Source organism: Oncorhynchus clarkii, chromosome 26 (assembly GCF_045791955.1).
Source record: "Oncorhynchus clarkii lewisi isolate Uvic-CL-2024 chromosome 26, UVic_Ocla_1.0, whole genome shotgun sequence".
NCBI classification, from domain to species: Eukaryota; Metazoa; Chordata; class Actinopteri; order Salmoniformes; family Salmonidae; genus Oncorhynchus; species Oncorhynchus clarkii.
Window position 1 is genome coordinate 40711333 of NC_092172.1, and position 72089 is coordinate 40783421.

The 72089-nt window shown below is 43.1% G+C and overlaps 1 protein-coding gene across 1 annotated transcript; it reads left to right on the forward strand.

Moving 5' to 3' along the window:
* Positions 1–17147: 17147 nt before the first annotated feature.
* Positions 17148–60404, forward strand: LOC139384889 (leucine-rich repeat-containing protein 4C-like). The gene is made up of 2 exons (XM_071129789.1): positions 17148–17298; positions 58512–60404. The coding sequence occupies exon 2, from the start codon at positions 58539–58541 to the stop codon at positions 60402–60404; it is 1866 nt and encodes a 621-aa protein (XP_070985890.1). The 5' UTR covers positions 17148–17298; positions 58512–58538.
* The last annotated feature ends 11685 nt before the right edge of the window (positions 60405–72089 follow it).

The following is a 72089-nucleotide window of genomic DNA, read 5'->3' on the forward strand; positions in this document are numbered from 1 at the left end:
TAAATGGGGAGTTTCTCCCATTCTCCTTTGGAGATCCTCTCAAGCTCTGTCAGGTTGGATGGGGAGCCTTCCTGCACAGCTATTTTCAGGTCTCTCCAGAGATGTTCGATCGGGTTCAAGTCCGGGCTCTGGCTGGGTCACTCAAGGACGTTCAGAGACTTGTCCCAAAGCCACTCCTGGGTTGCAGTGGTTGTGTGCTTAGGGTCATTGTCCTGTTGGAAAGGTAAGCTCTTCTTGCCATAAAATGGACTTGGTCTTTTACCAAATCGGGCTTTCTTCTGTATACCACCCCTACCTTGTCACAACACAATTGATTGGCTCAAGGAAAGAAGGAAAAGAAGGAAGGAAAGAAATTCCACAAATTAACTTTTAAGAAGACACGCCTGTTAATTGAAATGCTTTCCAGGTGACTACCTCATGAAGCTGGTCGAGAGAATGCCAAGAGTGTGTAAAGCTGTCATCAAGGCAAAGGGTGGCTACTTTGAAGAATCTCCAAGATAAAATGTAATCACTTTTTTGGTTACTACATGATTCCATATGTGTTATTTCATAGTTTTGATGTCTTCACCATTATTCTACAATGTAGAAAATAATACAAATAAAGAAAAACACTAGAATGAGTAGATGTGTCCAAACTTTTGACTGTTGGAAGGTGAGCTGTTCTTGCCATAATATGGACTTGGTCTTTTACCAAATTGGGCTCCTACCTTGTCACAACACAACTGATTGGCTCAAACGCATTAAGAAGCAAAGAAATTCCACAAATGAACTTTTAGATGTGTAGACGTGTCCAAACTTTTGACTGGTACTGTACATGAAGACAGGGTAAAGTGACTAGGCATCAGGATGTATAATAATAAGGTATTTGAGGTAGATATGTACATGAAGGCAGGGTAAATTGACTAGGCATCAGGATGTATAATAATAAGGTATTTGAGGTAGATATGTACATGAAGACAGGGTAAAGTGACTAGGCATCAGGATGTATAATAATAAGGTATTTGAGGTAGATATGTACATGAAGACAGGGTAAAGTGACTAGGCATCAGGATGTATAATAATAAGGTATTTGAGGTAGATATGTACATGAAGGCGGGGTAAAGTGACTAGGCATCAGGATAGATAATAATAAGGTATTTGAGGTAGATATGTACATGAAGGCAGGGTAAAGTGACTAGGCATCAGGATAGATAATAATAAGGTATTTGAGGTAGATATGTACATGAAGGCGGGGTAAAGCGACTTGGCATCAGGATAGATAATAATAATAAGGTATTTGAGGTAAATATGTACATGAAGGCAGGGTAAAGTGACTAGACATCAGGATAGATAATAATAAGGTATTTGAGGTAGATATGTACATGAAGGCAGGGTAAAGTGACTAGACATCAGGATAGATAATAATAAGGTATTTGAGGTAGATATGTACATGAAGGCGGGGTAAAGTGACTAGACATCAGGATAGATAATAATAAGGTATTTGAGGTAGATATGTACATGAAGGCGGGGTAAAGTGACTAGACATCAGGATAGATAATAATAATAAGGTATTTGAGGTAAATATGTACATGAAGGCAGGGTAAAGTGACTAGGCATCAGGATAGATAATAATAAGGTATTTGAGGTAGATATGTACATGAAGGCAGGGTAAATTGACTAGGCATCAGGATGTATAATAATAAGGTATTTGAGGTAGATATGTACATGAAGGCGGGGTAAAGTGACTAGGCATCAGGATAGATAATAATAAGGTATTTGAGGTAGATATGTACATGAAGGCAGGGTAAAGTGACTAGGCATCAGGATAGATAATAATAAGGTATTTGAGGTAGATATGTACATGAAGGCGGGGTAAAGCGACTTGGCATCAGGATAGATAATAATAATAAGGTATTTGAGGTAAATATGTACATGAAGGCAGGGTAAAGTGACTAGACATCAGGATAGATAATAATAAGGTATTTGAGGTAGATATGTACATGAAGGCAGGGTAAAGTGACTAGACATCAGGATAGATAATAATAAGGTATTTGAGGTAGATATGTACATGAAGGCGGGGTAAAGTGACTAGACATCAGGATAGATAATAATAAGGTATTTGAGGTAGATATGTACATGAAGGCGGGGTAAAGTGACTAGACATCAGGATAGATAATAATAATAAGGTATTTGAGGTAAATATGTACATGAAGGCAGGGTAAAGTGACTAGGCATCAGGATAGATAATAATAATAAGGTATTTGAGGTAGATATGTACATGAAGGCGGGGTAAAGCGACTTGGCATCAGGATAGATAATAATAAGGTATTTGAGGTAGATATGTACATGAAGGCGGGGTAAAGCGACTTGGCATCAGGATAGATAATAATAATAAGGTATTTGAGGTAAATATGTACATGAAGGCAGGGTAAAGTGACTAGACATCAGGATAGATAATAATAAGGTATTTGAGGTAGATATGTACATGAAGGCAGGGTAAAGCGACTTGGCATCAGGATAGATAATAATAATAAGGTATTTGAGGTAGATATGTACATGAAGGCAGGGTAAAGTGACTAGGCATCAGGATAGATAATAATAATAAGGTATTTGAGGTAGATATGTACATGAAGGCAGGGTAAAGTGACCAGGCATCAGGATAGATAATAATAAGGTATTTGAGGTAGATATGTACATGAAGGCAGGGTAAAGTGACTAGGCATCAGGATAGATAATAATAATAAGGTATTTGAGGTAAATATGTACATGAAGGCGGGGTAAAGTGACTAGGCATCAGGATAGATAATAATAAGGTATTTGAGGTAGATATGTACATGAAGACAGGGTAAAGTGACCAGGCATCAGGATAGATAATAATAAGGTATTTGAGGTAGATATGTACATGAAGGCAGGGTAAAGTGACTAGGCATCAGGATAGATAATAATAATAAGGTATTTGAGGTAGATATGTACATGAAGGCAGGGTAAAGTGACCAGGCATCAGGATAGATAATAATAAGAGAAAACTAAAGAACAGAGTAGCAGCAGCATATGATGAGTGTAAAGGTGTGTGTGTGTTTGTTGTGTCGTGTGAGTGTGTGTGTGTGTAAGTGTAGTGTGTGTGAGTGGGTGATTGTGTATGTATAGTGTCGACACTGATTTTACAAAACATGCTCTTTCCAAGACATAGACTGACCAGGTGAATCCAGGTGAAAGATATGATCCTTTATGGATGTAACTTGTTAAATCCACTTCAATGAGTGTAGATGAAGGGGAGGAGACGGGTTAAAGAAGGATTTTTAGGCCTTGAGACAATTGGGACATGGATTGTGTATGTGTGCCATGCAGAGGGTGACTGGGAAAGACAAAATATTGAAGTGCCTTTGAACAGTGTAGGGCAGTTGGTGCCAGGCGCACCGTTTTAAAGGTGTCATGAACTGCAACGCTGCTGGGTTTTTCACACTCAACAGTTTCCCTTGTGTTCCACTACCCAAAGGACATCCAGCCAACGTGACACAACTGTGGGAAGCATTGGAGTCAACATGGGCCAGCATCCCTGTGGAATCCCATTTGACCCCTAATAGAGTCCAAGTCTCGACGAATTGAGGCTGTTCTGAGGGGAAAGGGGGGTGCAACTCAATATTAGGAAGGTGTTCCTAATGTTTTGTACACTCAGTGTATAGTCTTATGTGTGTTCATAGAGTCAGTGCAAGATGGGGTAGCTGCAGATAGTCCGTAATCGTTTAAGGAACAATTTAGCAGTCTTATGGCTATTTCGCAGTCTTATGGCTTGGGGCTTGAAGCTGTCTGGGAGCCTGTTGGTCTGGGAGCCGATGCTCCAAGACCTGTTAGTCGGATGGTAGCAGAGTGAACAGTCTTATGGCTTGGAGCTTGAAGCTGTCTCACAGCCTGTTGGTCTGGGAGCCGATGCTCCAGGACCTGTTAGTCGGATGGTAGCAGAGTGAACAGTCTATGGCTTGGGGCTTGAAGCTGTCTCGGAGCCTGTTGGTCTGGGAGCCGATGCTCCAGGATCTGTTAGTCGGATGGTAGCAGAGTGAACAGTCTATGGCTTGGGTGGCTGGAGTCGTTGGCAATTTTTCAGGCCTTCCTCTGACCCCGCCCGTTATAGAGGTCCTGGATGGCAGGGAGCTTGGCCCCAGTGATGTACTCGGCTGTCCGCACCACCATCTGTAGAGCTTTGCGGTCGAGGGCGGTGAATTTGCCATACCAAGCGGTGATGCAGCCAGACAAAATGCTCTCGAAGGTGCAGCTGTAGAGCTTTTTGAAAATCTGATGACCCATGACAAATCTTTTCAGCCCCTGAAGGGGAAAGAGGCGCTTTCGTGTCTTTCTTCACAACTGTGTGTGTGTGTGTGTGGGGTGTGTGTGTGTGTGTGTGTGTGTGTGTGTGTGTGTGTGTGTGTGTGTGTGTGTGTGTGTGTGTGTGTGGGGGTGTGGGTGTGGGTGGACCATGTCCTTAGTGATGTGGACGCCAAGGAGCTTGATGCTCCCTTCAGACCACTTCAATTTAGCTGGTACATCATTGACATTTAAATTGAATTGACATTTTTACTTTCAATTACTACTACAAAGATGGCCGCCGGTCCACCCATCATCAAATGTCAACTTAAATAGGAATGTCTATTCTATTATCTACAGTTCCGATTTCAATAGGTTTCCAGTGGAAGATTGACAGTCTAATGTAAAACCAATATTAGAAAGGTATTGATATTGATATTCTTAGTCAAGTCAACATTCTCTGATGTGTGGACCTCCAACCATCTTCGTCCCACCATTTGAAAGTTGACATTTCAATTATACAGCTGTTTTAGTACATTTATCAGCCAAAACATGACACCCAGCCTGTATTCAAGAGTATGCTGTGTTTCAACTGATGGTGGGCACAACACAAACACCTCAAATGATGTCAAATAGGGTCAAAGCTACAACATATGTGGAGGAAAAAATGTAGTTTGCGTTTTAAAAAAAACTTTTTTTGTTAAAGGTAAAAAAAAATTTTTAAATACAATTTCCATTAAACTTTAAAATAAATATTGTTTGACAAACCTGTTTGTAAGGTTTTAAATGATATCAACCTCAACCGTTTATATTTTCTAGTGATGAAGACATGGATGTTTCATGGTGGGGTGCAGTATGCAAAATGGTCAACATTGAGCACCTCTATCTCCTAAATGTTTTGTCATTTATGTCCAAAAATATACTTTCTGATCACTTCTACCGCGGGCAAATACATATTGAACATTTGGTGGAAATCTAAAGGAGTGCAGTCAAAAAGTGATTGAAATCAATGGAATGACCCTGTAATAGTTGTGATTTCCGTGCAGCACTGTCTGTCTCTACACTGTAATTCCACTGCCGTTGTACCTGCCAGGTAAATACTAAAGTATTACGGACATTTGTTAGTTAAAGTGGGACTCCTCTATGTTTTAATAGTGAACAGCTAAGAGTTTCATCAGATCATGTTTCCCATCACTCCAAGCTGAGTAATGACTGTGAAGAGTACTGTCCATCAACCAGTACTCTGAACTCTATCTTTATTCATTGACTTCTGACTTAAAATGAAGGTAGCTTGAAATGTTGTCATTTAGTGGTGTTAAAAGGCCACTTCAATGAGAAATGAGTCATTATTGTTTACAATTATTCACCCAGAAGCTTTCATTAAAAAAATCCTGGAAGCGTGTAACAGCCAAACTGTGAAGCGTTCAACATCCAAACTGTGAAGCGTGCAACAGCCAAACTGTGAAGTGTTCAACAGCCAAACTGTGAAGTGTGCAACAGCCAAACTGAGAAGTGTTCAACAGCCAAACTGAGAAGTGTTCAACAGCCAAACTGTGAAGTGTTCAACAGCCAAACTGTGAAGCGTTCAACAGCCAAACTGTGAAGCGTTCAACAGCCAAACTGTGAAGTGTGCAACAGCCAAACTGTGAAGTGTGCAACAGCCAAACTGTGAAGTGTGCAACAGCCAAACTGTGAAGTGTGCAACAGCCAAACTGTGAAGGGTGCAACAGCCAAACTGTGAAGTGTTCAACAGCCAAACTGTGAAGTGTGCAACAGCCAAACTGTGAAGTGTGCAACAGCCAAACTGTGAAGTGTGCAACAGCCAAACTGTGAAATGTTCAACAGCCAAACTGTGAAGTGTTCAACAGCCAAACTGTGAAGTGTGCAACAGCCAAACTGTGAAGTGTGCAACAGCCAAACTGTGAAGCGTTCAACAGCCAAACTGTGAAGCGTTCAACAGCCAAACTGTGAAGTGTTCAACAGCCAAACTGTGAAAAGTGTGTCTGGACTGCTGCATATTTTTGGAGTGAGACAGTTTTTTTTGTCAGGTTCATAATTTGAACTTAAAGATGGAATTCGAGGAAACAGCAGCATGTTCGCCCCGGCGCCTTTGTTCGAGTTTTGGTTTTGATGATGTAACGGAGGAGAAACGGAGGAGAGGAACGTGATAAGCATGGTTACATATTCTGCTGTTCTATCGAGGGTGCAGTGATGTCTGAGGGGGAAACCGTTTGTTGTCCTGGTAACTTATTTGTTGTTGTAATATCCCAAACGGACGTGCGGCGGTTCCACCAAATAAGGATTGTAGCTGTAAGCAGCCAAAACAGCTATTATATGTAGTCAAATATGAACATGTTTTTGAAGTGGCCAGATCTATCTGCAGTAAGCTATTTATTTTACAGTAAGCAAACCCAGCAACAGCAGTTATAATTTATCTTCATGTGTCAAACAGAGGTTTTCTAACAAAGTCTTTAACACAGTCGACACAGCCCCTGACACTAGCCCTGACATTAGCCCACTAGCCCTGACATTAGCCCACTAGCCCTGACACTAGCCCTGACATTAGCCCACTAGCCCCGATACTAGCCCTGACATTAGCCCACTAGCCCTGACACTAGCCCACTATCCCTGACACTAGCCCTGGCACTAGTCCTGACATTAGCCCACTAGCCCTGACACTAGTCCTGACATTAGCCCACTAGCCCTGACACTAGCCCTGACATTAGCCCACTAGCCCTGACACTAGCCCACTATCCCTGACACTAGCTCTGACACTAGCCCTGGCACTAGCCCTGACATTAGCCCACTATCCCTGACACTAGCCCACTAGCCCTGACATTAGCCCACTAGCCCTGACATTAGCCCACTAGCCCTGACATTAGCCCTGACATTAGCCCACTAGCCCTGACACTAGCACTGACATTAGCCCACTAGCACTGACACTAGCCCTGACATTAGCCCACTATCCCTGACACTAGCCCACTAGCCCTGCCACTAACCCTGGCATTAGCCCACTAGCCCTGCCACTAGCTCTGACACTAGCCCTGGCACTAGCCCTGAAATTAGCCCACTAGCCCTGACATTAGTCCACTAGCCCTGGCACTAGCCCTGACATTAGCCCACTAGCCCTGACATTAGTCCACTAGCCCTGACATTAGTCCACTAGCCCCGGCACTAGCCCTGACATTAGTCCACTAGCCCTGGCACTAGCACTGACATTAGCCCACTTTCCCTGACATTAGCCCACTTTCCCTGACACTAGCTCTGACACTAGCCCTGGCACTTTCCCTGACATTAGCCCACTTTCCCTGACACTAGCTCTGACACTAGCCCTGGCACTAGCCCTGACATTAGCCCACTAGCCCTGACATTAGTCCACTAGCCCTGGCACTAGCCCTGACATTAGTCCACTAGCCCTGACATTAGTCCACTAGCCCTGGCACTAGCCCTGACATTAGCCCACTAGCCCTGACATTAGTCCACTAGCCCTGGCACTAGCCCTGACATTAGCTCACTAGCCTTGACTCTCCAAACCGTTTGCATGAATTTAGTTGAATTCATTTTCTACTTCTATTTAGCCAGGGAGTCTTACCCATCAGCTAACTGAATAATATGAGCTCCACCTTTCCAGCTTGCAAATTTACTTCATTAACATAAGAGCCAAGCGAGTGGCATCCGTCCATTTTGGGCATTAGTGGCATCAGTCCATATAACAAGATAATGGTATGGGTGGAGATGTGAGGTATGAAGCCAAATATATGATCTCTCTGCAAATAGGCAGCAATGAATGGATGATAGTCTAGGTATTGAAACTACAGCTTTATAACACAAGTTGCATTGTTCCCTGGAGTATTTGTGAACAGTTGTGTTCCTCTGCAAGAATCTATTGGAATCAATAAGACCAGATTCAAGGTCAAATGCTTAAAACTGTATCTAAAAATACAGTCATGGAGAGAAAGCCAACTGTGTGAACGGTGTTGGTTATTAACACCAACTGTTTCAGTGTGCTGTTTGTGCTACACCAACTATAAGACTTCACATCCCTCTAGTGCTTCAGTGCCGGCCTTCTTGTTGATTTCCTGATTTTGTGCTGATCCGCGTATTGATTGGCTGGTCCCGGGAGCAGCAGAGGCAGGCAGGTTGGTGGGCGCGTGGGCGTTTTATGATCTGTCCTCATCCTCTTTCCATCCTGTAAAGTGCTTAACAACAATCAATCTTTACTCCGCTCTTCAGAGATAGTGTTGGCTGTGAGGGCTGGTATTGATCAGCAAAGTCTCCAGGTAATCTTTACTCAAAATACAAACTTCACCTTTTTCCTGACTGAGGAGAAAGCAATGTAAAAAGAGCTGTATAACAGTCCGGTGTAATGATATATACAAGACCTCCATATTCTACCACCATCTCTGGTTAGGTCCTCTTAGTGGAGTATCAGACCTCAACCACCTGTAAGAGTCAAGGCCTGAATCATCACTCTACCAGCAATAAGAAACGCTATCAACTGAGGTAGGCCTTCTAGGTGAAACGCTGATTTCAGTTCAGTAGTGAGATGACCTTTCTTTGTTCCCTACTTTTGTTTTCCTCTCCTCTGTGTTGAATAAAGGTCAAAGTTCAGTTCAGTAGTGAGATGACCTTTCTTTGTTCCCTACTTTTGTTTTCCACTCCTCTGCGTTGAAGGGAAGTCAAAGTTCAGTTCAGTAGTGAGATGACCTTTCTTTGTTCCCTGCCTTTGTTTTCCTCTCCTCTGTGTTGAATAAAGGTCAAAGTTCAGTTCAGTAGTGAGATGACCTTTCTTTGTTCCCTCCCTTTGTTTTCCTCTCCTCTGTGTTGAATAAAGGTCAAAGTTCAGTTCAGTAGTGCGATGACCTTTCTTTGTTCCCTACCTTTGTTTTCCACTCCTCTGTGTTGAAGGGAGGTCAAAGTTCAGTTCAGTAGTGAGATGACCTTTCTTTGTTCCCTCCCTTTGTTTTCCTCTCCTCTGTGTTGAATAAAGGTCAAAGTTCAGTTCAGTAGTGAGATGACCTTTCTTTGTTCCCTCCCTTTGTTTTCCTCTCCTCTGTGTTGAATAAAGGTCAAAGTTCAGTTCAGTAGTGAGATGACCTTTCTTTGTTCCCTCCCTTTGTTTTCCACTCCTCTGCGTTGAAGGGAAGTCAAAGTTCAGTTCAGTAGTGAGATGACCTTTCTTTGTTCCCTGCCTTTGTTTTCCTCTCCTCTGTGTTGAATAAAGGTCAAAGTTCAGTTCAGTAGTGCGATGACCTTTCTTTGTTCCCTACCTTTGTTTTCCACTCCTCTGTGTTGAAGGGAGGTCAAAGAACAGAGATCGTTGCTAGATGAAACCTGAGAGACAGAACGAGTCCATTCCGTGTTCAGGAAGGCCTTGGGGTGACCGTCACTGACAGACGTCGGGATAAGTGTCAGGTCTAACGGAGACCTGCTTTTCTTCTGTTTGACATCTTCCACCAAACTGACAGGAACGCTGAGGTCATCCTATAACTTGTCATCCTCCACCAAACTGACAGGAACGCTGAGGTCATCCTATAACCTGTCATCCTCCACCAAACTGACAGGAACGCTGAGGTCATCCTATAACTTGTCATCCTCCACCAAACTGACAGGAACGCTGAGGTCATCCTATAACTTCCCTCCTCTGTCATCCCGGCCCTAAAGCATGATCACTCATCTTCACCACTCTCTCGTTTGATTTTGCGTGCAGTAAGTTCAAGTAGGATGGCAATGGAATGAAACTGGAGGAACTTAGCCAGAGGTGGGCGAAACATGCCAACCCAAATCACAGAAGTAGTACAACTCATAGTGTACAACAGGGAGAGCCTCTCTTCTTCTTCTCTCTCTTCATGTTTATGCTAATGAGCCTCATTACCATGCTTTGTAGAAATCTGGGGCTGTAGTGGAAGTCATGTGATCGGCACTCAGTACAGTTTTTGGAGGTCATTCAAATCCAATGGGGATCCAGTGCAATTAATCAAAATAATGTATTCGGGAAAAACAACGCAGTAGGACAGCAAAGTTCACCGTCGATGGGAGGTGGAGTGTATTTGACGGCGCGCCAGGTATCCATATTGGCATGGAGACCGAGGGAGTTTTGGATAATTCTTCATGTTCATTGTTTGACTTCTCCTTGCCTATCCCAGAGAGGCCAAGAGAAGAGTAAAATAATTCAGATGCTGGAATACTTCATTTTAAAGAGTATTTTCATGTTGTCTGGATATTGCCTGTGTGTTGAAGAGTGAAGTGATTGAGTGGAAAATATGTAGAAAGCACAGGATGTTGGGTCATTGAATGAGGGCCTGGTGTGTCTTTGTGAGTTACAGCGGCTGTCATGTAGTCTGGCTGACACAAGCTCTCAAAGTCTTCTTGCTGTGTGGTCACGTGGGGAGGGCGTCAGTCAGGCTAGATGTCATGAAGCTTAGTGCAAATAATGATAAGGATTCTGTTTAAGAATGACAAGTAAATGATGATAAGGATTCGGTTTAGGTATAACAAGCAAATGAGGAGAAGGATTCTGTGTAGGAATAACAAGTAAATGATGATAAGGATTCTGTTTAGGAATAACAAGCAAATGAGGATAAAGATTCTGTGTAGGAATAACAAGTAAATGAGGAGAAAGATTCTGTGTAGGAATAACAAGCAAATGAGGAGAAGGATTCTGTTTATGAATAACAAGCAAATGATGATAAGGATTCTGTTGACAAATAACAAGCAAATGATGATAAGGATTCTGTTTATGAATGACAAACAAATTGTAAGGATTCTGTTTAAGAATGACAAGTAAATGATGATAAGGATTCTGTTGAGGAATAACAAGTAAATGATGATAAGGATTCTGTTGAGGAATAACAAGTAAATGATAATAAGGATTCTGTTGAGGAATAACAAGCAAATGAGAAAATTGATTTACTCATATGCTCAAGAAAGATGCAAGCTCAAGGATGACACATGCTCAATGATGACAAGGTGCTTTCCATACAATGTGTGAGTTTTGTATAGGACAAGGGCCTCACACCCTGAAGTATCGGTGTGTTCAGTGGAATAGGAAAAAAGGAGAGTAAATAAGTGTCTACCCATCAAGTCAGTTCAATTCCTACTTAATTACCAATAAGTAATGTTTGATTTAAAAATATACATATATCCTCTAGTAAGGCCACAGCTGAAATGGTAAAGTAAATGAAAGGGTAAATATGCTATTATGTTTCTACCTTTATACTAAGGCTGTAAAACGACTAAAACATATTGAATTAATTGCATGATTTGCTCTGATTATCGGGACTAATCTCAAATTCAGAATTTGCTCGAATTGAGCTGTAATTTTAAGATTTTTTTTTTATACAGAAAAAGCATTATAAGAATATTGATGACTTGATTTTGTCCAAAACTCAAGAAACGGTTTGCAAAATCTGGTAAATTAATAAAGCCCCCCTTTCTTTAACTTCAATGTCAACTTGTGGCATTGTTTTCATAATGTTGTTTTTACCTGTAATGAGTATGTACTGTATTTTGGATGTTTTGATAATGTTGTTTTTACTGTAATGAGTATGTACTGTATTTTGGATGTTTTGATAATGTTGTTTTTACTGTAATGAGTATGTACTGTATTTTGGATGTTTTGATAATGTTGTTTTTACCTGTAATGAGTATGTACTGTATTTTGGATGTTTTCAGTGTATTCTGAATGCTTTCAGACAATGTGACGAATCACGATAAAGAAAAAAATGGTGCACTAAAATGACAAAAAGTGAATTTGAATTGACTGATGATGTCAGGGCTGTTGAAGGAGGAGGACCAAGGTGCAGTGGTGGTGAGGGTACATATTCTTTATTTAAGATGACGCCGACAAAAACAACAAACACTACAAAAACAAACCGTGAAGCTAAAGGCTGTGTGCCCTAAACAAAGCCAACTTCCCACAAAGAAAGGAGAGAAAAAGGGCTACCTAAGTATGGTTCCCAATCAGAGACAACGATAGACAGCTGTCCCTGATTGAGAACCATACCCGGCCAAAACATAGAAATACAAAATCATAGATAACAAAACATAGAATGCCCACCCCAAATCACACCTTGACCAAACCAAATAGAGACATTTAAAGGCTCTCTAAGGTCAGAGCGTGACAGATGAACTCTTGACAGCTCTACGTTATACACTACTGGTCAGTGGATTCAACTGCTTTGTCCTGTAGACTCATAGACTACACTTAAGAGTTTTTTCTGTTATCTTTCTGGGTTTTGCATCCTTTCAAACCACTAAATAGTTTAAAACCACCACAAACTCAGACAGAAATAGGCATCGCCCTACTTCGGGGACATGGAGGCGCAGACACTCTCCACATTACCTGGGACATGGTAATAGCGCCGCATCGCTCCTCCCTCCTAAGAGAATTTAGCCCAGATGTGACAGGCATACTCTGCAGTTGCGTTGAAAGGCTTGGGTTCGTCTTCTGCTGGGACTCAGGGAGAGGAGTTGATGCCGACTCAGCCTTTAGTCTCTGCATGGGCCTCATCTTATGGATCTCTTATGTTGGGGGTGGCCACTTAATATTCAATCAAGGCTGGGAGAACAAGTGCATTGGGGGTAGCCATCTTAATAATTGAAGGACAGCCTTGGTACAGTAGCTATGGAAAATCCTTGGAAGTTTTTTTTTTCTGGCTCTTGAAGTTTGTCCCAGAAAGCTGTGAGACTTGTTTTTTCAAGACAGCTGATCCCAAACTCCCTATAGGCAGATATAGAAAGAGATGAATGAGGAAGAAACAGACAATGCATTGGCCAACATCAAATGCAGTGTGACAGTGCAGGGGCTGTGGGCCAAACTGAAGGAGATTAACCAATGGAAGGCCTTGTTCCTCAGGGATTTGTTAACACTGTAACTGGTCGCTTTCCTCCGTGTCCTTCAATTTATTTGGCAGTTTACTGCTTCAGGTATTTAAAGGTTCTGAAAATTACATTTGGCTACCTTCCAGGAAGTTGGAAAAGACAGGCTGAGTGGGTGGGGAGCTTATATTCATGAGTTCGCCTTGACTGACAGCTCTTTTGAAACGCCTATTTCAAGCAACTTGGATGCAGTGAGCAGTGTTACAGTTAAATCATCTCAAGCTAATTTGGTGAAACACAAAGCAACTCAAACAACATTGAAATTGCATCAATGATATCCATTTTTTGTTTTATTAATCTCCCGTTTGGCATGTCTCTTGTGATGCGGTTCACAGCACCACTGACTGATGTGTTGACTTGACAACTGCGTCTGTGTTTTGAATGACCCATCGCTTCCTTTTGTTTCATGCTGGCTGAAGACCTAGCTAGCCAGCAACATGCTAACACCAGACGCAGAGGAAAGGGGTGACATATAAATATATTTGCCATAGATTAATAGGGTAAACTTTGAATTATATTTGCTGACACTCTACAGTAAAATTTGGGAACCAGTAGAGTTGCTATCTATCCATATATACCACGCTCCTCTGCAGGCATGCCTTCTCCGATATTGGTTACAAGGCAGTACTTATTTAAATTAGGTAAGAGAATCGCGTTACCATTGGTGTATTAAAATGAGCGTTAAGGTGATGTCACCTTGTCCCCTTAATAACGAATCCAAGTGTTTGACATGGGGGAGGGGACCAGTAACTTTATGATCAAACTTTATCAATGTAGAAGCAACAGTCATTTTTCATACTTTAGTCATCATACTTCGATCTGTTTTCATCAAAATATCATCAATTTCCTGAAAAACCTGATTTTGACTGTTCATGACCTTTTAACATGGTCATGATGCAACAGGCTTGTCATTAGCGTCGCATGAACCACAGTTAAGGATGAACTGACGAAGCAATTCCCCCAAATAAAAAGGTTAGGTGCTTGATGCCACGATGTGACCTAGAACACATTCCCATTCGGGTCCCAAACTAACGAAAAACGTATTACATCTTTATAGAGCGTTCATAAAGTCTTCATAAGCACTACACAGATTATTTATAAATACTTTAGAAGCAGTCACTGCCACTTGATAAAGTACATAGAAGATCCATTAAAGTGGGTTCTTTGGCACCCTAGCATGGATTTTGCCAAGACCCGTAAAGCCTCATTAATTAAAACCTTATTAAAAGTTTTTTTGGTTTAAAGTAGGAGCCAAATAGTTAATGTTGGCTGTCATGTCAGGTGGAATTTCTATGACGTTTAATGACCAAGTAACTAAATCAATGGAAGTATTCGGAGCAAAACAGTTGACATGGAAGTAGCTTGTAGTTTGTATTACAGTGTTCTACTACAGTACTTAGATGTATTCAGAAGAATACTTGCTGCCGCTAATCACTTTTACAACGTCACATTTCATCCATCCCTCCCTTCAACCATCCCACTGATATAGTTTTAGATTTATTTTCGGCTCTCAAAGACATCTCTCCGAATTTAAATTCATGTTTCATCAAAGCCTGCATAAAATGCTGATTACAGAAAATATATCAAAATGAATCCGCCGTGTCTGAAGATGAAAGTGTTCTAATCTTTCATGGTTATGTGACCATTACGTCATTAATGTGACTTCCTTTATTAAAAAAAATACGTTTTACATTAAAGGAAAGTATATACAATTATTACCACCTTAACATTGTTCTAAACACTTCTCTCCCGGCACGTGTTGATAAATCCAATTTACAGTATATTTATGACGCGTAGTGTAATCTAATGTAACACAATACTTGGTGAAATTAAATAGTGTTGGTTGGTGTGCTAGTTTTCAGCTTTTCCTTGTACGCCACAACTGAATCTAACCATTTAAACCGGTTGTGTGGACTCTTTGAAAAATGACATTGATCAGTAAGGCTAAGAAGAAAACATAACAATACACTGGGTGCTTTAAGACTTTCCCTCTGTGTTGCTGTTACTCCCATAACTAGGCCTTCTGTAAGATTGCCAGCCCTTTCCTGTATTTCCATCTAACCACGCTGAGATCACGATCTCTTTCGCAGATGAGCCCTGCATCAACACATCAATAAACAATTAGTACACTATACATACCTATGTAGACATAAATTACACAAAACACTAAAAGCAAAGCACAAGCATATATAACATCAGGCTTCTAGGCTCAGTCCCTGTCCACAGTCTTGCGGTGCTCAAAATTCAGATTCCGTCGCTGTCCTTTTCAGTCGGTGCTGAATCGCCTGAACGCGTGTGCGTGTGCCCGCGCCTGCGCCTGTTTCTCTATGTGTTTATGTCAGGTTACGATGATACATTTTCACTGCAACGATGAGCACCAAATGGTTTCTAGTAACAATGTAGAGCTGTTTTATATGTTGAATTGCATGTGGCCTAGACCAGAGCAATACATGTGTTGTAAGTATGGCTCTGGCCTCTACTCGATCCATTCAACTCTACACAATACATTCAGCCAAACAGCCTACAGTCATTGCCGTCTCATTTCTATGAAGCTTCTCACAAAGTGCCACTTGTCTGAGGTCACACCGGAATCGGACGTCCTGTTACATGCTCAGACATCCTTGTAAGTCACTGAAAATTCAACTACCTATAATGTAAAAGGTTCAGATGCAGGTGATTTAAAGACTACTGAAGTGTATCATTTTGATTAGGCAGGAGACCCTGTGAAATGACTGATTATTGTCAATATTTGAATTGAGAGGGGCAAACGCCTGTAGGTGGCAACCCTGCCTCATCAAGTAAACACACACACACACACACACACACACACACACACACACACACACACACACCATTCCCTCTGGCCTTTATGTGTTAATGCTATTGATCAGTCAATAATTAATGAGTTCAGAGAGATGTAACCCAAATGGTCGGTAGAATGAGACGATGGATTGTAGGCGAATACTAGAGAGGTTGCAGTCTATAGCCTACCACACACACGGCAGTGGTATTTTTACATCGCTGAGCTCGGACCATGCAGTCTAATGAATTCCATGTGCTCCCTCCCTATTCGAGCCATGGACTGCAGCAAGCGCAAGAGCGATTAGAACACAGTGGCTCCCCGGTGGATATGGAACACACGGAATATTGATGGTGCTGATATTACACGGATCCCACAAATCCCCCTGACAACGCAAAAATTGTTATCAATAGTTACGCTTATGTTAAATAGGTGGCCTACCGGACTGCATCGAAAACCAGCTTCTGGTGGATATTTAGTAAATACCGAGCGCATATAGGCTACATTCCGCGCGCTCATATGCCATTGGTTTGCGTATTAGGCTCTGCGTTATTTCCCAGGGAATCAAGTTGATGGATTGGCTATGGATGCATTGGGTGGTTGTTTGACGAATCTGGATCAGAACATTCGAATAAGAATGGCTGCGTCCTTTTGAGACATGTATGTACACTCCTCGACTGCATCCGTGCATATACTTCTATATTTTTGTTGATTCTACGCTTGCTACATCGATCATGTTCGGGAATATTGCCTGGACATGTGACCCTTTATGGTAACTGACATTATACCTCTGCAAATCCTCCAGTAGGCTATCAGAGAACTGCACCAATAAGGGATGAACATCAATCGAAATGTGGATAGTCCATTTCAATCTCGGTTTATGGCATTAACTGTGTGCGCTCAATAATAATTTCACTGAGAAATCCTATATAGGGCACCACGTTCAGTTCCACAGGAAAGGGCTATATGAAGAAATAGCCACAGACTTATCGCTCTCTCACAAACTCGGCAGCATTTCCCCCCATCGGAATACAAAGTCAAAAGCTACCGGCACCCCGCGGGTTTTCTCCACTGTGGCCACAGGAATGGTGGATTCATCCCCATTTCATGCACCTCTTTTTCATCATTTGTATTTGTTCTTATTGCGTTCGAGGTTCGTTTTCTTACGTTGTTGATTCTGCTGCTGTCGATGTAGACTACGTGTGGTGGCCTCGAATCCTTTCACATGGGTGAGAATTGTGCATCGGTCTTACAGCCAATCCAATCGGATACCTTGGCCCTGGTGTGTTTGATTTTTTTTGCTTCATTCTGAGCACAATCCCATATCTTCGAGAAAATGCGTAAGTATCTTTTATTTGATTTATTCACCTCTTATATCTACATTAAGTTAGGCACTTTAATCTTTCTTATCCATCTCGGCTACTCTTCACGACAGAGTGGTCATTCGGGTGTTCAACACGACACCGTTTTCCGCTATAGACTAATGTCGCTATAATGTCGCTTTAGGCTACATGTGCAATAGTTGATGTTAATTCAAATTTTTTAAAGACATAATTAAACCATGTGAAGCTCTCTCTCTCGCGCGCGCGCTTGCGTGTGTGTATATGTGCATGTGTGTTTGAGAGCGAGAGAGAGAGAGAGAGAGAGAGAGAGAGAGAGAGAGAGAGAGTGGTTAGATAAATATATATGTAATAATAGGCTTTATTTATTTAATGATGGGGTATGGCCTAAACCGTTTGGTGAGACAGTGTGTTTAGGTAGATTCGGGATTCTGTAAATCCCTGTATAGCCATTATACCAATGTTGCTTGAATACGTCATATGGTCATTCATATTCAGCTCAGGTGTGGTTCCTCATGCCGCTTAGTAATGACACATTTGCAGCACGGGGGCCACCAGATTGACCCACCAAATTCTTCAGGTGAGTTCTACAATAGGGTTTCTTAGATTTTGGATGTTTTGAGTAATATTTCTCAACTGACTCGGCCCCCCAATTAGCTTATAACCACTAACTCTGTATCCGTGCATGTTAAATCCACCGTGATATTTATGACGTTCAAAGCAATTGACTCGAGCGGAGTGTCAGCCCACATGAGACTGCTTGTGTCTCAACCCCAGTGGTCTTCCGGTGGCACAGCTGCTAATGGAATGTGATGGAGGTGCATTAGTGTTGATTTCCCCCAATCGGATTCCCGAGCACTGTTGACCAGAAGGAGCATGATGTCTAACCAGGAGTTATGTAATTTGGTGCTGATTCAGATTCTAAATAGTGGGTGTTATATTATAGCTGCGGTGCCTCAACGGGGCGTCACGCTTGGGTGAGTTACGTGTTGATGTGAGCTGTCCATTGGAAGGTGGTGCTGAAAATACTACCCGCGTTAGGATACTGGAGGGCGATACCTTATTAGGCCTCCTATATAGATTTACCCGAGCATGAAAGCATATTCCCCAGAACATGAAAGCACATTTCTTTAGATAGTAATACTGTGTTCATGTAAGTTTCTCCATTATAAATAACCATTAACCTGTATGCCATGTATGTCATTAGCAGGTTTTAAGGCAACTGTGCATTGAGAAAACATGAATGTTTCAATTGGCATGGACTTTAATTTCAATGGTTTCTCACTGTAAACATTGTTTCTTCAGAACATTCATTCAAATATGCATGAAGTATATTATCTCTTCACGTGTTGTTGCATATTCACCATTTGCCAAAAGACCAGCAGCTCAAGAAGAATGATATTTACTTTTTGTCTCATGCTGGTAATAGGAAACCCCTGTCATGTTTTGCCAAAGGCACACATTACCTTAAATCCCATTTATATTTCTTTCAATAATGGCATGTCTGCTATATGCGTAATATACCACTTTAAATTAGTCATGTTTAACTAATCACTATGATGGAAGCTGTTTGGTCTTCTTCTTGAATTACTTCAACCTGAAACTGACTGTTACTATTCCATAGCACTGAATATGTTTAGCAGTGCAAATCATGGAAGCAGATTGCACTCGTGGTGTGAAGTGACACGTCTGTTGGGTCCTGTGAGCATGGAATCAATACAATGTTACATTTCACAGTCTAATGCCTTGATTTATCGACTTAAATCACAGTCTGAGTTTCTCACTGACTTCTGGCCTTAAGCATCTTCAAATATATGAAGTATCAAGGTCTGGCTTGAATGAGTTGCCAAGAGTTTGGTTTGGGATGACATAGAAATTCATATAAATGTTGTGTGATGTTCTCATTTCTCAAAAGCGTTCCCGGGTCGAGCTGAGTTGGTATTCCACACCTTCTGTGGTCTAGATCACATGATATTCATTTAGAGAAATGTCCACGCCTCAATCCTAAATGAGTCAGAAAGATTGATACCATCTAATAATGTGGTGCCAATCTTCCCCAGTCATTTGTTATTGAGAGGATGAACTTTCTTTTAAAGGTCATTCATTAACATTGGGCTATCAGTGTCCTCCAGTGGAGGCTTGTGAAGATCTTGGTCAGCATTGTTCAGTGATAATACTGTAGATTACATGGGGGGCTACATTCACACTGGGGGGGCTAAATTCACCCCGGGCAGCCTAAATTCACACTGGGGGGGGGGGGGGGGGGGGGGGCTGTGTCACAGAATTGAATTATTACCTACAGTTTACTGAAGGTATTTTTACAGTATTGTACTAACAATACTGCATGCTGTTTAGAAAAATATATGCACTAATTACAATATGACCATGCTATGTCTCATTCATACTGAGGAGTTGAACTAAGAGGAAGTAGACACATGGGCCTCCACTGCCTCATACTTCTACTGTAGTCGATACACTGCCTCATACTTCGAATGTAGTTGATACACTGCCTCATACTTCGAATGTAGTCCATACACTGCTTCATACTTCTACTGTAGTCGATATATTGCCTCATACTTCGAATGTAGTTGATACAGTGCCTCATACTTCGAATGTAGTCAATACACTATTTCATACTTATACTGTAGTCCATACACTACCTCATATTCTACTGTAGTTGATATACTACCTCATACTTCTACTGTAGTTGATACACTGCCTCATACTTTGACTGTAGTTGATACACTGCCTCATATTCTACAATAGTCAATACACTGCCTCATACTGATACTGTAGTCCATACACTACCTCATACTTCTACTGTAGTTGATTCACTGCCTCATACTTCTACTGTCATCAATACACTACCTCATACTTCTACTGTAGTCCATACACTGCCTCATACCTCTACTGTAGTTGATACACTGCCTCATATTCTAAAGTAGTTGATATATTGACTCTTACTTCTACTGTAGTACAAACACTGCCTCATACTTTTACTGTAGTTGATACATTGCCTCTTACTTTTACTGTAGTCGATGCATTGCCTCATGCTTCTACTATAGTTGATATACTGCCTCGTACTTCTACCTTAGTCAATATACTGTCTCATACTTATACTGTAGTCAATATACTGTCTCATACTTCTACTGTAGTCAATAAACTGTCTCATACTTATACTGTGGTCAATATACTGCCTCATACTTCTACTGTAGTCAATATACTGTCTCATACTTCTACTATAGTCAATATACTGTCTCATACTTCTACTGTAGTCAATATACTGTCTCATACTTCTACTGTAGTCAATATACTGTCTCATACTTCTACTGTAGTCAATATACTGCCTCATACTTCTACTATAGTCGATATACTGTCTCATACTTCTACTATAGTCAATATACTGTCTCATACTTCTACTGTAGTCAATATACTGTCTCATACTTCTACTGTAGTCGGTATACTGTCTCATACTTCTACTGTAGTCAATATACTGTCTCATACTTCTACTGTAGTCAATATACTGTCTCATACTTCTACTGTAGTCAATATACTGCCTCATACTTCTACTGTAGTCAATATACTGCCTCATACTTCTACTATAGTCGATATACTGTCTCATACTTCTACTATAGTCAATATACTGTCTCATACTTCTACTGTAGTCAATATACTGTCTCATACTTCTACTGTAGTCGGTATACTGTCTCATACTTCTACTGTAGTCAATATACTGTCTCATACTTCTACTGTAGTCAATATACTGTCTCATACTTCTACTGTAGTCAATATACTGCCTCATACTTCTACTGTAGTCAATATACTGTCTCATACTTCTACTGTAGTCAATATACTGGCTCATACTTCTACTGTAGTCAATATACTGTCTCATACTTCTACTGTAGTCAATATACTGTCTCATACTTCTACTGTAGTCAATATACTGCCTCATACTTCTACTGTAGTCAATATACTGCCTCATACTTCTACTGTAGTCAATATACTGCCTCATACTTCTACTGTAGTCAATATACTGCCTCATACTTCTACTGTAGTCAATATACTGTCTCATACTTATACTGTAGTCGGTATACTGTCTCATACTTCTACTGTAGTCAATATACTGGCTCATACTTCTACCGTAGTCAATATACTGTCTCATACTTCTACTGTAGTCAATATACTGTCTCATACTTCTACTGTAGTCAATATACTGCCTCATACTTCTACTGTAGTCAATATACTGCCTCATACTTCTACTGTAGTCAATATACTGCCTCATACTTCTACTGTAGTCAATATACTGTCTCATACTTATACTGTAGTCAATATACTGTCTCATACTTCTACTGTAGTCAATATACTGCCTCATACTTCTACTGTGGTCCATGCCTTTAAGATTATTTATTTAGTTTTGTTTTCACCTCATTTTAACATTCTGTCATAAAAAATGTAATTCATTCTGTCGTTAACTTCTTCGGGATCGGTATCCCTTCCACAGGACGGTTGAGCTAACGTAGGCTAATGGGATTAGCATGAGGTTGTAAGTAACAAGAACGTTTCCTAGGACGTAGACATACAGTGCCTTGCGAAAGTATTCGGCCCCCTTGAACTTTGCGACCTTTTGCCACATTTCAGGCTTCAAACATAAAGATATAAAACTGTATTTTTTTGTGAAGAATCAACAACAAGTGGGACACAATCATGAAGTGGAACGACATTTATTGGATATTTCAAACTTTTTTAACAAATCAAAAACTGAAAAATTGGGCGTGCAAAATTATTCAGCCCCCTTCAGTTAATACTTTGTAGCGCCACCTTTTGCTGCGATTACAGCTGTAAGTCGCTTGGGGTATGTCTCTATCAGTTTTGCACATCGAGAGACTGAATTTTTTTCCCATTCCTCCTTGCAAAACAGCTCGAGCTCAGTGAGGTTGGATGGAGAGCATTTGTGAACAGCAGTTTTCAGTTCTTTCCACAGATTCTCGATTGGATTCAGGTCTGGACTTTGACTTGGCCATTCTAACACCTGGATATGTTTATTTTTGAACCATTCCATTGTAGATTTTGCTTTATGTTTTGGATCATTGTCTTGTTGGAAGACAAATCTCTGTCCCAGTCTCAGGTCTTTTGCAGACTCCATCAGGTTTTCTTCCAGAATGGTCCTGTATTTGGCTCCATCCATCTTCCCATCAATTTTAACCATCTTCCCTGTCCCTGCTGAAGAAAAGCAGGCCCAAACCATGATGCTGCCACCACCATGTTTGACAGTGGGGATGGTGTGTTCAGCTGTGTTACTTTTACGCCAAACATAACGTTTTGCATTGTAGCCAAAAAGTTCAATTTTGGTTTCATCTGACCAGAGCACCTTCTTCCACATGTTTGGTGTATCTCCCAGTTGGCTTGTGGCAAACTTTAAACAACACTTTTTATAGATATCTTTAAGAAATTGCTTTCTTCTTGCCATTCTTCCATAAAGGCCAGATTTGTGCAATATACGACTGATTGTTGTCCTATGGACAGAGTCTCCCACCTCAGCTGTAGATCTCTGCAGTTCATCCAGAGTGATCATGGGCCTCTTGGCTGCATCTCTGATCAGTCTTCTCCTTGTATGAGCTGAAAGTTTAGAGGGACGGCCAGGTCTTGGTAGATTTGCAGTGGTCTGATACTCCTTCCATTTCAATATTATCGCTTGCACAGTGCTCCTTGGGATGTTTAAAGCTTGGGAAATCGTTTTGTATCCAAAACCGGCTTTAAACTTCTTCACAACAGTATCTCGGACCTGCCTGGTGTGTTCCTTGTTCTTCATGATGCTCTCTGCGCTTTTAACGGACCTCTGAGACTATCACAGTGCAGGTGCATTTATACGGAGACTTGATTACACACAGGTGGATTGTATTTATCATCATTAGTCATTTAGGTCAACATTGGATCATTCAGAGATCCTCACTGAACTTCTGGAGAGAGTTTGCTGCACTGAAAGTAAAGGGGCTGAATAATTTTGCACGCCCAATTTTTCAGTTTTTGATTTGTTAAAAAAGTTTGAAATATCCAATAAATGTCGTTCCACTTCATGATTGTGTCCCACTTGTTGTTGATTCTTCACAAAAAAATACAGTTTTATATCTTTATGTTTGAAGCCTGAAATGTGGCAAAAGGTCGCAAAGTTCAAGGTGGCCGAATACTTTCGCAAGGCACTGTATATGATATTGGCAGAAAGCTTCAATTCTTGTTAATCTAACTGCACTGTCCAATTTACAGTAGTATTACAGTGAAAGAATACCATGTTATTGTTTGAGGAGAGCGCATCATTTTCAACATGAAGAATTATTAATAAACAAACTAGGCACATTTGGGCAGTCTTTATACAACATTTTGAACAGAGTTAAATTTGGTCCCTCGGATCAGTCTAACAAGTTGCACATAGACTGCTGCCATCTAGTGGCCAAAATCTAAATTGCACCTGGGCTGGAATAATGCATTATGGCCTTTCTCTTGAATTTCAAAGATGATGGTACAACAAAAAAATATAAAAGAACGTTGTTTTTTTCTTTGTATTATCTTTTACCAGATCTAATGTGTTACATTCTCCAACATCTCTTTCACATTTCCACAAACTTCAAAGTGTTTCCTTTCAAATGGTACCAAGAATATGCATATTCTTGCTTCAGGGCCTGAGCTACAGGCAGTTAGAGTTGGGTATGTAATTTTAGGTGAAAATTGAAAAAAGTATCAATTTTTTATGTTAAAAAACTAGTTTCCCTATCTCAAGAGGTTAAATAAAAATGACTATATTAAGTGTCTATTATGTGCCAAATAAAGTAACAGGGTTGACCGTAACAGAGTTGACGATTTCATCTTTAATCAGCCATAAATCCCCTTGTGACAGGATGAATGGAAGCTTGTAACAAAAAAAGAAATAAATTGTTATTGTTTTTTAGCCTGTCTGTCTACGAGTAACAGGGTTGCTGTGTTATGCTCGACCCATTCAGTTTTCCACCAGAAAATGGTGCTCACCAGGTTTTACACTATTAGATGTTCAATATTTATCTTGAAAAAAAACATTCAAAAATAAATAGTTTCACCATATTAAAACGAGAGTTCAGTTTACAGAACAGGGTTGACCTTAAAACGAGGGCCGGGTTGTTGTTTTTTACCCTAAAATGACACATTTGTTGTTGATTTGGCTTTCTACTCCACCACTTTGGATGATACAATATGATACAATATATGCTAACCTCCCCTGTAATTGTAATGGTAAGAGGATAGCATGTCTTGGGGGTATGATTTAAAATGATAACCTCCCCTGTAATTGTAATGGTAAGAGGATAGCATTTCTTGGGGGTATGATTTAAAATGATAACCTCCCCTGTAATTGTAATGGTGAGAGGTTAGCATGTCTTGGGGGTATGATTTAAAATTATAACCTCCCCTGTAATTGTAATGGTGAGAGGATAGCATGTCTTGGAGGCATGATATTTGTGCCTCTAACTTTCTCACTCATCACTATTCACGATTCATTCAGGACTATCCGTAATCATAGTAGCATCCACATTCATGTAGAAGTGTTTAGAAACATGTTATATTCTTATTCACAATAAATGTGACTCCAAAATGACACAATACATTATTTACCATTCATTTCTATTGGGCACAACATCATCTGAAACACAACCAAAACTTAACAGTAAATGCATCCAACAAGTTTGTGGAGTCACAAGCTGGATGTAGTCAATGCATGCTAGGAATAAGGGAACAAATTCAACATTTTTGACTACTTAAATACACATATGTGAATTTGTCCCAATACTTTTAGTCCCCTAAAATGGGGGAACTATGTACATAAAGTGCTGTAATTTCACAACGGTTCCCCTGATATGGATGAAAATACCCTCAAATTAAAGCTGACAGTCTGCACTTTAACCTCGTAGTCATTGTATCACTTCAAATCCAAAGTGCTGGAGTACAGAGACAAAACAACAACAACAACATGTCACGGTCCCAATACTTTTGGAGGTCACTGTAAATAATCATATTGGGGAAAGGACTTTATCAAAGCAACAAAATAACTAGGCTTTACAACGATGGTGAAAACCTGGAGAGATGTTATGGTTCAGTAGGTTACAGTCTTTACTGGAGGTTACAGAGGGTGCATGGAGGGACATTTCAAAATTGCTGAATTACCAAGTCTTTATTCATATAAAAAAAGTCATATTTATTAAATTCTCCATGTGGTGTTTATTAAAGGGCATTTAATTGAATATAACAGGCTTTTCAAATCCAATATTGGTGCACAATTTCTACTTAAAATATCAAAGGGATGCAAAGGGCACTCATTTAGTGGAATGACCCAGTAGAGAAAGTGCCTTTGGTTCCATCTTGCTCGATTAAAAGATGATACATTTTTTGAGCGTGTCAATCCTGCAACAATCAGCCCACTTACAGTGTCCATCCAGTGCATGTCCGGAATACAAGGTATCTTATCTGCCCCCTACAATTTGACCAGGCATATATATATATTGACAATCTTTCTCAATTAATAATGTATATTCATCTTATAAAAATGGTGCATATGTTGATATAGCCATGGATGGTTACAGTATATGAGCCTTGCTGTCAGACAGCCACTGTTAGGGTCCTTTAATGTGAAAACAATCACTGTTGATTTTCATTGTTCCCCTCTAATCAGGAACAGATTTAGACCTGGGACACCAGGACACTAGGCGAGTGCAATTAATTATCAGGTAGATAAGACAACCAGCAGTACATCGGACTTCCAGGCTCGGATTTAAACCCCTTTGACTTAGATAAACCTTTGGTGACTCTATTGACTAGCCTGTTTAAACCACACTGGAATGCTGCAGTGTTCAGTGGTGTAACCAGGCTAGTCAATTGACATGCATCACTTAAATGTCTCCCAGCTCTGCTTCCAGTAGGCATCTGCTGCCTGCTTCCATTGAGTGTTATACGACTGCAAGCCAAGGAAATAAAATGTTCAGGAATGTTCATTTCTGACTGTCTTGGACGTTTGTCAACGGCAAACATGCTGATCCATTTGTTCAGATCATTATCTTTCCTGTTGTACTCGTACTGTACAGGATTGATGTTCAATAGTGTTTCAGTTGAGGGATCTACTGAAGAGAAATTCCACAGGGAGACAAATTCCACAGTATGTGTGTGCGTGAGTGTCTGTCTGTGCATGTTTATGAGTGTCTGTGTATCTGTGTGTGTCTGTTTGTCTGTGACCCTCCTTTCTAGTAAACAACGATCTCCCTCACCTTGTGTCTCCTGCTCAAACCCTAATCAGCTGTTCTGTCCTTCTGAAGTGGGGCTTCCCCAACATCACAGAGCACTGACCCTGATTTAGCCCCTATCTTCCTGCCCATCCAGTCTTGGTGGATGGTTACTGAACCACCCTCCCCCTGATGAAACATATGTTTGTGTCAGGTCTGGAGACAGCTAGCCATATCTCGATGAAGTTGACTGCTTGTGAATGAGTTCGACCAACGTATCAGCCTGGCCAGACCGATGGAACTCTTCTCAGTATTCCAGCCACTGTGGCAGTCAGGATCGTCATGGTTCCGTGCTCCTGAAAGAGGATTATTCAGCCTGTTCCGCAGCCTGTCACTCTGCAATCCTGACATTTAAATCAAAGTTAGCATGCTAAATGTGAAGAAGCCAGGCCTGTCCCGTTGTCTGTGATGTTGGCTTTCTGTCTAATGTGGTTTAAACTTTACAGATGGCTTCTTATCCCAGAGAGGGACACAGTTCAGAGGGTTGTTGACAAGGACCGGAAAATACTATGCTAACACTTTACGTAGAACCAGCAGGTAGATTGTTTGTCATAATGCGTTAAGACTTTTCACAGGAACGTAGAATATGAACCAGGATATAGAATGAGACTTTTCACAGGAATGTAGTATATGAACCAGGATATAGAATGAGACTTTTCACAGGAACGTAGTATATGAACCAGGATATAGAATGAGACTTTTCATAGGAACGTAGAATATGAACCAGGATATAGAATGAGACTTTTCACAGGAACGTAGTATATGAACCAGGATATAGAATGAGACTTTTCACAGGAACGTAGAATATGAACCAGGATATAGAATGAGACTTTTCATAGGAACGTAGTATATGAACCAGGATATAGAATGCAAGCGCGTTTTGCGTCAGAACTGCCCCACGCCTCCAACCATTGATGTTTATTTTTGAGACTCTGGGAAAGTCTAGGTCAGAGAAACACTAAACTTCCTCCTCTCTCTCACTGATTCCGTGGATGGAATCTCAAGGGCTCATCTAATGAGTTCGTTCCAAAAACACAGAGTCTACAGTATGCAGGCCTGAGGAGTTTAGAAGATCATCATATCATATTGATGTGCTTCCTGATACTTCAAACATTTCTCTAATTACTGCAAACGTCTGATGACCTGCGCAGACCTGCGCAGAATGTGTGCATCTGAAACACACCCATTCACTGAGTCACTGCAGGTATAGAATCTTCCTCTGTATGGCAGAGCTTTGACCAATAGAGCGTAGCTACAGTGTAAACCAACCACCCACCAACAAGCCCTGGTTGGCACCTTTCTGCCTACCTAATCACACTCCTACACATGACAGAATCCAACAGTGCTCCAGATAAAATACAGCTATTTCAGTAGAAGGTGCCTCTGATAAAATACAGCTATTTCAGTAGAAGATGCCTCTGATAAAATACAGCTATTTCAGTAGAAGATGCCTCTGATAAAATACAGCTATTTCAGTAGAAGATGCCTCTGATAAAATACAGCTATTTCAGTAGAAGGTGAATCTCATATAAAATACAGCTATTTCAGTAGAAGATGCCTCTGATAAAATACAGCTATTTCAGTAGAAGATGCCTCTGATAAAATACAGCTATTTCAGTAGAAGATGCCTCTGATAAAATACAGCTATTTTAGTAGAAGATGCCTCTGATAAAATACAGCTATTTCAGTAGAAGATGCCTCTGATAAAATACAGCTATATCAGTAGAAGATGCCACTGATAATATACAGCTATTTCAGTAGAAGGTGCCTCTGATAAAATACAGCTATTTCAGTAGAAGATGCCTCTGATAAAATACAGCTATTTCAGTAGAAGATGCCTCTGATAAAATACAGGCCTCTGCTTAAAAACCGCTAATGCTAAAGAGCTCCAAAGGGCTTTGCCACGAAGCGTCTGCATATCTCATCTGGTAATATCCGTAGGAAGCCTTTGAGCACACTCCTTCTTACCAGGAAAACCCTTTAGAAATTCTTAGTAATAACTAAAGCGATGATAGATTGTCATGTGGATGGAGGAAGCTGATCTTTGTTCACTCACTCCTTTTATTTCTCAAATCCCACCCTGCTTTCTTTACCTCTACTCTACTCTCTCCATCTCCTTTTCTCTCTCTCGTTTTATTGTCTGTTTACCTAACTCTTAAAGAGATGGTCGTGATAACTCCACTCCAGTGAACATGCAGATATTCCCTCACAGTCATTCATCATGAGGAAATGGAGTCAGTAATTTGTGGTCTATAGTGACCAATCAAATGTGGAGTGAATTACTAACTCAATTCATGTTTGTCCTCTGAACAGACCAATCCGACAGGTCTCACTGACATGCTTTGCATCTTCTGACTAAGGAAATGGGGCTACTGTATGCTGCTTGAGCTAGTCTTGTCCATGGAAGGTTACCTCATCAGTCATATGGTTCTGTTCAGCGTAGGTTGGTTAGAAACTGCAGCAGTCTTGTCCTTGGAAGGTTACCTCATCAGTCATATGGTTCTGTTCAGCGTAGGTTTGTTAGAAACTGCAGCAGTCTTGTCCTTGGAAGGTTACCTCATCAGTCGTATGGTTCTGTTCAGCGTAGGTTGGTTAGAAACTGCAGCAGTCTTGTCCTTGGAAGGTTACCTCCTCAGTCGTATGGTTCTGTTCAGCGTAGGTTGGTTAGAAACTGCAGCAGTCTTGTCCTTGGAAGGTTACCTCATCAGTCGTATGGTTCTGTTCAGCATAGGTTGGTTAGAAACTGCAGCAGTCTTGTCCTTGGAAGGTTACCTCATCAGTCATATGGTTCTGTTCAGCGTGGCAGCAGTTCTGTTCAGCGTAGGCTGGTTAGAAACTGCAGCAGTCTTGTCCTTGGAAGGTTACCTCCTCAGTCGTATGGTTCTGTTCAGCGTAGGCTGGTTAGAAACTGCAGCAGTCTTGTCCTTGGAAGGTTACCTCATCAATCGTATGGTTCTGTTCAGCGTAGGCTGGTTAGAAACTGCAGCAGTCTTGTCCTTGGAAGGTTACCTCATCAATCGTATGGTTCTGTTCAGCGTAGGCTGGTTAGAAACTGCAGCAGTCTTGTCCTTGGAAGGTTACCTCCTCAGTCGTATGGTTCTGTTCAGCGTAGGTTGGTTAGAAACTGCAGCAGTCTTGTCCTTGGAAGGTTACCTCATCAGTCGTATGGTTCTGTTCAGCGTAGGTTGGTTAGAAACTGCAGCAGTCTTGTCCTTGGAAGGTTACCTCCTCAGTCGTATGGTTCTGTTCAGCGTAGGCTGGTTAGAAACTGCAGCAGTCTTGCCTTATATTTCCTATTGCTGTTATATCTTGTGTGCTAATCTTACGTTGTAGAATAATTCACGGGCGGATAAATGTAATCTTTTAATACAATATTTACCATGTTATTTGAAACCAAGCTTTAGTGCAGTGGGCAAAATGTTAGTCTTACCAGAAAACTTCCCAATGCCACTTTTGATTGAATTGTCCTGCAATCATATACATGCTGGTGTGTTTGCGTAGTATTTTGTTTGGCCAGGTATTCCTTTAGGACACACTTAGCCCTCCACTCTGTTGCTCTAGAGTAGCCATGCTACGGTACACATGGCAGGTTGGAGTTCTGCCATCGTTCGGCTTCAGGGCAGGGGTTGGGTGGAGAGCATCCTCCAATAAAACAGAGGTTTATTTGACACATAATCCGAATACAGCAGAGACCTTACTGTGAAATGCTGATGGACAAGCCCTTAACCAACAATTTCCTCCCAAAAAAGTCAGACAAATCTGCTAAATAAACTAAAGGAAAAATAGTAGCACAATAAAAATAACAGTAACGAGACTATATACAGGGGGTAACGGGACTGAGTCAATGTGCGGGGGTAACGGGACTGAGTCAATGTGCGGGGGTAACGGGACTGAGTCAATGTGCGGGGGTAACGGGACTGAGTCAATGTGCGGGGGTAACGGGACTGAGTCAATGTGCGGGGGTAACGGGACTGAGTCAATGTGCGGGGGTAACGGGACTGAGTCAATGTGCGGGGGTAACGAGACTATATACAGGGGGTAACGGGACTGAGTCAATGTGCGGGGGTAACGGGACTGAGTCAATGTGCGGGGGTAACGGGACTGAGTCAATGTGCGGGGGTAACGGGACTGAGTCAATGTGCGGGGGTAACGAGACTATATACAGGGGGTAACGGGACTGAGTCAATGTGCGGGGGTAACGAGACTATATACAGGGGGTAACGGGACTGAGTCAATGTGCGGGGTAACGGGACTGAGTCAATGTGCGGGGGTAACGGGACTGAGTCAATGTGCGGGGGTAACGGGACTGAGTCAATGTGCGGGGGTAACGAGACTATATACAGGGGGTAACGGGACTGAGTCAATGTGCGGGGGTAACGGGACTGAGTCAATGTGCGGGGTAACGGGACTGAGTCAATGTGCGGGGGTAACGGGACTGAGTCAATGTGCGGGGGTAACGGGACTGAGTCAATGTGCGGGGGTAACGGGACTGAGTCAATGTGCGGGGGTAATGGGACTGAGTCAATGTGCGGGGGTAACGGGACTGAGTCAATGTGCGGGGGTAACGGGACTGAGTCAATGTGCGGGGGTAACGGGACTGAGTCAATGTGCGGGGTAACGGGACTGAGTCAATGTGCGGGGGTAACGGGACTGAGTCAATGTGCGGGGGTAATGGGACTGAGTCAATATGCGGGGGTAATGGGACTGAGTCAATGTGCGGGGGTAACGGGACTGAGTCAATGTGCGGGGGTAACGGGACTGAGTCAATGTGCGGGGGTAACGGGACTGAGTCAATGTGCGGGGGTAACGGGACTGAGTCAATGTGCGGGGGTAACGGGACTGAGTCAATGTGCGGGGGTAATGGGACTGAGTCAATGTGCGGGGGTACAGGGTAGTCGAGGTAATTGAGGTAATATGTACTATACATGTAGGTAGGGGTAAAGTGACTACGGATAGATAATAAACAGAGAGTAACAGCTGTGTGTGTGTGTCACTGTAGTATGTGTGTGTGTGTGTGTGTGTGTCAATGTGTGTCAGTGTGGTGTGTGTGAGTGTGTGGTTAGAGTCCAGTGAGTGCACATCGAGCCTGTGTACGAGGCCTGGATGAGGAGTGCATAGTATTTTGGTACACATTTCTTAATTAGATCTTCAGCTAATTTAGATTTTAAATTCCAACCTTGCGAAGGGTTTAGAAATCCGTTTTTATGGGGGTTGTCACTAAAGCATAGAATCCTATTGCCATGATTGTGACAGATGGAATTCATGTAGTGTTTGAAAATAGTGTTTGAAAATTCATTTACCAGGTAGGCTACCTTGAGCTGTCACATGTTTATTTATTTATTTTATTTTATTTCACCTTTTATTTAACCAGGTAGGCCAGTTGAGAACACCTTTATTTAACCAGGTAGGCTAGTTGAGAACACCTTTATTTAACCAGGTAGGCTAGTTGAGAACACCTTTATTTAACCAGGTAGGCTAGTTGAGAACACCTTTATTTAACCAGGTAGGCTAGTTGAGAACACCTTTATTTAACCAGGTAGGCTAGTTGAGAACACCTTTATTTAACCAGGTAGGCTAGTTGAGAACACCTTTATTTAACCAGGTAGGCTAGTTGAGAACACCTTTATTTAACCAGGTAGGCTAGTTGAGAACACCTTTATTTAACCAGGTAGGCTAGTTGAGAACACCTTTATTTAACCAGGTAGGCTAGTTGAGAACACCTTTATTTAACCAGGTAGGCTAGTTGAGAACACCTTTATTTAACCAGGTAGGCTAGTTGAGAACACCTTTATTTAACCAGGTAGGCTAGTTGAGAACACCTTTATTTAACCAGGTAGGCTAGTTGAGAACACCTTTATTTAACCAGGTAGGCTAGTTGAGAACACCTTTATTTAACCAGGTAGGCTAGTTGAGAACACCTTTATTTAACCAGGTAGGCTAGTTGAGAACACCTTTATTTAACCAGGTAGGCTAGTTGAGAACACCTTTATTTAACCAGGTAGGCTAGTTGAGAACACCTTTATTTAACCAGGTAGGCTAGTTGAGAACACCTTTATTTAACCAGGTAGGCTAGTTGAGAACACCTTTATTTAACCAGGTAGGCTAGTTGAGAACACCTTTATTTAACCAGGTAGGCTAGTTGAGAACACCTTTATTTAACCAGGTAGGCTAGTTGAGAACACCTTTATTTAACCAGGTAGGCTAGTTGAGAACACCTTTATTTAACCAGGTAGGCTAGTTGAGAACACCTTTATTTAACCAGGTAGGCTAGTTGAGAACACCTTTATTTAACCAGGTAGGCTAGTTGAGAACACCTTTATTTAACCAGGTAGGCTAGTTGAGAACACCTTTATTTAACCAGGTAGGCTAGTTGAGAACACCTTTATTTAACCAGGTAGGCTAGTTGAGAACACCTTTATTTAACCAGGTAGGCTAGTTGAGAACACCTTTATTTAACCAGGTAGGCTAGTTGAGAACACCTTTATTTAACCAGGTAGGCTAGTTGAGAACACCTTTATTTAACCAGGTAGGCTAGTTGAGAACACCTTTATTTAACCAGGTAGGCTAGTTGAGAACACCTTTATTTAACCAGGTAGGCTAGTTGAGAACACCTTTATTTAACCAGGGAGGCTAGTTGAGAACACCTTTATTTAACCAGGTAGGCTAGTTGAGAACACCTTTATTTAACCAGGTAGGCTAGTTGAGAACACCTTTATTTAACCAGGTAGGCTAGTTGAGAACAAGTTCTCATTTACAATTGCGACCTGGCCAAGATAAAGCAAAGCAGTTCGACACATACAACGACACAGAGTTACACATGGAGTAAATGAGAGTGTGTGTTCTATCAGCGCTAACACACCTGATTCAACTGGTCAACTCATTCTTCGAGCCCTTGATTAGCTAGATCATGTGTGTTCTATCAGCGCTAAAACACCTGATTCAACTGGTCAACTCATTCTTCGAGCCCTTGATTAGCTAGATCATGTGTGTTCTATCAGCGCTAACACACCTGATTCAACTGGTCAACTCATTCTTCAAGCCCTTGATTAGCTAGATCATGTGTGTTCTATCAGCGCTAACACACCTGATTCAACTGGTCAACTCATTCTTCGAGCCCTTGATTAGCTAGATCATGTGTGTTCTATCAGCGCTAACACACCTGATTCAACTGGTCAACTCATTCTTCGAGCCCTTGATTAGCTAGATCATGTGTGTTCTATCAGCGCTAAAACACCTGATTCAACTGGTCAACTCATTCTTCGAGCCCTTGATTAGCTAGATCATGTGTGTTCTATCAGCGCTAAAACACCTGATTCAACTGGTCAACTCATTCTTCAAGCCCTTGATTAGCTAGATCATGTGTGTTCTATCAGCGCTAAAACACCTGATTCAACTGGTCAACTCATTCTTCGAGCCCTTGATTAGCTAGATCATGTGTGTTCTATCAGCGCTAACACACCTGATTCAACTGGTCAACTCATTCTTCGAGCCCTTGATTAGCTAGATCATGTGTGTTCTATCAGCGCTAAAACACCTGATTCAACTGGTCAACTCATTCTTCAAGCCCTTGATTAGCTAGATCATGTGTGTTCTATCAGCGCTAACACACCTGATTCAACTGGTCAACTCATTCTTCAAGCCCTTGATTAGCTAGATCATGTGTGTTCTATCAGCGCTAACACACCTGATTCAACTGGTCAACTCATTCTTCAAGCCCTTGATTAGCTAGATAAGGTGTGCTAGTGCTGGGATTTAACAAGGAGTGGATTGGTCAATACTCCTGAGGAGTGGATTGGTCAATACTAATCTAGCACGGTAGGTTTGAGAGACATGGATTGGTCAAGACTGATCTAGCACGGTAGGTTTGGGACACATGGATTGGTCAAGACTGATCTAGCACGGTAGGTTTGGGAGACATGGATTGGTCAAGACTGATCTAGCACAGTAGATATGGGAGACATGGATTGGTCAATACTGATCTAGCACGGTAGGTTTGGGAGACATGGATTGGTCAAGACTGACCTAGCACGGTAGGTATGGGAGACATGGATTGGTCAATACTGATCTAGCACAGTAGGTATGGGAGACATGGATTGGTCAAGACTGATCTAGCACAGTAAGTATGGGAGACATGGATTGGTCAAGACTGATCTAGCACAGTAGGTATGGGAGACATGGATTGGTCAAGACTGATCTAGCACAGTAGGTATGGGAGACATGGATTGGTCAAGACTGATCTAGCACGGTAGGTATGGGAGACATGGATTGGTCAATACTGATCTAGCACAGTAGATATGGGAGACATGGATTGGTCAACACTGATCTAACACAGTAGGTATGGGAGACATGGATTGGTCAATACTGATCTAGTACAGTAGGTATGGGAGACATGGATTGGTTAAGACTGATCTAGTACAGTAGGTATGGGAGACATGGATTGGTCAATACTGATCTAGTACAGTAGGTATGGGAGACATGGATTGGGCAAGACTGATCTAGCACAGTAAGTATGGGAGACATGGATTGGTCAAGCCTGATCTAGCACGGTAGGTATGGGAGACATGGATTGGTTAACACTGATCTAGTACAGTAGGTATGGGAGACTCATTCTGGTCATGAAAGGTCATTATTATCATTAGATGACAGATAAACATGAATGCAGACATGAAAAGGCACGGATTACAATGCATGTATACATACATATTGGCTCTACCATAGCAATAGCAAGTCAACAACAATGGTTGTGATCAGACTAATACACAGGAGAGAGAGAGAGAGAACCGGGCCTCATATCTAGAAATCCACTAGCAGACGTTGACTTAATTGTTGATTACGGGGACTCCCAGTCCCGGCGATATCATATTCATGAGCCAAATGGTGCATGTTGTAATATGCATGAGCAAATTAGATGTGTGAAGAACAAGAGGAGGCTGCTCCAAATGCACCGGGATTCAAAAACACTACTTTGATTCTTTTTTTCTGCCATAATAAATTGATGAAAATGTTGTTTTCTTGTATCATTGATCCAGTTACTATGTTTCCTGCAGCAATGCAGTCACTTTCTCATTTATGGGGATTCATCAGAGAAAAGGAAATGGAGGGTGTCTTTGTGGGGCCATATTATCTGAGTCTTATTCATTGGGGAACACGTAGCAAAACTTTTACAACAGAGAACAAACACTAGCGTCTCTCATTGGACTGCCTCTGCTATTCGCCTCCTGTTTCATTCCGTTTTCTTCCATTCGGTGCCAAATGAATACAACCCTGTTAGCCTGGGCTGGAGAACATAAGGGTGTCTAATTAAACAGAGCTGTGTTTAAAGGTCCCTCTTCAGATGAGGCTGTGTTCATGACCCAGGATCAATGAGACAGGCCTTTTCTGCAGCATGGAGCCAGTCAGTGCCGGACAAGGGGACGAGCAGCTACGAGGGCCACGAGGGACGTGCGCAGGAGAAAAGATGACTGTATCTCATAAAGATTACACTTGTGGATGATGTCAGAGGAGAGAATACTTTTACACACATTTTATTGTAGGGTTTGTCGCTGTGATACGTAGGAATCTGCTTATGAAATTCTAATAAGTTGCAAATCAGGCATTGTTGAGCGCTTGTCAAATATTACTGTAGCTAATACTTAATTCTTGCAATGCAACAAGCTTAAGCTGCAATGCCGAATAAGGCACCTATAACCTCTGCAAATAGCATATAAGACGCATAGAAGTACATAAGTCATGTGGACGCTGAAAACTAAGGTGTTACATAAACAAAGGCTCATTTCACACTTCATAGGCCAGGGGGCTTGGCTGCTGGGGCGCTCCAGCTTACAGAGCCTTCAGAAACCATTACACACCCATTGAAATATTCCACATGTTGTTGTTACAGCCTGAATTGAAAAATGTATGAAATAAAAAAAAATCTCACCTATCCTCAAACAATACCCCATAATGACATCACAATACCCCATAATGACATCACAATACCCCATAATGACATCACAATACCCCATAATGACATCACAATACCCCATAATGACATCACAATACCCCATAATGACATCACAATACCCCATAATGACAAAAGTGAAAACATGTTTTTAGAAATCTTAGTAAATGTATTGAAAAATATATACAGAAATCTAATTGACATAAGTATTCACACCCCTGAGTCAATACTTAGTAGAATCACCTTTGGTGGCTATTACAGCTTTGAGTTGTCTTGGTTTTGTCTGTATCAGCTTTGAGTCGTCTAGGGGATGTTTGGATCAGCTTTGAGTCGTCTTGGGGATGTCTGGATCAGCTTTGAGTCGTCTAGGGTATGTCTGGATCAGCTTTGAGTCGTCTTGGGGATGTCTGGATCAGCTTTGAGTCATCTAGGGTATGTCTGGATCAGCTTTGAGTTGTCTTGGGGATGTCTGGATCAGCTTTGAGTCATCTTGGGGATGTCTGGATCAGCTTTGAGTCATCTTGGGGATGTCTGGATCAGCTTTGCACATCTGGATTTGGGGATTTTATCAAGCTCTGTTCAGTTAGATGGAGAGAGGCAGTGAACAGCAATCTTGAAGTCTTTCCACAGATTTTGGGATTTGGCTGGGCCACTCAAGGACTTTCACATTCTTGATCTGAAGCCATTCCAGCGTTGCTTTGGCTGTATGCATTGTCCTGTTGGAACGTAAATCCTCTCCCCAGTCTAAGGCCATTTGCACTATGAAGCAGGTTCTCATCAAGGGTTTGCCTATGTGTGGCACCATTCATTGTTCCCTCTATCCTTACCAGTCCAGGCCACTGAAAAGCATCAACATTTCACGATGCTGCCACCACCATGCTTCACAGTAGGGATGGTGTTAGATGGGTGATGTGCTGTGCCTGTCTTTTCCAGACATAGCGCTTTGCATTCTGGCCAAATAGTTCATTTTTGGTCTCATCACACCACAATATTTTGTCTTATGCTCTGAGTCCTTCACGGGCCTTTTTGCAAACTCCAGGCATCCTGTAATGTGCATTTTTCTCAGAAGTGGCTTCCGTCTGGCCACTCTCCCATAAAACCCCGATTGGTGAAGTGCTGTAGAGACTGTTGTCCTTCTGGCAGGATCTCCCATCTCAGCCAAGGGGCTTCGTAGTTCTGTCAGAGTGGTCATTGGGTTCTTGGTCACTTTCCTGACCAACGTCTTTCTTGCCAGGTTGCTCAGTTTGGTAGGACTGCCAGCTCTAGGCAGATTCTGGGTATTTCCCCCCCCCAAAAAAACAATCCCCAATGATTGAGACCACTGTGCTCTTGGAAACGTTCAACACTCGAGAAATTACACCCTTCCCCAGATATCTGCCTATCATCACAATTCTATTTCGGAGATGGTATAGCTTCTGCTCTGACATGCACTGTCAGCTGTGATTTCTTATAGTGGGACCATATATAGACAGGTGTGTTTATTTCTAAATCATGTCTAAACAATTGAATTTATCACAGGTGGACTTCAATCAAGTTGTGGTGACAGCTCAAGGATAATCAAAATAAATTGGATGCACCTGAGCTCAATTTGAAGTGGCATAGCAAAGGGGTGTGAATAATTATGTAAATTAAATTTCTGTATTTCATTTTCAACAAATGTGCAAACATTTGTAAAAACATGTTTTTATGGGGTATTGTGTGTAGATGGGTGAGAGAGAAAAATCAATGTAACCCATGTTGAATTCAGGCTGTAACAACAACAAAATGTAGAATAAGTCAAGTGGTATGAATACTTTCTGATGGCACTGTAGGGGCTTGGCATGGCAAGGCATTGGAGCTGGACTCTGGCTCTCTGGCCGTTCCAGCCACCAGCACGTCAGTGCATCTCAGCTCTTTACAAGATTGCTTGTGTAATGCCATCTGTATTCAGGGGATGAGTGCCTACATTTTGCACCCAGGCAAAGAGAAAGAGAGAGAGAGGGAGAGAGGGAGGGAGAGAGACAGACGCAGAGAGAGAGAGAGAGAGAGAGAGAGCTCCTGTCCAGCAGCCATAACTCCACATTGCTTTTTCTCTGCTCTCACTCTACCTCTTGTCCTTCTCGTAAAGGAAAACAAATGCCCCAATGTGATGTTACAGTACAGATATGTGAATTGGGTGAAGATTCAAAAAAGAGAATCAATTCAACACCACGGAGATCTCTTACTATGGTGGATTTTTTCTTTTTACATTTTCACACAAAATTGTCAATCCTTCCATTTACAAGTGTTCACATTTATGAGTATTCATCTGGAAGTGCTGCTATATGCTAAATTAATCACAAAGTCTGAGGCTTGATTGCACTGATTGAAACAGCAATCTCTTTAGAATGATGTGGGAAAAATCCATTGTTACCTATAATAGCACTTTCCATTTTGGACCGAGCTGTGTTTTTAATTACTATACATGGTGAATTAGCTAATGAATAATGAATGGTATTCCACACGCTAAGTGCTCCGACTGCTAATGTACTGAACCTTTATTTTTCTCTCCATCTCTCCTCCTCTCTCTCTGTCTCTCTCCCTCGCTCTCCCTCGCTCTCAGTTGATTAGGTTTCCCTCTGTAAGGCATTATCTAGTGTGTTGAAGAGATAGTTCCAGTCCCCCTTCTCTATCTCTGTACCTTGTTTGTATTGAACAGTAATGTATGACTGCTGGCTGGGCGGGCAGCAGCATAGACGCAGCATGAGGTCCATCAGTATTGTGTAGATAGATGGCATGTCAAAAGACAACATATGTAATCCTCCACCACTACAGAGATGACAACGTTTCTATGAGAAGGGTTTTGTACACACACACACACACACACACACGCACACACACACACACACACACACACACACACACACACACACACACACACACACACACAGAGAGAGAGACACATGCTTTGAAGCGCAGACACACACAACACACACATGGTGTCACCCTCAAAGAGGTTTAATCTCTCTCCCGCTCTCCCGGTCCCCCTGGACTTCCAGACCTCAATCTTCTTGCTTTAAGACCCCCCCCCACCCCCTCCCCCCCACTGAGCTTCATGTGTTTCCGGCAGAAATATCAAAGCAGATTACTATGAAGAAAGGAGAATAGAAAACCACAAATTCACACCGCTGAGACGTTCCTAATTCTTTATTCATTCAGCCCAAATATATTTGATGGTTTAGTTTTTTTACTGATTCTTTAATCCTCTGTTCACCCTTCATAATAGTGAAGATAATTATAGTTGTCTGCTTGAGGTGAATTGAATTTCTTTGCTGAAAGTGACTGTAGGTCGTAGGTTGAGGTGTGCTGGAAGACGATGAGGCTCGTGTCTGGGGTGGAGTGGAGATGTGCTGAGCTATAGTTTATAGCTAACAACGTCGTAGCCGCGGTGCTGACTGGTAATTTATGCATTGGAACATGGTGCACTAAGTTCAGCAAGGATTTTTTAATCACCTCATAATTACTTTTCGGTTTCTCAGGGAATCATTGTAACAAGTACTATGTGCCATTTGGTAACAAGCTGTTGTGATGAGTTATTCCTCTCTGGTTGACTACAGGACCAAGAGGTGGTTTTGATATCTCTACTCCAATCTGATATTCAGTGTCCACATGGGGCCAACAACAGGGGCTATACATTTGATGTGATAATGCTATGTAGGTGGATATGTTTTCTCTCAGATATTGTATGAATGGAATCAACCTCCCCGGTATGCTTGGTAAGGATCCGATGTGTAATGGCAGACACACTGTATCAGGCATTAACAAAAAATCCTACAGCAAATAGCATCTGTTTTCATTATCCTGCAGTCTAATGTTGGTTCGTCACAGCACAGAGACAGAATGCTCCTGTCCTTTTCATCTCCCTGCACACCGATGGTCTGAATGCATAGCCAAACAGCTGTGACAGGGCAGAAGACAGGATACACCCTAGTGAACTAATCCCTCTCTCAAAATGTGCATTTTACATGCTGTAGTCAGTGGTATCCTGCCAAGATGGCCGCCGAGGCGCTAGCATTGTGCTGTTTGACTTTAATTTAGAATCTCCTTCAACACCCTCTGACTGATTGACTGACTGACCGAACCTCTGACTTATTGACTGACCGACTGACTGACGAACCGACTGGCCGACCCTCTGACTGACTGACTGACTGACTAACTGACGAACTGACTGGCCGACCCTCTGACTGACTGACTGACTGGCCGACCCTCTGACTGACTGACTGACCGACTGACTGACGAACCGACTGGCCGACCCTCTGACTGATTGACTGACCGACTGACTGACGAACCGACTGGCCGACCCTCTGACTGACTGACGAACCGACTGGCCGACCCTCTGACTGACTGACTGACTGGCCGACCCTCTGACTGACTGACGAACCGACTGGCCAACCCTCTGACTGACTGACGAACCGACTGGCCGACCCTCTGACTGACTGACGAACCGACTGGCCGACCCTCTGACGGACTGACGAACCGACTGGCCGACCCTCTGACTGACTGACGAACCGACTGGCCGACCCTCTGACTGACTGACGAACCGACTGGCCGACCCTCTGACTGACTGACGAACCGACTGGCCGACCCTCTGACTGACTGACGAACCGACTGGCCGACCCTCTGACTGACTGACGAACCGACTGGCCGACCCTCTGACTGACTGACGAACCGACTGGCCGACCCTCTGACTGACTGACGAACCGACTGGCCGACCCTCTGACTGACTGACGAACCGACTGGCCGACCCTCTGACTGACTGACGAACCGACTGGCCGACCCTCTGACTGATTGACTGACAGACTGACTGACGAACCGACTGGCCGACCCTCTGACTGACTGACTGACTGGCCGACCCTCTGACTGACTGACTGACCGACTGACTGACGAACCGACTGGCCGACCCTCTGACTGACTGACGAACCGACTGGCCGACCCTCTGACTGACTGACTGACTGGCCGACCCTCTGACTGACTGACGAACCGACTGGCCAACCCTCTGACTGACTGACGAACCGACTGGCCGACCCTCTGACTGACTGACGAACCGACTGGCCGACCCTCTGACGGACTGACGAACCGACTGGCCGACCCTCTGACTGACTGACGAACCGACTGGCCGACCCTCTGACTGACTGACGAACCGACTGGCCGACCCTCTGACTGACTGACGAACCGACTGGCCGACCCTCTGACTGACTGATGAACCGACTGGCCGACCCTCTGACTGACTGACGAACCGACTGGCCGACCCTCTGACTGACTGACGAACCGACTGGCCGACCCTCTGACTGACTGACGAACCGACTGGCCGACCCTCTGACTGACTGACGAACCGACTGGCCGACCCTCTGACTGATTGACTGACAGACTGACTGACGAACCGACTGGCCGACCCTCTGACTGACTGACTGACCGACTGACTGACGAACCGACTGGCCGACCCTCTGACTGATTGACTGACCGACTGACTGACGAACCGACAGGCCGACCCTCTGCCTGACTGACGAACCGACTGGCCGACCCTCTGACTGACTGACTGACTGGCCGACCCTCTGACTGACTGACGAACCGACTGGCCAACCCTCTGACTGACTGACGAACCGACTGGCCGACCCTCTGACTGACTGACGAACCGACTGGCCGACCCTCTGACTGACTGACGAACCGACCGGCCGACATGGTGCTTGGGAAACGTGGGTTTATTGTGGTGAAGTCAGATTCTCAATTGTTTAATTGATTAATTAAAGGTGCTTTTCATTACCAGTCTTTTAAATGTTAACAAGTCCCTCCTCTCTGATGTCCTCAAGCTTTCTGTCTTGGCAGATGTGTTGGTCTTCAAACCAATTTCTGTCTTGGCAGATGTGTTGGTCTTCAAACCAATTTCTGTCTTGGCAAATGTGTTGGTCTTCAAACCAATTTCTGTCTTGGCAGATGTGTTGGTCTTCAAACCAATTTCTGTCTTGGCAGATGTGTTGGTCTTCAAACCAATTTCCGTCTTGGCAAATGTGTTGGTCTTCAAACCAATTTCCGTCTTGGCAGATGTGTTGGTCTTCAAACCAATTTCCGTCTTGGCAGATGTGTTGGTCTTCAAACCAATTTCTGTCTTGGCAGATGTGTTGGTCTTCAAATCAATTTCTGTCTTGGCAGATGTGTTGGTCTTCAAACCAATTTCTGTCTTGGCAGATGTGTTGGTCTTCAAACCAATTTCTGTCTTGGCAGATGTGTTGGTCTTCAAACCAATTTCTGTCTTGGCAGATGTGTTGGTCTTCAAACCAATTTCTGTCAAGGCAGATGTGTTGGTCTTCAAACCAATTTCTGTCTTGGCAGATGTGTTGGTCTTAAAACCAATTTCTGTCTTGGCAGATGTGTTGGTCTTCAAACCAATTTCTGTCAAGGCAGATGTGTTGGTCTTCAAACCAATTTCTGTCTTGGCAGATGTGTTGGTCTTCAAACCAATTTCTGTCTTGGCAGATGTGTTGGTCTTCAAACCAATTGCAGGTCAGAAAGTTTGCATAAAGCATTTGTAAATCCTTCACAGGGATGATGTGTCGGATATGTAAAAGTCCTTCATATTGTCTTCCCGAAGATACACTTAGCAAGAGATCATCATAAACAATCTGCCGTCATCATCATTGGCTCATCCCAGAGTGGGTGTGGGAATAGCCAATCATGTCAGTCCTAGAAGATTTGCATATTGCTGATGTGGCTGTCTGGAAGTGGAAGGTTGACCTGTTGTTTATGAGGATGTCACCTTGCTGAATGTATATATATGTTTTATAGCCAGATGAGACTGCATTATGTAAGACTCTATTCTAACCATTGTGTTCCACCACAAGGTATTTATCTGGTCATTCGATGTCATTTACACACACTTTACTATTCTATAGTAAAATACCAGGAGCTAATGAATCGTTTAGCCTAGAATGCTAATAGGTTGCATCCTTAGATACACAGATGATTCATGCAGTGCTTTATCATGCCCTACTCTTGGTTTCAAGTGTGATCTGTTCAGTAGCAGTCATGTGGTGGGAGTAGATCTGTGTTGCTCTGACCTGTGACTAGAATACTAACGCTTCTCCAACATTCAGACACAGAAACAGCCAACCCAGCCCGCCCCTCCCCGCCACCCAGGGCGTACTGTCTGATCCCACTACACACTCTCTCTCTCACACACACACACACACACACACACACACACACACACACACACACACACACACACACACACACACACACACACACACACACACACACACACACACACAGGGACAGAGACAGCCCCCCAAACACAGAGAGATCTCAGCAGATTATTTATCCCTGCAATTATCCTAATGGAGCAGCGGCATTAGGTCATATGTGGCCAGATTGAATTATCACTGTGAGCTGTGAGTCTCCCTTTATCTCAGTCTTATTCAACACTAGAACACAGAAAGAACCGACTTCCACACAGAACAATAAACCAAACACCGTAGTGCCCGTATATCTCTGTCCTTGTTCTTGTCTATTCATGTTCTGTGTTATGTCATGTTTCATGTTTTGATTGGATCCCAGGAAGAGTAGCTGCTGCGTGAGAAGCAGCTAATGGGGATCCTAATAAAGAAATATCAGCCTGTATCACAGTACAACACCAGCATACAGTGGGAGTCTCCTTTATGCAGCAACACACGCACAACATGAGCTAATGCAGTGTGGCTGTGAACGTGCCACTTCCCAGACATTATCTTGCCATTGATGAGGTCTGGCTGGGATGAACTTAAAGGGAAACTCCTAGTGAAGGCTACAGTGGGAAGTTGAGCTCGCTTCGTTGTGACCTTTACAGGATTTTACCCGTTGTCTGAGTTTCTGCTGTGACCTATATCAAATGACGGCTGTTGGATTTTGCCCTCGTTGCCGTCCTCTATTTCAACGTGATTACAGATTCTGGTTTGATTGCCCTTCGTTTTAATTTCCAAAGCTAATACGCTTATGCCATCTGGGATTGGTTTAGTCCGCTTTAGGATGGGTACATGCCAGGTCTGGTCAGAGAATCAATCCGTACATTACCATCCAGTAATAAACTGATGATGTTTACCATGTGACCAACGATGGATCTCACTGCTGAGGGTGAGCCTAGTTCATGATAAGGAGCCTTATTAACCCGGTTCACAAAAGAACAAACAGATCAAAATGACTCTCATCTTACTGAGGGAATGACAATGCTTCACTTACTGTCTGGAAAAGAATGAGAGTCTTACAGTACTTTTTTCATAGGTTTTTCAGCATTTGCCTTTCCTCAGAATGATCACTTGAATACAGAAAAAATAGCTAATGTTCAAATGTGCAAACGCTTCAGTCTGCTGAGCTTCAGCACGACATGTGTGGCAAAGATTTCACATTCATCTTGTTCAGTTATAAATGCTTTGCAGATCCTTCCTCCTGAACAGGTCACTGGACTAAAACGGTAGCATGCAAGCATGTTTTTTTGTGTTTCTGCCTGAGGTTAATAACTGTCTAACAGTGATGCAAACCTTTAGTTGATGTATTTCTTATTCATATTTATTTTTTTAGACTATATTTTCCATCTTTATAATTTACCCCTAACCCTACTACCCCTCCCCTAATTGGAATAAACTCATTAAATATATTTTCCTTCTTTATAATTTACCCCTAACCATACTACCCCTCCCCTAATAGGAGTAAACTAATGGACAACAATACGTAGGCTTCCACTTCCAGCTTCTACATACTACAGTATATACATTTACAGGACACGGTGACCCAAGCACCGTGTTCACATTGATTTAACTAGCACACTGGTCTACACTCCGTCCTGGAGAGTTGCTGGGTGATTTAACTAGCACACTGGTCTACACTCTGATCCTGGAGGGTTGCTGGGTGATTTAACTAGCACACTGGTCTACACTCTGATCCTGGAGAGTTGCTTGGTGATTTAACTAGCACACTGGTCTACACTCCGTCCTGGAGAGTTGCTGGGTGATTTAACTAGCACACTGGTCTACACTCGGTCCTGGAGAGTTGCTGGGTGATTTAACTAGCACACTGGTCTACACTCTGATCCTGGAGAGTTGCTGGGTGATTTAACTAGCACACTGGTCTACACTCTGGTCCTGGAGAGTTGCTTGGTGATTTAACTAGCACACTGGTCTACACTCTGATCCTGGAGAGTTGCTTGGTGATTTAACTAGCACACTGGTCTACACTCTGATCCTGGAGAGTTGCTGGGTGATTTAACTAGCACACTGGTCTACACTCTGGTCCTGGAGAGTTGCTGGGTGATTTAACTAGCACACTGGTCTACACTCTGATCCTGGAGAGTTGCTGGGTGATTTAACTAGCACACTGGTCTACACTCTGGTCCTGGAGAGTTGCTTGGTGATTTAACTAGCACACTGGTCTACACTCTGATCCTGGAGAGTTGCTTGGTGATTTAACTAGCACACTGGTCTACACTCTGATCCTGGAGAGTTGCTGGGTGATTTAACTAGCACACTGGTCTACACTCTGGTCCTGGAGAGTTGCTTGGTGATTTAACTAGCACACTGGTCTACACTCTGATCCTGGAGAGTTGCTTGGTGATTTAACTAGCACACTGGTCTACACTCTGATCCTGGAGAGTTGCTGGGTGATTTAACTAGCACACTGGTCTACACTCTGGTCCTGGAGAGTTGCTGGGTGATTTAACTAGCACACTGGTCTACACTCTGGTCCTGGAGAGTTGCTTGGTGATTTAACTAGCACACTGGTCTACACTCTGATCCTGGAGAGTTGCTTGGTGATTTAACTAGCACACTGGTCTACACTCTGATCCTGGAGAGTTGCTGGGTGATTTAACTAGCACACTGGTCTACACTCTGGTCCTGGAGAGTTGCTGGGTGATTTAACTAGCACACTGGTCTACACTCTGATCCTGGAGAGTTGCTGGGTGATTTAACTAGCACACTGGTCTACACTCTGGTCCTGGAGAGTTGCTTGGTGATTTAACTAGCACACTGGTCTACACTCTGATCCTGGAGAGTTGCTTGGTGATTTAACTAGCACACTGGTCTACACTCTGATCCTGGAGAGTTGCTGGGTGATTTAACTAGCACACTGGTCTACACTCTGGTCCTGGAGAGTTGCTTGGTGATTTAACTAGCACACTGGTCTACACTCTGATCCTGGAGAGTTGCTTGGTGATTTAACTAGCACACTGGTCTACACTCTGATCCTGGAGAGTTGCTGGGTGATTTAACTAGCACACTGGTCTACACTCTGGTCCTGGAGAGTTGCTGGGTGATTTAACTAGCACACTGGTCTACACTCTGATCCTGGAGAGTAGCTGGGTGATTTAACTAGCACACTGGTCTACACTCTGATCCTGGAGAGTTGCTGGGTGATTTAACTAGCACACTGGTCTACACTCTGGTCCTGGAGAGTTGCTGGGTGTGAACCCTGTGTTTTTGTTGGTGAACATCAAGTTGAAGATTGGATATACTGTAGTTTGTTTATGATTAATCATAAAATGTGTTATAAAGTGAATGATCCTCCAATATCCTAAATTTGCTGTTGTTGTTGTGCCGTAAACATCCAGATTGATTGAGACACTCTCTTGTTCAGCGTTATAGTATGGCTCCTACATGTGTTGAACCATATTTTTTGGGGGGTCACTTCATTTCACAGACGTCCTTGGCAACCACCAGGCTCATTGTAATGGCTGGAATGGAATCAATGGAACGATATCAGACACATCAAACATATGGAAACCACGTTTGACTTCCATTCCATTCCAGCTATTACAATGAGCCCATCCTCCTATAGCTCCTCCCACCAGCCTCCCCCTGAACCCCAGAGAAGTGTTTTCTATTATCCTCTTGTCCTGATACCCATGTCTGTCCCTGGCTGAGAGAGTGCTACTCCGACATAGCCCAGATAATGTGTTTCCCACTTCTTATAGAACAGGTTTCACACACTAAACCCCCCACAAAGATTACGTTACTCACTGTGATATTGATTTTTAAAAAAATGGTTTGTCGGGTGTTTTAAGGAATATTCTATAAAATGTCAATCTTGAAACAGATTACACGGTAATCCAATCCAGTTTATCCTCTTACGCGTTTAGAGAACCCACACTCTTAGTTAACCCATTAAGTTGCAATCGGCTGCAACGTTCTTGGTTGCCATCTTCGCTAGAGGGTCCCTTTTGACAGAGATCCAGGATGTCAACCCTAGCCTCAGGCCCCAACCTTATCTGTTCTTCTACAATTGGAAAAATAGGTGCTTTTATGATGTGGATACAACACCACTGGAAGCAACAGCAAACAAAAACGCTTAACCTAGTTCTGTAATATACAAAATGTGAAAATTATGTCCTTTATGATGTGAATCGACAAGCATCCACAAACAGCACTCTTGACCTAGTTCTATGAAGCAGTGAGAAGCACATAAAGGTACATTATTTGTAATTTTAATCTGTAATGTTTTAGACTGCAAGGGGAACGCGTACGGTATTGTAATCTAAATGTCCCTAACAGATGCTCACGTAGTTCTCTTCAGTGAATATTCAAAACGTTCAAATGTATTTTGACAAGTTTAAAGCACCGATCCACCCTCTTACTGATGTCTATATTTAGGAGACTGGTGGGTCAGAGAGAATAAAACAGGACCAAAATGGGTGTTGTAGTGCGGAGAACACAGTAACCCTGAGGCCCCTATCACAACACTGCGTGACATAAGAGCACTGCATCACTCTGAATACTACTCACTCACCGGTCCAGTTACCATGACACATCCCACACTTCCATCCATGTCTGAGCCCATTTGAGCTTCTCCTTCATTCCTTGTGAAATGAAATGCAAAACAGGATTGATTTGGCACATTAGCTTTTGTATTAGCAGACCTGGTCTTGCTACATGGTAGAAACAAGGATGGTATTGTCTGATAAAGCATGTATGTCTATCATTAGCATCGAGACAAGAGGACTGTGTGTGTAGTGTACTTACACCTGAATGAAAATTAGACCATATTATACACTGAGTGGACAAAACATTAGGAACACCTGCTTTTTCCATGACAGACAGGTGAAAGCTCTTATTGATGTCACTTGTTAAATCCACTTCAATCAGTGTAGATGAAGGGGAAGAGATGGATTAAAGAAGGATTTTCAAGCCTTGAGACAATTGAGCCATGGATTGTTTATGTGTGCCATTCAGAGGGTGAATGGGCAAGACAAAATATTTAAGTGCCTTTGAACGGGGTATGGTAGTAGGTGCCAGGTGCACCGGTTTGTGTCAAGAACTGCAACGCAGCTGGGGTTTTCACGCTCAACAGTTTCCTGTGTGTAACAAGAATAGTCCACCACCCAAAGGCCATCCAGCCAACTTGACACAACCGTAGAAAGAGTCAACATGGGCCAGCATCCCTTAGAACGCTTGGTAGAGTCCATGCCCTGACAAATTGAGGCTGTTCTGAGGGCAAAAGGGGGCCAACTAATGTTCTGTACACTCAGTGTATACACACTATGATACATGAAACTTATCTGCCTTCATGTTGGTATAAATGATGTTAATTTGGATGTAGATTCTACTGAAGTTAGTTGGTGGTACTGAAAAGTCAGGCGATAACTGTAAGCTTTTCTGAGTGACAGACACAGTGATATTTTCACAGACTCCCACCACACATACATAATCAGATTTCCCTCATCTAGGGTGTTGTGTTCTACCCAATCCATCTAGAGTCCTGTGTTCTACCCAATCCATCTAGAGTCCTGTGTTCTACCCAATCCATCTAGAGTCCTGTGTTTCTACCTGTTCCATCTAGAGTCCTGTGTTCTACCCAATCCATCTAGAGTCCTGTGTTCTACCCAATCCATCTAGAGTCCTGGGTTTTACCTGTTCCATCTAGAGTCCTGTGTTCTACCCAATCCATCTAGTGTCCTGTGTTTTACCCAATCCATCTAGAGTCCTGTGTTTTACCCAATCCATCTAGAGTCCTGTGTTTTACCCAATCCATCTAGAGTCCTGTGTTTTACCCAATCCATCTAGAGTCCTGTGTTTTACCCAATCCATCTAGAATCTTGTGTTCTACCCAATCCATCTAGAGACCTGTGTGTTACCCAATCCGTCTAGTGTCCTGTGTTTATTTTAGCAAGATGTTATCCTGTATTTTAAGCCTAATCCAGAATGAGAATTACACCAAAAATGAAATCCATTGTCTGAGGATTGTGTTGCACTATCTGACATAAACCAAAAAGGGGACAGTTTGATGAAAAAGCCTCAAATAAAGGTTCAAAACACATGATTACGCAAAACACGTCATTATTTCAATCATTGTTGGCATTGTGTACTGTCGCTAATGTGGCACATTGCTTATCTTGTTTCATGCGTCATATCAGTCTCAATCAGACATTATATTATATTATTCACGCATATGAGAGCTGATTGCTCCTTTTTTATGCTCTTGTGATCACAGCATCTTAAAATAGATATCTTGTATACATGTCATGATCATGAGTACATTCCGCTACTTGTCTACAGCAGGGTTCGCTAACTGAATCTAGTTGATCCCTGGTCTACAGTCTGAGATCATGTACTGACGGCCCTCGGGCTGAATCTAGTTGATCCCTGGTCTACGGTCTGAGATCATGTACTGACGGCCCTCGGGCTGAATCTAGTTGATCCCTGGTCTACGGTCTGAGATCATGTACTGACGGCCCTCGGGCTGAATCTAGTTGATCCCTGGTCTACGGTCTGAGATCATGTACTGACGGCCCTCGGGCTGAATCTAGTTGATCCCTGGTCTACGGTCTGAGATCATGTACTGTATGGTCCCTCAGTAATGTTTTGGTTTTCACATTGATTACATTGCTGAACTTTTGGCCTTGCTTGCTGTGCCAAACAAATACTGTATGTTGGTCTGTAATTGAAATCAAGCACACAAGTGCTTGTAGACGTACACAGATGTACTGTCTCAATTTATCCAGTTTCTCACAGCAGGAAAATAATCCTGCATCAACAGGAAATAGAAGTTGTTATGTGGATTATAATTCAGGGATACTTTTGAAAAAGGTTGATACATTTTTAGTTAGGATAGATGAAGTCTGATACTTTAAAGTGGAAATTACAAACTTTAGAAGCCCTTCTTAAATCTGGAATTTGCATTTCCTGTTGCCCAGGAAAATGATCTGTGACAACACAGTGATCAAATGAAGAGAGCACCTCTCTATTAGACCATGTAACTTTCAGCATCTTAAAATAGATCACCTTACCTCCCGGCCCGACAAGCATTAAAAAAACACCTGTTCCTAGCTAAATGTTCAGTGTTTTTCAATTCATTATTAGAAAAATTGTAAAAACCTATCATAGTGAGGGGTGAGAGATTTGTTTTCATGCACGAAAATATACATTGGATTCCAAAATGATTGGATCCCTTGGATAAAGATGATAAATATTGACTGTATGAAATAAATTATACAAATACTGAGCTACACTACATGGCCAAAAGTATGTGGATTCAACTACACCTGTTGCTGACAGTGTATAAAATCGAGCACACAGCCATGCAATCTCCATAGACAAAAAAAAATGGAAGTTGAATGGCCTGTGCTGAAGAGCTCAGTGACTTTCAACGTGACACAGTCATAGGATGCCACCTTTCCAATAAGTCAGTTCAAATTTATGCCCTGCTAGAACTACCCTGGTCAACTGTAAGTGCTGTTATTATGAAGTGGAAATGTATAGGAGCAACAACGGCTCAGCTGTGAAGTGGTAGGCCACACAAGCTCACAGAACGGGACCGCCGAGTGCTGACGCGCGTAGTGCGTAAGAATCGTCTGTCCTGGGTTGCAACACTCACTACCGATTTCCAAACTATCTCTGGAAGCAACTTCAGCACAATAACTGTTTGTCGGGAGCAATGTTCCCTCTGATTCTTTCCAGCACTGAGCAATTTCAGGTCTGCTGAGTGCAAACTTCTAGCTAGCATTTACTGTGAACACTGAGGCTGTCCCCGCTTTATGTTACAGTAGCCATGTAGCCATGTAGCCATGTAGCCATGTAGGCATGTAGGCATGTAGCCATGTAGCCATGTAGCCATGTAGCCATGTAGCCATGTAGGCTACTGTGGATACTTGATCATAATGTAGGCCTACCAGAATGGCCTACCATCAAAAACAATGGAGAAAATGAATCCCATAACGTTTTAACATGGACATAGCTGTTCTATCATTCAGCCTACAGTAGCACCCAATGTGTTGTGTTCAATGTAGACCTACGTTCCATGAGACTTTAAAAAAAAATCCGCAGGGCTTGACATGAACCTGTTTATCAACTTGTCCTTCAGTAGCAGCAGCTTGTATGTGAGTGGGTGTGTGTAGAGTCAGTGTAAATGTATGTGCATATTATGTGTGAGTGAGAAAATGATGGAGTGAGTGTTTGTGTGTGTGTTGGAGTGACAGTGTGTGTGTGAGTGTGCATAGAGTCAGTGCAAATACTGAAATAAAATGTCAATAAAGATATAAGGTAAACTTCTGCTGTTCGATGCCAGAACCCCCTTCACAAAATAAAATACATTATTATTCTCATACCATTATTACAGAGAATCAGACAAATGATGCTACCCTCTGCCTATTGGCCACTTAGCTTATTCGAGCCTGTCTCAAAATGCAACAATGCTCCTTTAAGACAAAAAAAGCTCTATACCTGACTCACTTTTCAAATACGTCTAGAAATGTATACATTTTGTGCTCTTGTAGGAAGCAATCACTCCCCTATTGCTGACTACAAATGATCTATAACTGGGCTAATAACTCACTAACTAGCAAAGGATATCAACGAAGTGTGCAGTTGTGGCTACATTCAGCTCTCGTGTTGATCGGGGAAAAAAAGAGCATCTACTCACGACTGCTCATGCTGTAAACACAGTCCAGTTCAAAGTAAATGGCACAGATTCATATATGGCAATGGTCTATTTGCATATAGGCCTACTGCAGGTCTGATTGTTTATGCCGCGCTGGTCTGTGAAGAGTACGGGCTGAGTAGTGCGTGTCAATGTAATAGAATCCTACTCCGATACGTTCTGCCTACAACAAAATCTCTTGCATAGTTTGTTTTGTTTTGGTATGTTGCATTGAAAGTGGCTAATATTGCATTGATTCGATCACAATTGCCACAGTAAAGGGAAATGTTGATAGTGTTAACAGGGAAAGCTCTAGAACAGTGGTCACCAACCTTTTCCGAGTCAAGGTCACTTTCTGAGTCAAAATGCAAGCCGAGAACTACCGCTCAGATTTTTTTTTGACATGACTTAAAAAACGCAAGCCTCCCAAGTGGTGCAGTGGTCTAAGGCACTGCATCGCAGTGCTTCAGGCGTCACTACAAACCCAGGTTTGATCCCAGGCTGTGTCAACCAGGAGATCCATGAGGTGGCGCACAATTGGCCCAGCGTTGTCAGGGTTAGGGGAGGGTTTGGTTGGCTGGGATTTCCTTGTCCCATTGTGCTCTAGCGACTCCTTGTGGTGGGCTGGGCTGATGGTGCCTGCATCTGATGGTCAGTCTCAGTGGAGAGGAAGAGCAGCAGACTGAGGGTCAGTCTCAGTGGAGAGAAAGAGCAGCAGACTGAGGGTCCGTCTCAGTGGAGAGAAAGAGCAGCAGACTGAGGGTCCGTCTCAGTGGAGAGAAAGAGCAGCTGACTGAGGGTCCGTCTCAGTGGAGGGAGAGAGCAGCAGACTGAGGGTCAGTCTCAGTGGAGAGAAAGAGCAGCAGACTGATGGTCAGTCTCAGTGGAGAGAAAGAGCAGCAGACTGAGGGTCAGTCTCAGTGGAGAGAAAGAGCAGCAGACTGATGGTCAGTCTCAGTGGAGAGAAAGAGCAGCAGACTGAGGGTCCGTCTCAGTGGAGGGAGAGAGCAGCAGACTGATGGTCAGTCTCAGTGGAGAGAAAGAGCAGCAGACTGAGGGTCCGTCTCAGTGGAGGGAGAGAGCAGCAGACTGATGGTCAGTCTCAGTGGAGAGAAAGAGCAGCACACTGAGGGTCAGTCTCAGTGGAGAGAAAGAGCAGCAGACTGATGGTCAGTCTCAACTTAGGGTCGTCTCTCAACATCCCTCTGCTCTCCCTTTCCTCCACTGACACCGACCACAAAGAGACACCATGTTTCAGCTGATGGCCAAACTGGAGTCGCACCGCATTATTTCTGCCTCATGTACAAATTCATGTTGTTCCTCTTATGAACAGAGAAAGTGAAATATTCCTTGGTGTAAAAAAATACCCAAACTGCTAAAAAAATAACAAGAAGGCAAGCCTATAGACTTTCCTAGTCATTCATTACTGCTGCAGTGTTTGTTGTAGCGCTGAGTGGAAATAGGAAGATCTCGCATTTCATGGCTTATAAAAGTGTTGAATTCAAAGTGTTGACAGTGCTGAGTAAGAACTTAAACATCAACTCAGTCATAAAAACAGCATCTCTTTGCTGTTCTCATTGAGTCTCTCTCATGGTTTTAAACATTTTGGAATCTCACAGTATCAACTTTGCTGTAGCTTTATTTTATGCCTGCTACGTTACTGCAGACATGGTAATCTGAGCCATCCGATTGGCCAGCGGTAGGACTATAGTGCACTTGATTTGCTCTCTGAGCCCCCCCGGAAGACAGAGTTTGTACCTTCAGCCCGAGACAAATAAAAAATATTGGAACACAAGGCTTTATCGTTTAGTTTTCTACAGAAATGTTTGTCAATCAACTAGGAATGCCTTGGTGGCCACTGCTCTAGAATGTCTAGAGTGTAGTTCAATCTTGTGCTTCTCTCTGTGGGCTGATATTTCTGTGTCTTTTAGAGGGAACTTTGGTCAGGAGCTTCATGAAATTGGTATCCATGGCTGGAGTGGTATAAAGCTCGCTGGAGCAGTGGAAACGCCTTCTCTGGAGTGATGAATCACGCCTCACCATCTGGCAGTCCGATGGACAAATCTGTGTTTGGCGGATGCCAGAAGAACACTACCTGCCCCAATGCATAGTGCCAACTGTAAAGTTTGGTGGAGGATGAATAATGGTCTGGAGCTGTTTTTCATGGATCAGGCTCCTCAGTTCCAGTGAAGGGAGGTCTTAACGCTACAGCATACAATGACTTTTTAGACTATTCTGTGCTTCCAACTTTGTGGCTACAGTTTGGGAAAGGCCCTTTCCTGTTTCAGCATGACAATACCCTCATGCATAACATGAGGTCCATACAGAAATTTACCAAGTACCAGGACATTTTAGCCAACAACCTGGTTGCCTCTGCCAGGAGGCTGAAACTTGGCCGCAAGTGGATCTTCCAGCAAGACAATAACCCCAAGCACACATCAACATTTTATTTTGGCACTTACCTGTATATTATTACCCAACAGAAACGATTCTGAGTCAATGCTTTTGTCACCAATAATGTTTTTCCATAGGCTTTCCTCCCTGCAATCAGCCATTTAAAGTGATGAGGCTGCTATGCAGAGTGGTTGTAGCGTAATGCCGGCTTGACAAAACGAACCCCTGCCTGATTCTTTCTGTCATGCAGTTAACCAAACACCACAGCATCAGCATAACAACCTACATTGTTACCCAACAGAAACGATTCTGCGTCAATGCTTTTGTCACTATTTGTGTTCTTCCATAGGCCTCCTTCCCTGCAATCAGCCATTAAAGCGACGAGGCTGCTATGCAGAGTGGTTGTAGCGTAATGCCGGCTTGACAAAACGAACCCCTGCTAGGCCGTGGCCTGATTCCGTCTGACGCCCCCAGTGGAAGTGTCTCTTGGCGGGCTTCTCACACCACTCTGGAGTGGCATCTCTGCTGGTGCTAACCACTTTCACAGGGGCATATTTAGAGATTCATTTCCCACTGATTAAATCACCCACTCGGCCACGCTGGAAAACGCATTTCCACATCGCTTCACAATTTTCACCGTTTAGAAAACACCTGTCAAAACAGAGTCGTTTTCTATGCCTCCGGGTCCCTCTGAAAGAGACGATTGCTGATATGACTTGAGTTAGAGAAGCTGAGGAGAGATGAGAATGTTAAAGGGCCTTGAAAAACCTTGTTCACTTTTATATTTGACATAACGAGCATCGCTCGTGTATTGTGAGTAGAAACATGTTTGGTATGTGCTAATATATTTTACTCTACATCTCTATCTATTATATTACACATTTTACTCTCTCATGGTAAATGATACTGTTATATCAGGAGAATATTAGACATTTCTTATGGTGAACAACAGTGCATTCGGACACTATTCAGACCCCTTGACTTTTTCCACATTTTGTTACCTTACAGACTTATTCTAAAATGGATTAAATATTTTTTCCCCTCATCAATCTAAATTCAATACCCATAATGACATAGCGAAAACAGTTTAGACATTTTTGCAAATTTAATTTAAAAATAAAACCGAAATATTAAATTTACATAAGTATTCAGACCCTGTACGCAGTATGTTGTTGAAGCACCTTTGGCAGCGATTACAGCCTTTCTTCTTCTTGGTTATGATGTTACAAGCTTGGTACACCTGTATTAGGGGAGTTTCTCCCATTCTCTGCAGATCCTCTCATGCTCTGTCAGGTTGGATGGGGAGTGTTGCTGCACAGCTTTTTTCAGGTCTCTCCAGAGATGTTCAATCGGGTTCAAGTCTGGGCTCTGGCTGGGCCACTCAAGGACATTCAGAGACTCGTCCCTAAGCCACTCCTGTGTTGTCTTGACTGTGTGCTTAGGGTCGTTATCCCGTTGGAAGGTGAACCTTCGCCCATGTATGAGGTCCTGAGTGCTCTGGATCAGGTTTTCGTCAAGGGTCTCTATGTACTTTGCTCAGTTCATCTTTCCCTCGATCCTGAATACTCTCCCAGTCCCTGCCTCTGAAAAATATTCCCACAGCATGATGCTGCCACCACCGTGCTTCACCGTAGGGATGGTGCCAGGTTTCTTCCAGATGTGAGGCTTGGGATTCAGGGCAAAGAGTACAATCTTGGTTTCATCAGACCAGATCATCTTGTTTCTCAGAACTAAGCCATGAGGTCGAAGGAATTGTCCCTAGAGCTTCGAGACAGGATCGTGTCGAGGCACAGATCTGTAGAAGGGTACCAAAATATTTTTGCAGCATTGAAGGTTCCAAATAATACAGTGGCATCCATCATTCATAAATTATCAGAGTGACAGTTGGGTTTTTGGTCACCTCCCCGACTAAGGCCCCTCTTCTACGATTGCTCAGTTTGGCCAGGCGGCCAGACTCTTCTAGGAAGAGTCTTGGTGGTTCCAAACTTCTTCCATTTATGAATGATGGAGGCCACTGTATTATTTGGAACCTTCAATGCTGCAAAAATATTTTGGTACCCTTCTACAGATCTGTGCCTCGACACGATCCTGTCTCGAAACTCTAGGGACAATTCCTTCGACCTCATGGCTTAGTTCTTGCTCTGACGTGCACTGCCAACTATGGGACCTTATATAGACAGACGTGTGTGCCTTTCCAAATCATGTCCAATCAATTCAATTCAATTTCGCACAGATGGACTCCAATCAAGTTGTAAAAACATCTTAGGGATGATCAATGGAAACAGGATGCACTTGAGCTCGATTTTGAGTCTCATAGTTTGAATACTTATATTATATATGAATACTTATATTATATATGAATACTTATATGAATACTTATATGAATACTTATATTACTTATATTACATATGAATACTTATATTATATATGAATACTTATATGAATACTTATATTATATATGAATACTTATATTATATATGAATACTTATATTATATATGAATACTTATATGAATACTTATATGAATACTTATATTACTTATATTATATATGAATACTTATATTATATATGAATACTTATATGAATACTTATATTATATATGAATACTTATATTATATATGAATACTTATATTATATATGAATACTTATATGAATACTTATATGAATACTTATATTATATATGAATACTTATATGAATACTTATATGAATACTTATATTACTTATATTACATATGAATACTTATATTATATATGAATACTTATATGAATACTATGAATACTAATATAAGGTTTGTTGTTCTATCAGAATAATATTAGACATTGTTTCAACACCAGTACCATCTCTGGTGTTGACTTATTTCTAAGCTGGTAGACACGTCCTCCTCTAAAAACACTTATTGTGAGAAGTGTCAACGTTTTGAGACTGAAAAAACAGTCTGTTTTGTGACCAGTTTGTTACAGCACTTTGTGACAAATCAATTTATGAAATGAAGTATACAACAAGAGAAATCGACTGTCTGGTTTTATTGCAGATTGTTTCTGTTTTTTTTTACCTTTATTTAACTAGGCAAATCAGTTAAGAACAAATTCTTATTTTCAATGAGGGCCTAGGAACAGTGGGTTACCTGCCTGTTCAGGGGCAGAACGACAGATTTGTATCTTGTCAGCTCGTGGTTTGAACTTACAACCTTCCGGTTACTAGTCCAACGCTCTAACCACTAGGCTACCCTGCCACCCCAAATGTACAGATGAATAATTAACTTCCCGGGTTAGGACCTAAATGACAACGATTTGTATTTATTTATTGATGAGAGAGTAAAGTTCATATGGGGAGTCCTGTCCTGGGGAGTCCTGTCCTGGGGAGTCCTGTCCTGGGGAGTCCTGACATCCCTGACTGCTCTAATGCTCCACAGATGGACAGTGTTTATGATGACTATCTAGGATGAGTGAACATCCATCCATCCCCAATGATAAGGCAACTACATTTCACCACCTCTCTTCCTCATGTAGGTCATTATCCCAGGCATGTGCATTGAGCACAGACAGTATGGTGTCCCTTCAATAGATTTTATACACATAAAAAGAAGTGGCATTACCCATAATTACCTTCTGTTCTGCATCTAGTTTTCTTTGCTTGTCTTATATTGTTCCACTGCCTAATCTGTTGTACTTTTCTCTCTTCTCTTTACAATATTTCAGAGAGGACCACCAGCCACTGAACTATGAATGCTGATCACAATGATCTCCTCCCTCCAGCGCCAGACAATGAGAGATCCTAGGCTGAGGGGGGCTCGGTCCTATCCCCTCTTCGTGCTACTGTTGGCCCTCCAGATCCTGGCGGTGGCCGGCCTGGTGCGTGCCCAGACCTGCCCCTCTGTCTGCTCCTGCAGCAACCAGTTCAGCAAGGTGATCTGCACCCGCCGGAGCCTGCGCGATGTCCCCGACGGCATCTCAACCAACACACGTTACCTGAACCTGCAGGACAACCTCATCCAGGTGATCAAGGTGGACAGCTTCAAGCATCTACGGCACCTGGAAATCCTGCAGCTGAGCAAGAACCACATCCGCAACATCGAGATCGGCGCCTTCAACGGCCTGGCCAGTCTCAACACCCTGGAGCTGTTCGACAACCGTCTCACCACCATCCCCAATGGGGCCTTCGAGTACCTCTCCAAGCTCAAGGAGCTGTGGCTGAGGAACAACCCCATTGAGAGCATCCCGTCGTACGCCTTCAACCGGGTCCCCTCGCTGCGAAGACTGGACCTTGGAGAGCTCAAGCGGCTCTCCTACATCTCAGATGGAGCCTTCCAAGACCTCAGCAACCTGCGCTACCTGAACCTGGGCATGTGCAACCTCAAGGAGATCCCCAACATCCTACCCTTGGTCAGGCTGGAGGAGCTAGAGATGTCAGGGAACCAGATCTCTGTCATAGGGCCTGGCTCTTTCGCAGGGCTGGCGAACTTGCAGAAGTTGTGGATGATGCATGCTCAGATCCAGACCATCGAGAGGAACTCCTTTGACGACCTCCAGTCCCTGGTGGAGCTCAACCTGGCCCACAACAACCTCACCCTGCTGCCCCATGACCTCTTCACCCCCCTGCACCGCCTGGAGAGAGTCCATCTGCACCATAACCCCTGGAACTGTAACTGTGACATCCTGTGGCTTAGCTGGTGGCTGAAGGAGACAGTGCCTGCCAACACCAGCTGCTGTGCCCGCTGCCACACCCCAGCAAACTACAGGGGTCGCTACATCGGCGAGCTAGAGCACAGCTACTTCCAGTGCGATGTGCCTGTCATCGTGGAGCCGCCGGCGGACCGCAACGTCACAGAGGGCATGGCGGCTGAGCTCAAGTGCAGAACGAGCTCGTTGACCTCGGTCAGCTGGCTCACCCCCAACGGGTCTCTGGTGACCCACGGGGCGTACAAGGTGCGCCTGGCCGTCCTCAACGACGGGACGTTGAACTTCACCACCGTCACCATGCAGGACACGGGGACTTACACCTGCATGGTGAGCAACACGGCGGGCAACATCTCTGCCTCTGCCGTGCTCAACGTCACCTCGGTGGAGAACAGCGGCGTCACCTACTTCACCACAGTCACCGTGGAGACCACAGAGACAGTCGACGACAGCCAGACTCCTGCTCTTCCACCGATTGGCTGGGTATCATCTTCGACCACCAGGGGGCCTCCAGTCCAGACCAGGACCACAGAGCGGACCTACACCGTCTCTGTTCTGGACCTGGACGGGGAGGGGGACCGCGGCTTGGAGGAGGTGATGAAGACCACCAAGATCATCATCGGCTGCTTTGTGGCCATCACGCTCATGGCCGCCGTCTTGCTGGTCATTTTCTACAAGATGAGGAAGCAGAACCACCAGCAGGACCCCGATGGCCCCGCCTCCTCCATGGAGGTCATCACAGTGGAGGAGGAGCTCGCCGGTGTCGCTGCCATGGAGACCCACTTACACCTGCCCCCATTGGAGCATTACAACCATTACAACACTTACAGGAGCACCTACCACCACTCCCACACACAGGAACCTTTACTGATTCAAGCCAGCTCAAAAGACAATGTGCAAGAGACCCAAATTTGATTGAGATTCATTAGAGGAATCCGATATCAGCTATCTCATACAGGAAGTATCATGGACAGAATGGTAAGGATTAGTGTGGGAATGACTTGACACTGACTTGACTGATGATGTTAACGATCAAATGGATCAACATCTTTCAAAATGGGTGTTCTATTTGAAAAAGTGTCTTTACAAAACAGAAATTATTTATTTAAAAATATATGTCTAGTGGCTAAATCAAGAAAAACAAATCTGAATGAGCTTTTTAGCTCCAATTTTTATTTCACCTCTGTGTGATGTTGGGGGAAGAATGGTTCACTGCAAACTCATCTACTCAAATGAATTCTCTACATTCAAACCATGTTCGGACCGTTTCCAAATATGAGTGCAGCAACAGAATAGATTAACACAGCTTCCATTTGACGATAGGGCCATTTCAGATGAAAATATAATACTGCCTTGTTTGAGAATTTTTATCAAAATGTTTGAAGGTCATTATAATATCCCAGATGCCCTGGTGTTTCCTTATTCCTTTGGATATATTCACAGCCCTCGAATATTATCACAGCTACATTACATAAAACTGATGAAGAGGGAGGATCGTCGTATTACACTGTACCCTTCCTGTCACTCAAATTAGATGAGATACAGATGTCCCCATGACTTGGCGGTTAATGAAATGAGCAGTGAGGCCAACATGCCTCGGGAACCAGACGGCCAAATGACTGAACATGCATTTTCCCGGCTCCTAATCAACAACTATACATCCTTCACTTAAATTAAGATGAAGGTCTCCCCCTCCCTCCCTCCCTCCCTCCCTCCCTCCCTCCCTCCCTCCCTCCCTCCCTCCCTCCCTCACACTCTCGCTCTCTTCTCTCTCTCCCTCCTCTCACGCTGTATCTCTTTCACTCTATCTACACTCTATCACTCTCCCCCTCCTACCCCCCCTCTCTCTTTTCTCACCTCTCTCTCTCTCTCTCTCTCGCTCTCATTCTTCCAACCCCTCTCCTTCACCTCTCATCCTACTCTCCCTCCCCCTTTCTCCTTCCTCTCTTACATTCTCCTCTCTCTTCTCCTCTCTCTCTCTTTCTCTGGCACATTCGTCTCTCCTCTCGACATATCTCATTTGTCTCTCTTTAGACATGGGGGGAATGGCAGTGCAGCAGAAGATGTGGGAGAATGAAGGGGAGGCTCCACGGCCCTACAGTAATGTGTTAATGATCTAGATCAGCAGCGCTGTCGCGTTACCTTGGTATCACCCTAGGGTCACAGACACTCGTGGGCTGATAGCCCGTCTGTTAGCGCAGATAAAGCTCGCATGTAATTCAGCGTGACCCTGGTCGGCCAACACAGGAGGCTAACCGTCTGTACTGTCAGTCTGTAGTAAACAGGGAGGTGTAATTGCTCATTGAACTGCATCAGCAGTCCATTGGTAGGCTTCTAGATGAGCTAGAGGAGAAGTTGATCCAGCAAGCAGCTTGAAAACTCCAACCCGTATCCCTTTACACAGCAGCTAATGGAGGAGCTAGTCTTCTGATTTCTGAGAGGCTCCTACTCTGATCTTCTCGGCCATGTTTGTCAGGGAAAAAACACAACCCAAGGCCTTTAGGTGGCACCTCTCTCATCGTCCATTTATCACAACACCGCCTTGTCTTTGCTCTACTCTGTTTACACGGCGCATTTCATTTGGTAGTTGAGTGAAGGAGGGAGGAAGGGAGGGAATGAGGAAAGGAGGGAGGGGTTTTGGCCCACGATGGCCGTGGGGGCAGATATTGAAGATGTGACGCAATAGCAGTGAAGAACAGATAAGGAATGAGGAGCGCAGAAATAGCCTACGGACAGTCGCCATGGAAACACGGACCTTGTGCGGAGCGTGAGGAGGAGCAGATATGCCAGGGCCGTTGTCCCGGAGCTAACAACTGCCGCTTAACTTTACAATACAATTCCCCCCAAAATCCACTGTTAGATTGCAGGCTAAAGTGCCTGGGTGAATTACAGGGGCAGGGAGTTATGCTGCAGTTGTATCCACTAAGTTAACACAACTGTGTTTGACGGGGAGAATGTTTGGTACGACAGGCAGCACGTTACCAAAGTGGCTACTTAGGGGACACACTTGGTTTTGCATCATAGCAGGGCACAGCCAGCTGTCATTAGCTGACATACAGTACGCGGCCACGACAGCTTGTGTCATGCTTATGACAATACGAAGATAAAGAAAGTCTCACACTCCATATTATGCTCCCGACAACTGAATGGGTAAACATGACCTTTTCATGATCAGGTGGTGCTGTGGCTCAGGCACTAGAGCATGGCGCTCGCAACACACCAAGGTTCTAAGTTTGATTCTCGCTGGTGCCACCCATATGTAAAATGTAAACAAGTCCCTCTGGGTAAAAGTGTATGCTAAAACGGCATAGATCACTATTGTGTTAGTATCTCCAACTGGCATCCCAAATAGACTGAATTGACTCAATACAGACATTAGTGCTCAGTGTGAAAGTCATAGGCATTTGAGTTATGGGTATGTGAGCCTGTTGTTTAGTATGTACTGAGCATTGTGCCAGTTGTTCATCATAAAGAAATTGCACATACAGAAGCATTCATTCAGCACTTAAGCATCCATATCCATAAAACAAGTATCTCTGACAAGTCCATTCTGATCTATTCACTGGTTATGTCTGTATATAACGTGTTGCTTGGGGTCGTCAAACACCACATGGACACTGTTCTGGTCCAGTCCAGTTTCACATGCAGGGGATGTTCATATCACATATAGCCAAGGTTAACCATTCTTTCCCCTTCTAGTGATTCCTTTTCAATGCTTTCAATTCCTTTTCAATGCTTTCAATTCATTTTCAATGCTTTCAGTTCTTTTTCAATGCTTTAGGTGGCTGAATGCTTGACCTTTGACAGTATAGTCTACAGCCAATAAGGCTGTGAGAGATTCATTTCTATGTGGAGCTGGTGATTGGTTTACTGTGTGTTGTTCTGCCAACTGTCCATCTATGGGAGGTTACTGTATTGGGGGTTTTGTCCCTTCTCTCATTTTCTGAGACAATGCTCCTCAAGTGGTACATTTATACGAGACGTATTTTCAAAATAACATGCAAAAAAAAAAAAAAAAGATTTTCACATCAAAATTTTACATGTGCTTATGGATTCAAATGTAAAAGAGAGAGAATGTGAGAGACTGAGGAGTCAAACGGATATCTCCGTTAGCCTCCTTCCCATACCTCTCAAGGAATACAGCGTACATTTATTGATACCAGAGATTGTAGTTCATACCCAAACACCAATAAAACATGGCTGTTTTTCCAGTATCTTGTGCAGTGATTTTCACCCCATTCTGCACCTGTAAAGGAAAGTGTATACTGTTGCTACCTCACATTCCAACCAAGGTGCATGAATTTAGGAACAGACTGGAAACTGTACTGTGGGAGGTATTCAGGGAAATGATTCTGTAGTGTCAGAAATCAACACAGCAGTACAGCTTTCATCAGGGTACGTGTTGTGTATTGTTAAACCACCCGGCTAAAGGCTGTGATGCAGAAAGACAAACATTTTCTATTGAACTTCCATTGTCCTTCAAGAGGGGCTGAATATGTGTCACACACACCCACACACACACACACACACACACACACACACACCACACACACACACACACGCACACACACCCACATATGCCTTGACACAGGCAAATCAGCTTCACACTCACACACACACACACCCATGATATGCCTTGACACAGGCAAATCAGCTTCTCTCTCTCTTTCTATCTTTCTCTCTTCACTCTCCCTCCCTCTCTCTCTCTCACACACACACACACACACACACACACACACACACACACACACACACACACACACACACACACACACACACACACACACACACACACACACACACACACACACACACACACACACACACACACACACACACACACACACACACTTTTTAATTTGCAGCTCCTTGAATTTGGTCGATTTATAGTGGAGCGTGCTGATGCAGAATTTAATTAGAGAAAAATGAATTGGAAAGAATAATTCCTCGCACCGGAGGAGCTTGTTTTATGAGGTCACAGGAAGGATGCAGATCGTATTAATAGAAAGAGGAAGTGCTCTTTTGACAGTGTTGCCAAATATAGACGCTTTCACTCCCTCCATTGGCTAATTCTTCTCCATCTGAGAGGCACATTCTCCTGTAATTGGCTGACTATGTCTTCACTCTGCCACACTATAGAATACTTCTCCGCTGTGTTCTATTTCTGCATCACACAGTATTACTATAGGCCTGATGTACTGCCGCTTTGATCAGGGTGAGCATTGGTAAAGTTGGATACTTTCTGAAAATGTGCTTTCCGGGAAAACACTGGGAAACACATTTGGTGATAAGACACTGAATATCCTTTCTTAGTCTTTTTCAAAACCTTAAAAGGTCCTGCACAGTCATCTTATTTCCCAAGTTAAAAAAGCCTTTGAATGACCAAAACATCCACCATAATAATTTTAGGCATTTAAAATGCTTCGAACTGAAGAAATTGTACCTTTTATCTCCTTGCCAGCTATTAGAAAACCTGAAAGAACAGGCTGAGTGGGCGGGGAGCTTACATTCATGAGCTTGCCTTGACTGACAGCTATTTTAAAACACCCGTGTGGTCGTTGCCAGGTAACAAGGTAAACAATGGACCACATGTCATTGATGACAAGTTAGACAATGGGCCATGTCATTCCAAGCTGAAAAAGGTACGCCTCAACCCATTTCCTCTGCTAAATGCTCTCATGGTCAACAGAGCTGATCATGGACTGTTGGATGTCAGAGAAAACAACAACAACACAACTGTATTTTCTGTCGTTGTGTAACTAATTACACAATACAGTTGACTGATACACTTCTGCACAAGACTGAGTAAAACTTGAGTCACCTTAGAAGCTTAGACAATGACAGAATGTACTGGACAATTTATTGGTGCCTCTGCATTAGCAATGACAATATGTTCACAACTGTATGTATTGATCATACATTTATTTGATCATTTACAATATACCAGCATAGCCAGAATATTGATCGACATGAACAGTCATGAGAAATGAAGGTGAGAAATAATGGTGAGACATCAATTTACCCCCCAAATATATTAGAGCCATAAGCCTAATATAGGCACCCGGCCACCATCCGGTGTGCAGGACACACTGATATGTACAATTTGTAACACTCACCTCCCGTCCGAATGCTGAAAAAAACAATACAAAGTATTGTCGTGGCCATCTACTCCAGAATGTTATGAAGAGTGATCAGATGAATTGCAATTAATTGCAAAGTCCCTCTTTGCCATGCAAATGAACTGAATCCCCCAAAAACATTTCCACTGCATTTCAGCCCTGCCACAAAAGGACCATCTGACATCATGTCAGTGATTCTCTTGTTGACACAGGTGTGAGTGTTGACAAGGACAAGGCTGGAGACAACTCTGTCATGCTGATTGAGTTTGAATAACAGACTGGAAACTTCAAAAGGAGGGTGGTGCTTGGAAACTTTGTTCTTCCTCAGTCAACCATGGTTACCTGCAAGGAAACACGTGCCGTCATCATTGCTTTGCACAAAAAGGGTTTCACAGGCAAGGATATTGCTGCCAGTAAGATTGCACCTAAATCAACTATTTATCGGATCATCAAGAACTTCAAGGAGAGCGGTTCAATTGTTGTGAAGAAGGCTTCAGGGCGCCCAAGAAAGTCCAGCAAGCGCCAGGACCGTCTCCTAAAGTTAATTTAGCTGTGGGATTGGTGCACCACCAGTACAGAATTTTCTCAGGAATGGCAGCAGGCAGGTGTGAGTGCATCTGCATGCACAGTGAGGCAAAGACTTTTGGAGGATGGCCTGGTGTCAAGAAGGGCAGCAAAGAAGCCACTTCTCTCCAGGAAAAACATCAGGGAAAGACTGATATTCTGCAGAAGGTACAGGGATTGGTCTGCTGAGGACTGGGGTAAAGTCATTTTCTCTGATGAATCCCCATACTGATTGTTTGGGACATCCGGAAAAAAGCTTGTCCGGAGAAGACAAGGTGAGTGCTACCATCAGTCCTGTGTCATGCCAACAGTAAAGCATCCTGAGACTATTCATATGTGGGGTTGCTTCTCAGCCAAGGGAGTGGGCTCACTCACAATTTTGCCTAAGAACACAGCCATGAGTAAAGAATGGTACCAACACATCCTCCGAGAGCAACTTCTCCCAACCACCCAGGAACAGTTTGGTGATGAACAATGCCTTTTCCAGCATGATGGAGCACCTTGCCATAAGGCAAAAGTGATAACTAAGTGGCTCGGGGAACAAAACATTGATATTTTGGGTCCATGGCGAGGAAACTCCCCAGACCTTAATCCCATTGAGAACTTGTGGTCAATCCTCAAGAGGCGGGTGGACAAACAAAAACCCACAAACTACAAGCATTGATTATGCAAGAATGAGCTGCTATCAGTCAGGATGTGGCCCAGAAGTTAATTGACAGCATACCAGGGCTGATTGCAGAGGTCTTGAAAAAGAAGGGTCAACACTGCAAATATTGACACTTTGCATCAACTTCATGTAATTATCAATAAAAGCCTTTGATACTTAGAAAATGCTTGTAATTATACTTCAGTATTCCATAGTAACATCTGACAAAAATATCTAAAGACACTGAAGCAGTAAACTTTGTGAAAATGTATATTTGTGTCATTCTCCAAACTTTTGGCCATGACTGTATATGTAAAAACAATTGCAAACATGCTGAGTATTGTTCTAATACGCTCCGCCCCAAAACAAGGCCAATAATAACACCCAGTGTGCTTTGTAGTTCATTTAAGTATATTCATTTTTCCATACACTACGGTTCAAAAGTTTGGGGTCACTGAGAAATGTCCATGTTTTTGAAAGAAAAGGAAATTCTTTGTCCATTAAAATAACATCAAATTGATCAGAAATACAGTGTAGACATTGTTAAGAAACGGCTGATGTTTATGGAATATCTACATAGGCGTACAAAGGCCCATTATCAGCAACCATCAGTCCTGTGTTCCATTGCCACATTGTGTTTATCATTTTTGGATCATTGAGGCGTCTGTTTCTCAAACTAGACACTCTAATGTACTTGTCCTCTTGCTCAGTTTGCACCGGGGCCTCCCACTCCTCTTTCTACTCTGGTTAGAGCCAGTTTCCGCTGTTCTGTGAAGGGAGTAGTACACAGCGTTGTACGAGATCTTCAGTTTCTTGGCAATTTCTCGCATGGAATAGCCTTTGTTTCTCAGAACAAGAATAGACTGATGAGTTTTAGAAGAAAGGTCTTTGTTTCTGGCCATTTTGAGCCTGTAATCGAACCCGCAAATACTGATGCTCCAGATTCTCAACCAGTCTAAAGAAGGCCAGTTTTATTGCTTCTTTAATCAGAACAACAGTTTTCAGCTGTGCTAACATAATTGCAAAAAGGTTTTCTAATGATCAATTAGCCTTTTAAAATAATAAACTTGGATTAGCTCACACAACGTGCCATTGGAACACAGGAGTGATGGTTGCTGATAATGGGGCTCTGTACACCTATGTAGACATTCCATAAAAAAACAGCCGTTTCCAGCTACAATAGTCATTTACAACAGTAACAATGTCTACACTGTATTTAATGGACCAAAAAAATTTGCTTTTCTTTCGACAACAAGGACAATTCTAAGTGAACCCAAACTTTTGAACGCTTTCGTGTGCATTTCCATTTTAGCAGACACTCTTATCCAAAGTGACCTGTAGTCAGTGCATTCAACTAAGGTAGATAAACAACAACATGTCCCAGTCACAGCAAGTCAGACGTTTCTGCAACGTTCTGCGTTACTGAGAATGTGGTGGCTGTATGGACCACTTACTAGCAAATGTATTTCTGTCATTTAATATTACAGAAATACTTCCTTTTTTTAATCATTTTTTATTTGAATTAAATACATTTTTAAAATATAATTATTTTGTGTTTTGTTTTTAACCTGTTGCGACGACCAAACCCGGATCCGGGATTCTATTTATAGACCTAAGCTCATTACCATAACGCAACGTTAACTATTCATGAAAATCGCAAATGAAATGAAATAAATATGCTAGCTCTCAAGCTTAGCCTTTTGTTAACAACACTGTCATCTCAGATTTTCAAAATATGCTTTTCAACCATAGGAAAACAATCATTTGTGTAACAGTAGCTAGCTAGCGTAGCATTTAGCGTTAGCATTAGCGTTAGCTTTAGCGTTAGCATTTAGCAGGCAACTATCACAAAAACAAGTAAAGCCTTCAAATAAAATAACTTACCTTTGAAGAACTTCTGATGTTTTCAATGAGGAGCCTCTCAGTTAGATAGCAGATGCTCCGTTTTTCCAAAAAGATTCTTTGTGTATTAGAAATAGCTCCGTTTTGTACATCACATTTGGCTACCAAAAAAAAAAAAAAAAAACGAAAATTCAGCCCTCAAAACGCGAACTTTTTTCCAAATTAACTCCATAATATCGACTGAAACATGGCAAACGTGGTTTAGAATCAATCCTCAAGGTGTTTTTCCACATATCTCTTCAATGATATATCCTTCGTGGAAGCCTGGTTTCTCCTTGCTCTCAAATGGAAAAATAATTGCACCTGGCTTTACGCTCCAATTTCGACGCAGGGACACCAGGCGGACACTTGGAAAATGTAGTCTCTTATGGTCAATCTTCCAATGATATGCCTACAAATACGTCACAATGCTGCTAACACTTTGGGGGAACGACAGAAAGTGTAGGCTCATTCCTTGCGCAATCACAGCCATATAAGGAGACAATGGAAAACAGAGCTTCAGAAATTCTGCTCATTTCCTGGTTGATGCATCATCTTGGTTTCGCCTGTAGAATGAGTTCTGGGGCACTTACAGACAATATCTTTGCAGATTCTGAAACTTCAGAGTGTTTTCTTTCAAAAACTGTCAAGAATATGCATAGTCGAGCATCTTTTCGTGACAAAATATCGCGCTTAAAACGGGAACGTTTTTTATCCAAAAATGAAATAGCGCCCCTAGAGATCAAAGAGGTTTTATACTGATCTTTAGGATATTTTGTCATTGTATTTTGACATTTTTGCCCATCCCACAGCAAGAGAGGAGGTGGACCTATGTACCCCGACTTCAATCAAGCAGGTTTCAGTCACACACTTGGTTTTAGTCACACACTTGGTTTCAGTCACCCACTTGGCTTCGGTCACACATTTGGTTTCAGTCACCCACTTGGCTTCGGTCACACACTTGGTTTCAGTCACCTACTTGGTTTCAGCCACCCACTTGGCTTCAGCCACCCACTTGGCTTCAGTCACCCACTTGGTTTCAGTCACCCACTTGGCTTCAGTCACCCTCTTGGTTTCAGTCACCCTCTTGGCTTCAGTCACCGACTTGGCTTCAGTCACCTACTTGGCTTCAGTCAACCACTTGGCTTCAGTCACCCACTTGGCTTCAGTCACCCTCTTAGCTTCAGTCACCCTCTTAGCTTCAGTCACCCACTTGGCTTCAGTCACCCACTTGGCTTCAGTCACCCACTTGGCTTCAGTCACCCACTTGGCTTCAGTCACCCCCAAGATTGAAGTGGGAGACAAATCCAGCTATGGCCTCGTTGCCAGGCCTCTCTCACTGGGCAGACAGGAGTCCTAGGATGAACAGATCAGGCATCTCACACTGGGCAGACAGGAGTCCTAGGATGAACAGATCAGGCCTCTCTCACTGGGCAGACAGGGGTCCTGTGGGATGAACAGATCAGGCCTCTCTCACTGGGCAGACAGGGGTCCTGTGGGATGGACAGATCAGGCCTCTCTCACTGGGCAGACAGGGGTCCTGGGATGGACAGATCAGGTCTCTCTCACTGGGCAGACAGGGGTGCTGGGAGGGACAGATCAGGCCTCTCTCACTGGGCAGACAGGAGTCCTGGGATGGACAGATCAGGCCTCTCTCACTGGGCAGACAGGGGTCCTGAGATGGACAGACCAGGCCTCTCTCACTGGGCAGACAGGGGTCCTGGGATGGACAGACCAGGCCTCTCTCACTGGGCAGACAGGGGTCCTGGGATGGACAGATCAGGCCTCTCTCACTTGGCAGACAGGGGTCCTGGGATGAACAGATCAAGCATCTCACACTGGGCAGACAGGGGTCCTGGGATGGACAGATCAGGCCTCTCTCACTGGGCAGACCGGCGTCCTGTGATGAACAGATCAGACCTCTCACACTGGGCAGACAGGGGTCCTGGGATGAACAGACCAGGCCTCTCTCACTGGGCAGACAGGGGTCCTGGGATGGACAGATCAGGCCTCTCTCACTGGGCAGACCGGCGTCCTGTGATGAACAGATCAGACCTCTCTCACTGGGCAGACAGGGGTCCTGGGATGAACAGACCAGGCCTCTCTCTCTGGGCAGACAGGGGTCCTGTGATGGACAGACAAGGCCTCTCTCACTGGGCAGACAGGGGCCCTGGGATGGACAGACCAGGCCTCTCTCACTGGACAGACAGGGGTCCTGGGAGGGACAGATCACATTGCTTCCTCTCATAGGGCGCTGAATCAAGGGTGCCTTCGTTGAAGAGGAGATCCTGTCTGAGTAGCCTATAATGTTTTTTTGAAAAGGGTAACGTGTATTTAATTTCCTGTAATTTCCTGTTCTGAGTTATGACAGTACCAATCCGTTGATGTAGTGATCTACACACTCTACAGTGTGTTTTCTGGTGTTTTTGAAGTACTCCATTTTAAATATGCACTATTTGGTCCTGTGCTTTTTTGTATTTCAATAGTTAGTGAGCCTGAAATGCTCAATTGACGCAGATTTGAAGTGAATAACAATGACATACCATATGTTGAATCTGTCTTCACAGGCTTCACAGCATATCCCCTCTTCTTTGTCTTGGGAAAGTTGATTTTGTATCACAGCATTCCTGCTGTGGTAGTTGCCTGGGAAGCTGTGCAGACAGTAGATGTTGAATTTTCTAAAATGTCTATCATTACTGCTTGATGATAGTGGAAAGATGAAAGGGGATGGAATGTGAAATGATAATAATCATCATGATGAGCCCCAATGACACAAGCTACATCTACTGTAAGACAAAAGCCCAAACACAATGGAATGGTGGAATAGACTTTTCAGAGGTAAATTACAAATACAATACACACAGCAACTCCTTTTGTGGATGACATTCCTCCGTGCTAGCTGTGCTCTGGCAGGTCTCAGACTCAACGTAGGGGGCTTAGTGATGGAAGAACAACCATATAGTGACTATCAGGTGTGTTACAGAAAATGTACCATTCACAAGACAACGCAGCCACATTATGTAACGTTAGGCCCCCCCTCTCCCCGATTCCCCCAAAATGTTGGCTACCGTGTCAGACTCATCCAATTCTGATATTATGGTCAGCGCTTGCAAGAGCCACTGTCAATGATGGTACAGCATCTGTCCTCATGGATTAGCTTCCTGGCAAGACCCATCGAATGTTCTCCCCAATTGATAAAACAACTTCACCTGAAATGTGGCCTGAAAACTTGATCAATTAACCAGCTACAGTCACTTTTCTTGCTTGGGTCACCCTACTTTGCACTGATGTCATTCAAATATTATCCAATTTGATGAAAACCATGATTTTCACTGTTCGGGACCTTTAACATTGTTTTCCTCGGGAAGGCTTTGTCATTTTGACTTACCA

Coding starts and splice junctions, on each gene's coding strand:
- LOC139384889 (XM_071129789.1), top strand. CDS start 58,539: ATGCTGATCACAATGATCTCCTCCCTCCAGCGCCAGACAATGAGAGAT.